At 35.9% G+C, this 72,089-nt stretch overlaps 2 protein-coding genes, 1 long non-coding RNA gene and 1 other non-coding gene across 4 annotated transcripts; 2 read left to right on the top strand and 2 right to left on the bottom strand.

The window, feature by feature from the left end:
* Positions 1–39,369: 39,369 nt before the first annotated feature.
* Positions 39,370–44,264, top strand: LOC132051719 (WD repeat-containing protein YMR102C-like). Its single transcript, XM_059442910.1, has 8 exons — positions 39,370–39,634; positions 40,080–41,230; positions 41,319–41,409; positions 41,533–41,690; positions 41,780–41,831; positions 42,107–42,186; positions 42,285–42,378; positions 42,584–44,264. Exons 2-8 carry the CDS (start codon positions 40,175–40,177, stop codon positions 43,105–43,107), a joined length of 2,055 nt encoding a protein of 684 aa, XP_059298893.1. The 5' UTR covers positions 39,370–39,634; positions 40,080–40,174; the 3' UTR covers positions 43,108–44,264.
* A 6,093-nt stretch (positions 44,265–50,357) lies between these two features.
* LOC132051718 (uncharacterized) lies at positions 50,358–54,086 on the bottom strand. The gene is made up of 2 exons (XR_009413867.1): positions 53,599–54,086; positions 50,358–50,564 (listed from the first exon to the last, which is right to left on the bottom strand). It is a non-coding gene; the product is annotated as an uncharacterized LOC132051718 (long non-coding RNA).
* A 4,542-nt stretch (positions 54,087–58,628) lies between these two features.
* TRNAG-CCC (transfer RNA glycine (anticodon CCC)) lies at positions 58,629–58,699 on the top strand. Its single transcript has one exon. It is a non-coding gene; the product is annotated as a tRNA-Gly (tRNA).
* A 486-nt stretch (positions 58,700–59,185) lies between these two features.
* LOC132051717 (luminal-binding protein 4) lies at positions 59,186–63,678 on the bottom strand. The gene is made up of 8 exons (XM_059442909.1): positions 63,518–63,678; positions 61,830–62,097; positions 61,531–61,745; positions 61,184–61,426; positions 60,520–60,999; positions 60,282–60,436; positions 60,085–60,167; positions 59,186–59,974 (listed from the first exon to the last, which is right to left on the bottom strand). Exons 1-8 carry the CDS (start codon positions 63,564–63,566, stop codon positions 59,473–59,475), a joined length of 1,995 nt encoding a protein of 664 aa, XP_059298892.1. The 5' UTR covers positions 63,567–63,678; the 3' UTR covers positions 59,186–59,472.
* Between the last annotated feature and the right edge of the window lie 8,411 nt (positions 63,679–72,089).

The following is a 72,089-nucleotide window of genomic DNA, read 5'->3' as shown; positions in this document are numbered from 1 at the left end:
GTTCTTGATAAGTCAATACCATAGGAATATAGGAGGCGAATTATCTTGAAGCAGCGAGCAGTGGTTCGTAAGAATACTACGAGATTAATAATCCGGTTAATTGACAATTGTGAACAAAGCTGCTATGGTAGGATACTTGAAGGACTCAATAGGATTGGTGAGCCAACCACGACCCTAGAATATTTCTAAAATCTTGATAAAAGCAACTCTCAAAGACGCTCGTAGCACAATTCTAGTTCACATTGTTAGTTATTTAGTTTTCAGCATTAAGTTACAAAACAAACAAAGCTTTTATTCATTACTTGCATAATTAGTAGCAATAGTTTATTTTCGTGAAAGTATTGGTCATAAGTCTCTGTGGGTTCAACATTCGATTTTATATAATCACTATATTACTTGTACGACCACGTACACCTGCGTGTGCATTTGGACGCAACAAGTTTTTGGCGCCGTTAATGGGACTTAAAAATCAATTATTTTTACCAGAATAAATTGTATTGCTTTATTTATCCAAGTATTAACGTCTTGATCTTAGTCGCTACTTAATTGCGTTGTACTTTAATCGAATGCGAAGGACTGCGAGTCAAAACAATCTTGAGGAATTCGATCCTGAGCCTGAACGTACTTTCAACTGGCGCCGGAGAGACTTGAACTTATTGCAGAATTCGCAGGCTCTAGATGAATTACCTGTGGTCATGGCTAATAATCCACCAACGAAAGTGCGAGGTTGCAATGCCTCGTATGGCAACTTCAAGCATTGTCAAGCCCACCATCAAAAGGCACTTTGAGCTAAAGCATCCTATGATTCAGCTACTTTGCTCTAGGGGAAATTCACGGGATTGTCACACGAGGATCCTTAGCGTCACATCCATACTGTTATGCAGATTATTGATACTTTTCCTTCTGGAAGGGTCACTAAAGAATATGTGCGGTTGACACTGTTCCCCTTCTCTCTGTTGGGGAATGCAAGTAACTAGTTATTAGCAGAGCCCGCCAATTCTATCACTACGTGGGATGATTTAGTGACGAAATTCTTGACAAGGTTCTTTCCACCAGCAAAGACAGCTCGCCTCCAAAGAGAGATCATGTCATTCAGGCAGAAAAATGGAGAAAATTTGTACCAAGCGTGGGAGAGGTTCAAGAGTCTTCTCAGAGATTGTACTCAACACCATTAGACGAATGAAGTTCTGGCACACACTTTTATTGAGAGTCTGGATGCCCAACATAAGTCCTCACTAGACACTACTGCAGGAGGGCAGGCTCTCAATTAGAGCTATGAAGAATTATTCACATTATTGAACAGGTTTACTCAGAGCACTCCAGACTGGCAAGATGACACAACTAGCAGTTCAGCTAAGAAGGCACCTGGTGTTTTTGAAGTGGATAATTTTACGACACTATCAGCACAGATTGATGCCATGCGCACTGAAATCAAGAAGTTAACTACTGCGCAAGCTCAACCACAGGTGCATGCAGTGCAACAAGCCAACATCTTTTGTGAAATTTGTAGAGAAGGTCACACCAATGATGTATGCCCTGTAAATCCCGCATCTATATACTTCGTGGGCAATGCAGGCAAGGGACAAGGAAACAACAATAAATACGGGAACTCTTACAACCTGAATTGGAGGGATCACCCAAATTTCAGGTGGAGTGACAATCAAGAAAATCAGAAATAGAACTATCAGCCAACACCTGTTCCTCAAGCCCCTACGAACAGTATGGAAGAGATGATGAAAAAGATAATGGGTGATATGCAGAAGATGATGACAGACCAACAAAAGTTGATAGCAGATAATCAGAACTGCGATTTGGCGGTGCTGAATTTAGAAAGGCAGATGGGTCAGGTAGCTGGTGCACAAAACACTAGACCACCTGGGGCACTTCCAAGTGATATTGATATGAATCCAAAGCCATGTAATGTTGTTACTCTTTGGAATGAGAGAGAATTAGAGGAAGTGGCTCCAAAGAAGACCAGTCTAGTGAGAGCTGAAAAAAAAAGATTACAGAAGAAATGATTAAAGAAGAGAGGGTAGTCGAGACACCAGTGGTAAAGTAGCCACAGCCTGTGGTTGCAAAGCCACCACCTCCATTCCCTCAATGTTTGGCAAGACAGAAAGAAGAGCCTACCTACAAGAAGTTTCTTGATTTGCTTAAACAGGTACACGTGAATGTCCCGTTGGTTGATATGTTGCAGGGTATTCCAAAGTATGCTAAGTACATCAAAGTTATTGTTGCAAACAAGAGCCGATTCACAGAATATGCCACAGTTGCACTTACTGAAGAGTGCACTTCTCAGTATTTAAAACAGGTTGCCCAAAAATTGAAGGATCCCGGAAGTTTCACAATTGAGATTTCTATTGAGAAGCGGGTTGTTGCTCGAGCACTATGTGATCTGGGTGCAAGTATAAATTTGATACCTTCATCAATCTTCAGGAAGCTGGATTTGGGAGTCCCCAGACCAACCACTATAGTTCTTCAGCTGGCAGATAGACCGTTGGCAAGACCCGAGGGAATTATTGAAGATGTATTGGTGCAAGTAGGGTCGATGATCATTCTTGCAGACTTCGTGATTTTGGACTTCGAGCCAGATCCAGAAGTCCCATTTATTTTGGGGCGTCCATTCTTGGCCACTGGAAGAGCATTTATCGATGTAGCTGCTGGGCAACTCACCATGAGAGTACATGACAAAGTTGAAGTCTTCAATGTGTACAAGGCTCTAAAGATGTCTGCAGTCTATAGGGAGTTGTCAGCCATTACTGTTCTAAATGATGATACCCGAAGGCCACTAATCACTTCTCGTGATCCCTTGGAAAGAGCCTTATTAGGTGATGATATTTTTTATGACACTGAGGTGTTTGAGATGGTGCAGACTCTGGATATGGCGAGCATTTATATTTGTGAGGGCGAGTTTGAGCCCTAAGACAGAAAAATTGGAGTAGCACCGAAATTGTCAATTGAAGAGCCTCCGAAGTTGGAGTTGAAGCCCCTACCTGCACATCTTAAATATGCATTCTTAGGCGAGGGTGATACCTTGCTAGTGATATTAGCAGCAGAGTTGACCGACGAAGAGGTTAGTGTTTGTCTGGAGGTGTTGAAATCTCACAAACGGGCATTGGGTTGGCAAATATCTGATATTCAGGAAATTAGCTCCGCGTTGTGCATGCACAAGATACTCATGGAAAATGATCATAAGCCGAGCGCACAGCATCAACGAAGATTGAATCCTGTGATGAAAGAGGCTGTCAAGAAAGAGGTAATCAAGTGGTTAGATTCCGGCATTATTTTTCCTATTTCGGATAGCAAATGGGTGAGTCTGGTGCAGTGTGTCCCGAAGAAAGGAGGGATGACAGTTGTGACAAATGACAAAAACGAGCTCATTCCTACTAGAACAATCACTGGATGGAGAATTTGCATGAACTATCGCAAATTGAACGAGGCAACCGGGAAGGATCACTATCCATTCCCTTCATTGATCAAATGCTAGACAGGTTAGCCGGCCAAGAGTTTTATTATTTTCTAGATGCTATTCTGGCTACAATCAAATAGTTATTGCTCCGAAGGATTCGAAGAAGACCACGTTTACATGCCCATATGGCACATATTCCTTCAAACGCATGCCATTTGGATTGTGTAATGCACCCGCGACTTTTCAATGGTATATGATGGCTATTTTTTCAGAAATGGTAGAAGATTTCGTAGAAGTGTTCATAGATGATTTTTCTGTATTCGGGAACTCTTTCGAGGTGTGTTTGAAGAATCCAGACCGAGTACTTGCGAGATGTGAAGAGACTAACCTAGTCCTGAATTGGGAAAAATGTCACTTTATGGTCTGAGAAGGTATCGTTCTTGGCCACAAGGTTTCAAAGAGAGGGCTGGAGGTCGATCGTGCTAAAGTAGAAGTCATTGAGAAGGTGCCACCTCTCGTGTCAGTTAAGGGTGTACGCAGTTTCCTCGGGTATACAGGATTCTATAGACATTTCATAAAGGATATCTCGAAGATCTCTAGTCCGATGTGCAGGTTACTTTAAAAGGAGGTGAAATTATTTGATGATGCTTGTATCAAGGCCTTCGAAGATTTGAAAAAAATGTTGATAACTGCACCAATAATCATAGTACCTGACTGGAACTTGCCATTTAAATTGATGTGTGATGCAAGCGACAATGCTGTGGGAGTTGTGTTGGGCTAGAGACGAGAGAAAGTTTTTTATTTATCTACTATGCTAGCAAGATGTTAGACGCTGCCCAAATAAATTACACGATAACCGAGAAGGAGATGCTAGCTGTGGTTTATGCTTTTGATAAGTTTCGTTCCTATCTTGTTGGGACACATGTTATTGTATACACAGATCATGCGGCCATTAGCTACTTGTTCAATAAGAAGGACGCTAAACCTAGGGCTGATTCAGTGGATTCTTCTTTTGCAAGAATTTGATATTGAGATTAAAGATCGTAAGGGAGCTGAGAACCAAGTCGCAGACCACTTGTCTAGATTGGACAATCATAATCATTTTGTGGAGGATGTTCAAATCCTAGAGTCGTTCCCTGACGAGCAGCTATTTGCTATTCCTGCTGCCGAAGTCCCGTGGTATGCTGATATTGTGAACTTGATAGTAAGTGGGGTGTACCCACCTGAAGCCACTTCACAGCAGAGAAAGAAATTGTATTATGACTCACGATTTTACATATGGGATGAGTTGTATTTGTTCAAGCAAGGGACTGATCAGTTAGTGTGGAGATGCATTCCACAGACTGAGGTGAGTCAAGTGCTGAAGAGTTGTCATTCTTCCCCATATGGGGGGCGCTTTCAAGGTGATCGCACGACAGTTAAGGTACTACAATCTGGGTTTTATTGGCCGACTCTTTTTAAAGATGCCCATGCATTCGCCAGAAGTTGTGACAGCTATCAACGAATTGGAAACATCTCTAGGAGGCATGAGATACTGTTAACAAACATATTGGAGGTAGAGATATTTGACATATGGGGCATTGACTTTATGGGACAATTCCCACCATCCTTTGGGAGCAATGGGACCATTCCCACCATCCTTTGGGAGCAAGTACATTCTGCTTGCTATCGATTATGTTTCGAAATAGGCAAAGGCAGTCCCTCTTCCAACCAATGATGCAAAGGTGGTGGTGAATTTTGTGCGAAAGAACATATTCTCAAGGTTTGGAACCCCGAAGGAAATGATTAGTGATAGGGGCGCTCACTTTTGCAATAGTTTGTTGAAGAACCTCTTGGTGAAATACGGGGTGAAGCACAAGGTTTCTACAGCTTACCATCCACAAACTTGCAGACAAGTTGAGGTATTGAATAGAGAAGTGAAGCAAATTTTAGAGAACATTGTGAACGCCCAGAGGAAGGATTGGGCAATGAAGTTTGATGACGCCTTGTGGGCGTATTGCACAGCTTATAAGACCCCATCGGAGCTTCTCCTTATAGGTTAGTTTACGAAAAGGCATGCCATCTGCCGGTTGAGCTAGAGTATAAAGAATATTGGGCAATCAAAAAGCTCAATCTTGATATGGCTTAGCTGGAGAGAAGAGGTTGTTGTAGTTGCACGAGCTTGATGAGTTCAGATTAGGGGCGTACGAGAATGCAAAGCTGTACAAAGAGAAGACAAAGAGATGGCATGACAAGTATATACAACATTATGAATTCGCGCCAAGGCAGCAAGTACTACTCTTTAACTCTAGGTTGCGGCTATTTCCTGGCAAGCTGAAGTCCCGATGGTCTGGACCGTTTGTGGTGACTAGAATCAGCCCCCATAGTGCTGTCGAAATACAAACTATAAATGGGGTGGGCAATTTTATGGTAAATGGACAGCATCTCAAGCGATATTGGGGCAAAAGAACTTTGACAAAGAAAAGGAGCAAGTGCTTTTTGATGATGAGTAGAGAAGGACTTGCGTCGTGCTGCGACGTTAAATCAAGCGCTACTCGGGAGGCAACCCGAGTTTATAATGTAACAATTCAAATAAAAGAAAAATACAAAAAAGTGTCGTGTCTCGACCTTAACTAAGGCGCTGGTTCGGAGGGAACCCAACTTTTGTAGTATATATGTCACGTTTGTTCATGTTGCAGGTCTAAGGAAGGAGCGGGGACTCGAAACGAGTGCAAAACATAAAGAATCGAGCTCCAGGTTTATAGTGTGTTGTGCTTGTGCGTCGCACAGCCAGCACACAAGGGGTAATCAGAGCTAAAATTTAGCTAAGTTAAAAATTCAGAGAGGACTATTATGTGCGCTTGCCATGTGACGCATAGCCAGCGCATGAGTGGTGATCAGAGCCAAAATTTGACTAAGTAAAAATTCAGAGAGTGGTATGTTGTGCGTTGGCCATACGACGCATAGCCAGCGCATCAGCTGTAATCAAAGTAAAAATTTGACTAAGTGTAGAGTTCAAAGAGTGGGGTATTGTGCGCTGGCCATGCGATGCATAGCCAATGTACGGGTCGACTCGGTTGGAATTTTTTTAAAAATATTTAAACACGGTCGACCCCCAATTCCCCTCACTTCTCACAAACTCCCTCTCTCTCTTTAAACACTCTCTAAACCGACCCCAAACACTAAAACCTTTCCTCAAATCTCTTTTAACTCTAAGGAAATTTGTGTGAATCATCTCATAACACAACACAAGGTAAGAAATCTTCATCTTCCATCTATAAAATCCCATCCCCCTTTCCCCATTTGTGTTGAAATTTGAGATTGATGAACTAGGGTTTATGGGGTTGGGCAAATTTTTTTTTGGGGGGGGGGGGGGATTTGGTACTGTTGTGCTTAAATTGGATGATGAAGGCTAGAACAATAATTCCCTAGCAAAAGAGAGGGTTCTTCAACCCTCCATTGTTGCAAAACTCAAAGGGATAGTTTTATGCCCACAAGGTGTCTGTAAAAAATCCTCAACCAAGTTTCTTGTGATATTGTGAAGTCTGAGTAGCAATTGAAATTGAAACACCATTACAAACCCTTGAATCTCACCATTACCACCCATAATTCAAAAAATTAAGAAGTAAAGGGTGAACTACCAACCTAGGTCCGGAAACATGAATTTTCTTAATTTAGTAGGTTTGACTTCCTTTTTTGTTTTTTTTAGCATAAGTGTAGTTAACTTCTTTGTTTCAATTTTTGTACCATAGTTTGAATGAAGTGTGGGGTGGTTTCCCCTAGGATGAGCGTGAAAATTCAATAAAGGCATGATAGTACCCGTAAAGTGAACAAGTTGAAACTCTAATGCATGAACACATGACTTGCAATAGAAACGACCCCCACTTGGGCTTAAATTGCTAATGATAAGTTGGATTGTTTGTGTTGTGAACTTAAACAAGTATAATAGTGACAAAATGAAAGGGAAAGGTTGATGACTCAGGCCCCTCAAAAGGAGCGAAGAGAACCAGAGAGGGCAAGGCCGCCCCCACTAAGAAAAGGGCAACCTCCCACATTAGTAAGCAACCGGTAGTCCCCATTCCTCGGGCTTCTCCTCTAAGGCCTCGTCCCATATTTGTAAGGATTGGGTGTGCAAAAGAATGGTACAAAGACTTCCCTCTTAGTGACGAGTACATTCATGAACGGCCTGTTAATAAAGTGGCATTGAAGAAGAATTTTTGGGAAATCTACAACCAAATAGTGGGAATAGGATGGAGCTCTGTGTTTGATAATCCAGGTCCGGCGAATATTGACTGGGTGTTAGAGCTCTATGCAAATATCGTCTTGGCACGAACAGAGGATGGCGAGCTACATCATTCGGTCAAAGTGAGGAATGAATTTGTGCCTCTAACAGCCTCCACATTGTGTACACATTTGGGAATCCCTGATTGTCCCGTGGAACCGTTGCTCGAGTTCATCAAAAGACCTGACTACAAGGTCGTTCGGGAAACTTTGTGTGGGCTATATTCCAAGGCCAAGTGGGCTAGATATAGAGAGGACCCGAGAAAGCACAAGACAATGCTGATGGGTGATTTTATGAAGGAGGCTCGAGTGTGGCTAAGGCTGTTGAACTGCCGTATTATGCTACTTGACCATTTCACTACGGTGCTGAAGGAGAGAGTAGCCATATGTATTTCTTTTTGACGGGGCAACCTGTCAATATTAGGGCTGGGTGTTCGGTCGATTCGGTTCGATTTCACAAATTCGGTTTGGTTTTTCGATTTTCCGTTTGTAAAAAATGGGAACCGAAATTGAACCGAAATAACTTCGGTTCAATTCAGTTTTTGCAATTTCGGTTCGATTTATTCAGTCGGTTTCTTTGGTTTAGATATGGATGACATAGTTAAGTATCAAGTCGATACTTCATCATTCCAGAAAATCCTAAGAGAGCTTGGTGTGAGACAGTAGAAGTGTTGACTGCATAATAATCACTTCATCAGCCAAAGTACAAATGAATGCAGTGGCAGAACTTTACCCCACATTTCACTTAAGTCCTCTATTACTAGTATTTCTTGTTTATCAGCCAACATCTTCTCTACAGTCCAAGAGATATGACAGAGGGAATGGAGATTATAAGTAGGAACTTGTCAAACTTTGTTGTATCACATCTTCCTACCAATAACCAAGATAACACTAACCAAGTTTTTTATTCACAATTTTCAATCTTAATATTACTAAGATAACACCCATTGTCACAAGCAAATATGCTAATGGGTGTTGTAAGATACATTGTTGAGGAAATTTATTAAAAATCTACAAGGAATTTTACAAGGAATATATTATATATGTTTCAAGAAAAAAATGGCTTGTTAAAATTCAATTTTTCAGTTTAACCGAATTAAATTTTGCATAAATCGAAAATCGAACCGAATTGTTGAAATCTTATAAATTTAAACCGAACCGGACCGAATAAACCGAAACCGAAATTAATTTCGGTTCGGTTCGGTCGATTTTTTCGGTTTGAACCATATTATGCCCAGCCCTAGTCAACATTGGTTATTGGATGCTTCAGGAGATGATTCGTGTCAGGGAGGGAAATTCCCTAAAGCTGAGCTTCGGGAACACGCTCACAGCATACTTGAGGAGGGTGGCACCTCATTTGGAGAGTGTATATGACAGAGTGCTCGAGTGTCCAAACAATATAATTGACACCTCTAATGTCAAATCTCCTAAGCAGAGCACTAAGCTCAACCTGACTCCAGCCCAAGAAAGATCGGCTCAATCTACTATGCTGGCACAAATCTACAAGATTGCGATGATTGTTTGTGAGCAATTCGAGTTAGTGTGTTTGCAGAGTGCCCTCACACCACCTACTCACGGTATCTAGTTGGAGAGGAGGGCAAGTTACCAGCTGATGAGGATTTGTGCTCTGCTAACCTCATAGCAGCCGAGATGGAGGAAGGTAGTGAAGAAGAATCACAAGCACAGGATGCTGATGATGAGGAGGAAGAAGAAGACAAGCCGTCTGATGGCGAGGCTGAGTATGATGAAGATGATGACTGGGCCCTCGTGGGCCCCCGGGAGTATTTCTTGCCTTACTTTGTTTTTAATTTTTCCATCTATATACTTCAATGGCAAAGCATGATTTAAGTGTGGGGTGGGAAATACGTCCCTTGTAACAATATTTTTGAGGTTAAAGATGGTGATCAAATTGCCGTAGGTTTTCTTTTTGGTAGTTGTTGAGTCTTAGAGTCGAAAGAAAAAAAAACTCAAAAAGATTTCTAGTTTTCTTGATTTAGATTTTCTTTATAGCTTCTTGAGTCCCTCGTTAGTGGCACACACCATCCACCCCCTTGGGTTTTCTTATGGCCTCGATTCTTTCCCGGGGGGAGGGGGGGGACCTTTGAACCAGGTTAGTTTTTTTAGTTTTTTTAAGGAGTCAAGCCTGTAAGACCACTTGAATGCTAGGTGCTCGAGTTAGGTGGAATATGAAAACCATGAGTTGTTCTTGATGACTTTTAAAAACATACATGAAAAGAAGTAACCTCTCTCTAAACACTTTTGTAGTGAAGTGCATTGACTCATGTATGACCCACTTGGCATAATGTGTAATTGTTGCTTGATTTGAGGGTTGTACGAATTTGTTTTGTATTGATTGTGTGTTGTGTGTGATGTGAGGAAACTCTTGTATGATCCATGCTTGATATTGATGACTAGAACTTGCCCGGTGTGTTCGTGAAGCGAAATTGAGTGAGAAGTTTAGAAAGTGATCTAGGCCTTTCTTTGTTAGCCGAATTTTGAAACATTGCTTGCCTACCTTTTGTGTGTATATATATATATATATACCTAGTCAACCCCATTGAGCCTTTAGCTTTTTCTTTTGACAACAGTCAATTAGCCTACCCCCTTTGTTCTTTTTGACCAATATTTAATCCCTGTTTACTCCTTAGGCACTTTTAATTGCTAATTAATGGAATTGGAGTTGGGATGTGAATTTAAGTGAGGGTTTGTTGAATGAAGTTAGAATGAAGTCTATTGGTGTACTTGAATGCTTTTGAGTGCTAGTTAGTGGGAAATATAATAGTACAATGCAAAAAAAAAAAAAAAAAAGAGAAAAGAACTGAAAAACATAAAATAGAAACTTTCTAGCTAGTCGTTTGCTTTCTTAGTATTGTTTCCCCCTAGCTTGTCAAAAATAGGATGGTGCTGATAGTTGAGAAAACAAATGGGTGTTGATGGGATAGCATGGGTAGTTTATGGTTGAAAGTTATGGTTGATGAAGGATTGTGCAAAATGAACTATGTTGTAAGGTATTAAAAGTGCTTAGGGAGGTTAGTCCCTATTTCCAAAATATATCATACCTGTCCCTTAGCATACGTTACAACCATACAAGTCCTAAGTAACCATACAAGTCTAGGTGATCCTAAATTCATCTCACTCTAATTTGTGGAATGGTTACACTACGGGCAAGCCTATGGTTCGTCATGTTTGAGCATTGGATATTCTTTGTGAGAGTGAGCGATATTATTTGCATCTTCTGATTAACTTTGTGTGAAATATGGACAACTCTCTTTTAGGTGAGGGCACATAATCGATAGGAGATGGCTGAAGTATTACTACTCGGTAAAGTAGCATACTCGTTGTGTTTTGAGTGGTGTCTGGAGTCATATGCTTGTTTTTAAACGGATCATTTCTTGAGAGGTCTGGTTGCTAATATTTTGAAATGTAAGAAAATGGTTGTTTTGAATCATTTGGCATGATTTTTGAGAGAATTGGCTCAATGTGTGTGTTTAATGCGATTTTGAAACTTTCATATCTGCTGAATCCTGATGTAGACCTGTTTGAGTGGCATGGCTGTGTAAAGTACTACGAAATGTTTGATAAGTGGTTGCGTGTGGGCGAGCAAAGTCTAAGTGGGGGGTGTTGATATTTGACACAAATATCTAGATTTAGTGTCATTCTCACTCTAGCACTTTAATCGCGAATTTGAATGCAAATTGTTGTATATGAGCTTATGCTGGTATTTTTCCATGAATAGGTATAACAAGGCCTAATGAAGGGTAATCCGAGCAATTCTAGTTAATTCCGAGGCAGTGCGGGTTGGTTGAGTGAGCGGAAGGAGATCGGAACACTTAAAGGCAAAATCAGGCCATTGAAGGATCCTATGCGCTGGCTATGCGTCGCACAGCCAGCGCACAAAAACCCATCTCTAAATCTCAGACAGGCCATGCATTGGTCGTGCATCACGTGAGCAAAGCAAAAGGAAGACCATGCCCAGCGCACAAGAGGCGTCAGTTCTCCAAATTTGATTGGGATTGGGCCAACTTATCTCATATTTGCCCTAGCTTATAAATAGTCGTTTTTAACATTAGAAAGGGGCTTGGACGATTTTTGAGACTTGTGAAACTCTTTCTAGGTTTTTATTTCTCTCTTATTATTATTTTCTTGACATTGAAACCCTATGTTATCCATGAATTCTTTCGTCTACTCTCGAATCATGTGTAACTAACCACTTTAATTCTGGGGTTGTGGTGAAGCCATGATTATTGACGGTTGACAAGTATTTTAATCTTAGTAGCGTGTTCGTAAGCAATTGTTTCTTTACTTCCGTGCTTAATTGCTTGATTGTTTACGCAACAGTTGAGTTCTATTTACTAATTGATATACGTGCTTGGGAAAGACGTTGTTAGTTTAGAGAAGGAGTAAAGAGATTGTGGTCTGATTATTCCGATAGCTGGGCTAGGATTTGTGACTAGGATAGGAATATACTTAGTTACCGCAATCAATTACATACCGTGCTCTTATTGCATTCTTGATAAGTCAATACCATAGGTATATAGGAGACGAATTATCTTGAAGTGGCGAGTAGTGGTTCGGAAGAATACTACGAGATTAATAATCCAGTTAATTAACAATTGTGAACAAAGCTGCTAAGGTAGGATACTTGAAGGACTCAATAGGATTGGTGAAAACCACGACCCTGGAATATTTCTAAAATCTTGATAAAAGCAACTCTCAAAGACATTCATAGCACAATTCTAGTTTACATTGTTAGTTATTTGGTTTTCAGCATTAAGTTACAAAACAAACAAAGCTTTTATTCAGGACTTGCATAATTAGTAGCAATAGTTTATTTTCGTGAAAGTATTGGTCATAAGTCTCTGTGGGTTCGACATCCGATTTTATATAATCACTATATTACTTGTACGGCCATGTACAATTGCGTGTGTATTTGGAAGCAACAGAAACATCTTCACATAAAGTGAGACAAAGGGAGTAACACAGAAAGACCCAACTAATTAGCAGAAAGAAGAACAAAAAGGAGGATGAGGAAGAAGAAGAAGGGGAGAAATTAGGAGAATTTATGCTCTAGGTTTATATTTGCTAAGTTTTAAAAAGGGAATTTGAAACTTATATACAACTCTAAAGAGCAATCGACATCCATTTAGCCTATAATTGGCATTGACACAGGTAGAGCGAAAAAAAAATGGTAATAAATAACTCCTATAACTTGGGCTCTCTTTCTTGACATTTTTTTTCAACTCACCTATATCTCTTCTCCAACAACCCATCAATAATCATAAAATTTTCAAGGTAGTCATCTATAGTCAAAAAAAGGACAAGTCCAGATTGCTCCATTTTCTATCCAAAATTGATTATGCTTTTTTATCTAAATATCATTCTATTTATTTTTAGTGGTATAGTTGGAATTCGTTGGACAAATATGAATGAGAGTATATATTAATTTGAGGATAACTAGCAGTGCTTTGAAGTCAAAATTTGAAGCTGAAATCGATTTGAAAAAACATTGTTGTGATTTTGTATACACGTGTATATATTGTGTATATTATGTACAAAATTTCATAGATAAACACATAATTATTCACATAATATGCATCATATGCATGAAAGATGAATACAAGAGTATATTCACATATTTACACAGCCTCAAAAATTATTTCCCCTCATTTTTGGATATATTCTACCACATCACTACTACAAACTCATTGTCGCTTCAACTATATATTGCATTGTAACAATGCAAAATACTATTTTAATTAAAAGAGGGAAGAAGAAGAAGAAACTTGAAATTTGCGGCAAACACATTATAAAAGCTACTTTGTTTCACAAAATAATTCAAGAAGTTCGAACAACTCTACTCTCTTTCACTTCATCTAGCAATTACCTAGTTTCTCTTATAATTGTGTTTCCTTTTGCATTTATTTATGTGTACCTTAGTTTTGCATCGACCTTTGTTTTTCCTTTTTCTTTTGAAGTTGTAGCAAGTGGATTTAGGTCACCAAGTCCAACTTCAGGCTAGTTAACTAAATGTTGAGGGCAGAAAACTTTATGAGAAGAGTGCACAAACAAGAACATCAACAAATTGGATGCAGAGTGTTGATGATGCGTTATTTCACATGGTGACATTCACAAGGCAAGCAACTAAAATTATTGTTAGCAAAATCTGCGATGAGAGAACAAACAATGCTAATCACAACAAAAATTACAAGGGCTGAAGAATTTAGCTTTGAGACTGTCATTTGTGCTTGACCGTGAGACGAGAAAGTGAAGTACAACTTAGATCTGCAAAAAAGTATGAGAATGACAAAGAATGACATTATTGAGTACAGTGTCTAAAATACTATATTTAGGTCTCAATACAAGAAAAACGTAGTTGGCTACAATTTGACAATTTTTTTGGTAAATATTTTCAAATTGAGGTATAACTCCAAATAACAGTACATTGATATTAATTTGGGAAATCTACATGGTATAGAGAACATTAGAGCTTATTTATATTTAGTAGCTATACTTTGCTCAAATTACATCTCATAGCTAAATTTTGTATGTTAATTACACAAGGTAACTAATTCAAACCCATCTTCTATTATTTCATTGTATCAATATTTTCTCTCAACACCCTCTCTCTTCTCCCTCAACTCTCTCACCACACCACCTCCTCCACTGCCTCTTCTTCTCTCTCCACCGCCGCCTGCCACCATGGAGATCTCCAGCGAGTTCCACCGCCGTCGCTGTCAAATCTAACTCTAGTGCAGTAGAAGTCCCCTTGTTTCTCTCTCTATCTTTAAATCTCTTTGTTTTCTTAGAGAGAGAAAGCTCCAAAGTTACATTAATGGCTTCAAAGCTTCAAAGTCCGCCGGAGCTATGCTCAGATCTGGCATCGTTCACCGCTGCCGCCGCCGTCGCCACCTCCTCATCATCAACAACAGATCTGAGCTTTATTGTTTTTCTAGAAAGAGAAAGCTTTTTTTTTGTATCTCATCGTCGTTGCCTCCGGTCGTTTTCCCGTGACCGCTTAGATCTGAGCTTTTTATTTTTTTGTATTTCAAATCAGAGTGTATACATACAGCGTATACAATGTTTATCGCATGTATTTTGAGGAGATCTTTTTGTATACAAAACGAATACAGTAAATGTGAAGTGTATACAAATGAATACAGTGAGTTTTATTTCTTGTATTTAATATTTGAGTGTATTCGTTAATTTTTTTGTGCAAAATTCAATGTTTGGGGGTGTGTTTTGAAGGATGTTTTTTTTGTATACGACCGATTTTAAATATAATAAAGTGAATACAGTGTAAAAGTAGCTACAAATGAATACAGTTGAGTTGAATACATTTGACTTGAATACAACTTAGTTGAGTACATCTGACTTGAATACAACGAAATTTGAATTGAATACAGCGAAATCTAACTCAATTGAATTTTGAATATAATTCGATTTTTGAATACAGTCTACTGTAGACGCGCGAATATAATCAACTGTAGCTACTACTGTAGCTACGAAATGTAATTAGCTAAAATGTAACTATGTCCAATTTAAAACCCCTAAATGTTAGTCATTTATGTAAAATTCCCTATTAATTTACATTTAATGGGCCTAATGGCCAGAAGGTGCTAATTTTTCTTGAGAAAATGACATAGAGGTATGTACAGGGTAAATAACTGATATAAAATGATCAAATTTTTATTATTGACAAAGATTAAGCTTCAACGATATTTTTAGTCTAAAATTTGGCAACCTATAGCAAAGTGTGGAAACCACTAATAGGAAGGAAAAAAATATCTCTGTTTTTTCAATTTGCTTCAGGCGACTCCATACCTCCATTAATGTCAAACTCATATTTATTTACTTTAATATATATTCCACAATCTCTCTTCCCCAGCAAAAAAAGTGGTCAATGGGTTAAATTTTAGATGTCCTCCATTAAAGTCAAACTCAAATATATTGAAGCTTGGGAAGTAGAAACTAGAAGAAGGACTTGAATACTATTAAAGATCACTAAAGCCTGGTTCAATCTTTTTGGTCTATTTGTTGTTTTTTCCGATGAGGTGATAATGAATTTTATTGGAATTTTTCTAAGGAACTTGAATATCAATTTGGGAGGTGTTTGGAGAGGATTTAAGACAAATTTGAGATTATTTTCGGATTGTAAAATCGAGGTAGACTAAGATTGCATTCGTCTATTCCACACAATATATTTGTGTATATCACAATGTATATAAATGTATATCAGTCTATGTTTATCTCGTGAATATCTATGTATATCCATGAAAATTTCTATGTAGTAATATATAGAAATATATAAGATATACAATGTGAAATACACATGTTGCAATGACAGATTTCATGTTTGAATTTTGACTCAAATTCAGTTCAAATCGAGCCCAATATTTCTCAAACCTTGTATATAGCTTCATCTAGGTGTTTCCAACAAAATCAAATTACACCAATTCACAAAAACTATTATAGTTTCTAATTCGAGTTTAGTTGCAATAAGGATTTTGGTAAGATATTGCCATTGATGAACTGAGAGATTTTTTTTTTTCCAAAAAGTAGTGGTGAATTCAGTGATTTTGAGAAATGATGGAATAACGGAGAATTAAATGAATCAATCTAGTTGGTGGTGGCCGGTGCATACATCTTGTAGCATTGCTAAAATTAGGATTTGGCTATTTGCTGTTATTTTTTTTGAATTATAGTTACTAAGCCTAATCTTTGGCTAAAATTATGTCGATAGTTATTAGTACTGGTATATATATGTCAATGTCTCATTCTTCTTTTAGAAAATGGGGACAAAATTAAATTTTAAGGAGTCGTTTGGTAGCTGGTTAGAGTTATGCAGATATTAAAAGAACATAGGGATTAGTTTAGGGAAATTATGTATTGTTTCATGCAGGCATTTATGTAGACTTTAGTTATTTCATCTTTTGTAACTACATAGATTTACTCATAACCGATACATGTATGAGTCATGTGGATTTATAAATTGCAAATCAAACACCACTAGGTGTGTTGAATTTTATATATAGCAAAAAAATGCTAGCAACCATAGCATTACTTGTGCAGGCTAGAGTTATGCATGTATTAGTAACATAGCGATTAATTATTCAGGTCTTAGTAATGCAGAGATTAGTTATATATATGCAGCTATTAGTTATGCAAGGTTATTCATGGTTTAGTTATACCCTGCATAAAATGATATATAGATTCTCTCATAACTTACACATATATTACTTATGCAGTAAAGAAAAACGTGAACCAAAACATTGTATTAGCAATGCTAAATATGTTTGATGTGGAAAGATTAAAAAAACCAACCAAACATGGTAAATCTATGCTAAACTCTATGTGGGTAAGTTTTATTTTTCCTCGTCTTTGTGAACAAATAACGTACAAAATTATGATAGTTTTAATATACGAATAACTTTTCTCTATCCACCAACCAAACGACCCCTAACCCTCTAAAAGGACAATCAGTGCTAAAACTTCAACTTTGCTATCATCGACACGTAAAGCCTAATTAATTGGCAGCAATATCCTTCACTAGACTTTGCCAAACGGCATGAGATTCCAACAGGCAAGTACTGGTAAAGTGTAGCACGATAACAAGTAAGTCGAGGTAATGTCAGTATAGCCAAGAAAATTACTTTTAATATATGACTTTTATGATCCAACTTCCAAGCTGTTTACACAGTGGAAGGAAGGACCACCCTATATGGCTCTGAATGTCTTAAAAAACCAAACAGAAACATAGACTAGGATGGTCCTCTCTTTACAGTTTACCGTATCCAGTAACCGCTGGAATTTACACACATAAAGGAGAGAGGACAAGTATCAGAACTGGATCAAATGCACCCCCACGACTCTCTTGTCTCATTTACTAGTTCTTGATGGCTTTTGTGTACTACCCACAAAAACTTGATCTTGATGAGGTTTCTGTTACCATCCCTACAAATACTTTAAAGGTGAGTTCCTGCCAAGAGCGTTAGGCGAATGTAATTTTCACTAAGAAATTCGAAATATAATGAAGTAATTCAACGTATATTATATATAGTATACATAAAATATAATTTTGACCTTGTATATATACAGTAGTATAATTTTTCGGTGAAGGATATTTCAATGAACCCCTAGCACCCTAGCTCCGCCCATGATAGTGGATAGGGTTACTCGATACCAGTGTTGGTGTGAAATAACATGTATCAATGAAATAATCGATGTGCAGGAAGCCGTTTTTATAAAGCCGCGGTCAAAAAAATGAAAGTTGTGTTATCGCTACAAAACATTATAGGTGGTTTCCTAATGGACATAATTACTCCAATATCAATGTCGGTGAGAGATAAGAAGTAACAATAGAATAGTCTCGGCATACCAAGTTATCCCGGACATCGCTTATGAAAATGAGATTTGTGTTATTATCCCTACAAATGGTGATCTCCTGATGGACAAAGTTACTCAATATTAATAATATGTTGTCACGGATACTGCCATTATAAAGAGAAAAAAAGAGAAAAAAGGAAACTTAGGGGAGGTGTGGTCCAATTTGGAGCAGATGTTTGATGGTGTGTGTATGCTAGTTCCCATTTCCTTTTCCATTCCCTTGGAAGAAGATCTTCAGTTAAAGATCAGAGATTTTGTAATCAGAAACTCAGATCCCCATGAGGAAGAAGAAAAGAACTGTCATCATCACACACAAAAACTCGAATCCCTACTTCTTCTTTGTGTTATCTTTTGGTCCATTTCTATTATTATTACTCCTTTATTTAATTTGTTGTTTTTCCTCTGTCAGAAACTATAAGCTAGCTAGCTAGTGATCTCTTTTGTTTTCTCCCTTGTTTTTATTATAGTAGTATTTTTGGGCCAAGTACCTTTTTTGTTTCCTTACATTGTCTTAGCATAAACCATGAGCTTGTGCTCTGCTCTTTTTACAGTTCAAAACAAATTTTGGAGTAACTGTTTTCTCAAAATTAAGTCATTACTCTTGCAGTGCATGTGCTTTTTGTGTTATCTCTTTGTGCATAGAAGTGAAGCAAAAGGGAAAATTCAGGTAAAAGAGGGCCAGGCCCATGTAAATAATACTTAAAAGACAAAGTTCGTAGTGGGTACCCATTCTAATTAAAATCCTTTCAGAGAAACGCAGCCATCAAAGGTCCACCCTAACGCTCCACCACCCACGTTCCGTTGTTTGGTGGTGGACACTCTATGTTTACGGAAAAATAGTATTCACCTTCGATATTTATATTAAATCAATAAATATATTTTATACATTTGCTTATAAATATTTCTGTTTCTTAACTATAAATAATTTAGAGATGATGGTTAAAAACACATCTGAATTATTACTTTTTCACGAGTTTTACACTCAACTATCAGTTGTTTCCTTTTTCTACATGTACTATTATCATCTATGTATTAAAACACCTAGTTGGGTAGATGGCGATACTTCACATAGAAAAATATTAATGCATACCTAAACTCGAGGTGTGTTTTAATACATAGATGATGATAGCTCGGGTAAGAAAAAAAACAATTGATAATTGGGGTGTAAAACTTGTGAAAAAATTATAGTTCAGATGTGTTTTTTACCATTTACTCAATAATTTATGTGGATTCTCATCTCAACTTTTCTTTAATTGTGATAAATTCATATAATCTGGTGTAAATACGGTGAATCACTTTTTTCTTTCTGTGTCGACTTTCACCTCCATCACTTTTTTGGGGCGAAGAAAGAGAGATTTTCATAGGTGAATGTATCTGTATCAAAAAGCAATTAAGCCGTGGTACGTTCGTTTTTTCCATATAGGAATAGGATAATTGTAAAAGTCCCATCTTTATCAAACAAACAAAAAGATCTACATTTGATATCTTCTCTGCATGCTATCTATTCGTGGTTCGCTTTTCTTTTTGAGCTTATGTTTTATTGGCTGATTGTGTGATAGATATTTATACAATTAGGACTGATAACTAGAAAATAGTTGTATCTAATTTATTGAAATTAGTCAAATTGTAGTAAACGTATAAAATTTGATAACGTTGAAAATCATTTTTTTTCTTGCTTGTCGGAATATAGCAACGGACAATTTACGGTTGCGTCATTCAATGTTCAATTGGTATCTGTTGTTCGTTTATAGACTTCTTGATTTCAACTGCCCTTACACTCTAGTTTATTTTATACCAAGAATTAAATTATTCGCTATCATGGTCAAATTTTTGGGTTTATGATTGTGAAAGAATGTGAGCTTTTTAATTCAGCATTTTAAGATAATAATACGTAGACTGTTCAGGTTTTTTAAAAATCCTCAGTCAATTGATTGATGAGGAACAAATGTACGTAGCATTCTCACATCCCATTAACACCCGACATGGTTCTACATAGATATGAAGGTAAAGTAAAAGGTACTACTAGTTTGATTAAATTCAGTAACTTTGATGCATCTTCTGTATTTATCGTAAAAAATTATTAAATAAGTGTAAATTATTAATTTAGCATTTCATAATTCAAAAATACTACAATTTAAATCTTATAAATTTCAAATACTGCATCGACGTCTGATTTTAGATTTTTGAAGATAACATCAAGTTGTTGATTAGGTAATCCATATTTAAATAAATAAATTAATATAGAAGAAACCTTGGCTGGCGAATGAAAATACTGGTAGTCATAATGGTATTGAGCAATTTGTGGAGGATAACATGTGGCTGAATTAATAGAAAGGGTCGGCTATCATGCAAAACCAGTAGAGAACAAAGGGCATGTGTCACGTCACTCAATTGCCTATTGGCCCCTTTCTGTTGTCTCAAAATGACCAGCCATTTTGGACAACTTTCCCTTTGATTTATATACTTCGAAAATGCCAAAACCAAAAAGCTTTAACCAAATTCACTACTTATACTATGTCCACAAATTCGGCAATTAGAACAGCAATTCGGACATTATATCAAAGATGCCACGCACGGACAGGTTGTAGAATTTTCTAGCACTTGCAATTTCTTAATCACCGAATCAAAAATGAATGACCTCTTGTAATTTGACTTCATTTATGAAAAGATCTTTTTTATAAAGGGGTGATAGTCATAGGCACAGCCGCACAGGCTAGATAGTTTAAAAAATTAAAGTCAATTCAGGAACTAAAAAAATAAATTATTTGTTAGTACATTATATTTATAAATCAGAAAGTGATATTTTTCGTGCGTGTGTGTAAATATATGTGTGCGCGCGCTGTAAAGATATTTGCTGCTATTTCAGACAAGAAAAGCAAGCATATGCATACAATGTTGCAAATAAATAATAATAATAATAATAATAATAATAATAATATTTAAGCCGTAGAATATTTGGGAGAGAGCATGGGTTTGTCATTGACTAGTATGTGTTGCTTAAGAAGCAGGCAACTCCATTGAATTCAAGAATAATTTCCGTACATAACATTCTCATTCTTTTTCAACCAATGCCTTCACTATAACTATTTTACAGCCTCCCCACCTTCCCAACCCCAATCCACAAACTCTCAAGTCCCCACATTACAGGATTTCGAATTGCCCTCCCTTTTCTATCCTTTTTTTTTTAACCATTTAATATCCAAAGCTTATGGACCGTATTACTGAAAAAATAGAAGATAAAAAGAGCATTTGCTTAACCATATCATCAGTTGCTTATATACACACAAACATTAAATTGTCTAATAATTATTGTTAGATACAATTGATCATTGAAAATTTGTTTTGGCAAAACTGGCTAATTAATACACGCGATCCATATATACAAAGATGCAGTTTCAAGTATTTTCAAGCTTTCTTTATGTTAGGTTTCTAATTTATAAAATTGTCGAAGCAAATATTGTCAGGAAACAGAGCCTGAATTCGAGATTCTTCTTATAATGATGTTTTGTCTCGTTAAAACAAGAATCAGAAAATGATGAGCGTCTATATATTAATGATTATGAATACATTTGCATCGACGAGACAGGGTACCTAACCTATGATATTACTAGTTGGAAACATGTGTTTTGTTTTATGAATCTAATAATTATTAGAGACACATTAAGAGGGACAACCCCCCTTCACCTACCGCTCATTTAAACAATTACATTCTTGTACTGTTTGTAAAAACGTAACACTACTAGATATCGCTTTGCACATTTGCACTTGCCCTTTTTCTTAAGGATCACATAGTGTACAAGAAATTTTTCCATTTTTAACCGTGCATGGAAGGATCTCATGATTCATTCCATCATATTTTTTGGTGATACACTTACTCGTTTAACCTGGAAAGTATTTATATAGTAATCCTAATTAAAGGCAATTACAAGTAATTCTTTATAATTAGCATTGATTGGTAACCTTAAAAACTAGATAAGTTGCCTATTAAAATCGAACAAACTATCAGGGGCGGCTCGATAAAATTCTTGCCCTAAAGCCAAATCTTATGAAAATTAAAGTATATTCAATAAAATCCATTTCCAGTACGTGTCATCGCGGCGTAGCGTACGCATCCTGTGAAATAAAAGCTTAGTTGGAATGTAAGTATTCGATTTTCGTGCATTTAAATGTACAATATTATTGTTTTTATCAATCGGTTTTTGGATAGCACTAGTTATAATTTTTCATATGCTTCGAATTGTTCAAATCTATTTTAAAATTTTCTTTTATTTTTGTATTTAAAAATTATACTTTTTACATTAAGTACTAATTTTTTTTTAAAAGTAATTTATAAGCCTATAATAGTGAAAAATGGGGCCCAAAAATTTTGAGACATAAGGCCTTTGCTTTATCAACTTCACCCTAAAGCCGACACTTCAACACTTCAAAGTATAGTGTAAAAGAATCTTTCCACTCAATTTATATAACTTAATTAAATCCGATCTTTATAAATTAAGAAATCGATCATCATTTGATAGGCATTAACATTTTCTGCAGACAGTTTTTTCTTTCTAGTTGTAATTTCTGTTTGTTTGGTAATGTAGAACTGTTGAAGACCTTTTAACATTACTGACCATCCATTTGAATTTCGACATAATATTATCTTTTTTTCCAGAAAAGGTACCTTTTGTCTCTGAATTAATCTATGTCATGTTTACCCTATAACTGATCACAAATGATGCTCGCATTGTTTTTCCCTTTAACTTATTAGCAAGAAAACAATATATTAATTGCAGACAGGACAAACGATAGAATGAGTTACCAGCTCGTGTTTGAGTCCGGAACCAATATGCCCCAAAAAAAAACATTTTGAACCAAAATACCCCAACAAAAAAAAATGTTACCAAATTTAGCTTTGATAAGTTCTTTATCGATGGCTTAAAGAACGTACTCCATTAGCCCGTGAATCGATAGCACGAATTTACCGCGCTATAGTGTCCCTCCTTTTTTTTTCCTACTTTGGTTAACCCTTCTTCCATTACACTTTAACGTATTTGACCATAGATTAATCATGCTTCGGACCCCGAAACTTCAATAATTTATATAGAACCCTACTTATTTTTGTGCGATTAATAAGGTAGGATTAATACATCAAGGGTACACAAAAGTTTGGATGGCCGTTTTAGTAGTTGAAAAGTGCTCGAACGCCATTTTCGTTTGAAGGCTCGGCGACATTAGCCTGAAGTTCTTTACAAATACTTAAACTTGTTCATTAATAATTAATCAAAAGTTAGTCAAAATGGCAGCATTCATACAAAAAAAAAAAACTTAATTAAATTGCATCATTCATAACCTTGAGTAGTGAAAATACTTAAACTTGTTCATTAATAAGAAACCTAAACTTTTTAAAATACAATCATCAAAGTAAGAAAAAAACTTAAAAAACATTCATCAATTAATGCCCTTGAGTTGATCTTCCGCCACCACCGCGAGATGTGCCGCCACCACCACTAGATGTACTTCCACCACGAAAGTTTCCTCCACCACGAGAGGTACTTCCACCGCGAGATATAGTTTGACCACTATGCCGTAAGGGACACTTGTGCTTATCATGACCAACATAATTGCAAAATGAGCATTTTCGAGTATATCTCCCCAGTGGAAAATTCATTTCATTATGAATACGCGAGTATGCATTCTTCTCGAATTTACGGATAAATGCTTTATTTGCAACCATTGAAAATGGATCCGGTACGATAACTCTCACTACCAAGTGGGTAGAACCTTCCAAAGATACATTCTTGCATAATTTTCAACGTATATTCCTCGCCCATGTACGGGGAGGCGTTCTTTCCCATTACGATAAAACACTTGAAGCGTACGAGAACATGGTACGTGATATGATTGTACTTGCCGCACGTGCATATTCTTGGAATCTCACAAATTGTGTGGACGTTACCTCCTTTACCTTGGTGCACACTTGTGTGAGTTCAAATACGCGCTCTGCGAAGTTGTACTCCATCCGGTCATGTTTCGAGCCTTATATTTGTGGTACTCGAACGGCTTTGACGGCTTTGGTATCCGGCTTAGACTTTCTTTGTTACATGTGTTTTGGGCCCTTTTTTGATCTCTTGACGAACCGCTCCACAACCTGCTTAAATGTCATTCTCAATTGCGGTGACGGGTAGTCCTCGTGTAGATTTCACAAGCCATTGAATGACTCCGTTGTTTGTTGTCGGCCATACCCTATCGCTTACCTTCATCCCGGTGTAATGTCCATTTGTCTTTATCAATTGTATTCAACCAAAGGCTTCCTCATTCGCTTAATAATGTCCATTTGCAGGTTAAACTTCTTCTCCGATGCTTCCGTGTTCGCCCACATCCAATTGCAAAGTGCCGGGATTCGATATGCCTTTTGGAAGTTTGCCTTCAAATGCCTTAAACAATAATGATGGTAGGCAAAGGGTGGTCGCCACCCCGCAAATTGAACATATTGTGCAATATGCCAAAGATATCTGTTCGATATCACACATATTCCCATGCGATCCTTAATAACGTGTTGCCTTAAGTAGTCCAAGAATATACCCCACGTACTAATGCTCTCATTAGCCGCAATTGCAAAAGCTAGAGGGAATATAGCTCCATTTTCATCCATTCCAACTGCTATTAGCGCTTTATGTCATACTTTCCGTACACATGTGTTCCATCTATTGATATTACAGTAGACAATGAGCAAAACCATCAATGCATGGTTTGAAGGACCAAAACACAAAATCAAAAATATTACCGAGCACACCGGTTCGATTTGAGCTTCCATTTAACAACAAGTATTTCATGATTGAAGTGTTGTAGAGCCGCCATGTATTTCTAACGTCTTGAAAGAGCCCTTCCAATTGCCGAAGACTATCTCATGTGCACGCCTACGCCCAAGATACGCTTTCTCCCTAGTAACGCTTTTATATACTTTCGGGATGGCTCTAATACAATCTTTAATAGGAACCCGAAAAAGTTGAAATATCAGCATATAACAACGAGGAACATTATATTAACACCAAAAATAAAATAAACTTAGGCGAAAGGGATACCTTGGGTTTTCTCTAATGTCGCCAACTAATACACGCGCAATCAAATTAGTATCTAGATCGCAATGATCATCTCGGGAGGTCACCCATATCACAAGTGTGCTTTGTGTAGAACTTTGAAATAGTCCACATCTTTTTCGGTAGTTTCCTTACCACGAGCATCCATTCGCAGACCTTGATATTTTCGCTTGCATCATCAACCGCCAAAGTTTTCAGATGTGGAATCGTCAACTTTAAACTCCCTCATCCCCTGGATGCAATAAATCTTAACAGCCCTTTGCAATGATTTTTTCGAGCCGAAAATCATCCCTTTTTCAATATGAGCCTTTTGTTTTAAAAGATCCACTGGATCTTTCCACAAACTTCGCCGAATATGATCATCATCCCTAGTAAAGACAAAGCGTATCCGGCGATCTTGAAGATGATCAAGATAGGGGATCTCATCGGAATGTCACCGAATCGATCGACTGTTGCCGTTGAAATTGGCTTTGCGATCGAACCGAGTCGACTCTTGCTATTCAAATGGTTGTTTGGAATTCGCTTCCTCCTCGTGTGCTCTGATCGTTCATCATGTCATGCAACAATTTACTTGATGTTGAGAATTAGTTCCAACCTCAATCTCATCGTCACTTTCCTCCGCAATAGGTATTTCCTCACTATCGCTGGATGATGTCACTATATAATTCGCATAATCCGGACCATCCATAGCAGGCCTTTGCCTATAATTTGGTACAACCACCACATTCTCCCTACATAAGAAATTAGGGTGTTTTAACTACTACACATCAAATAACACTATTGATGCTAAAAAAAATAGACGTACCGATAGTAATCAACTGCACCGAAACTCGAGGAAGGACCATCGCTTTGAGTTGTTGGATAGGCCGTAGGATGTTCCAACCCGATTCATCCATCCCGATTGAGGAGACCGTCCGATATGATCCATATCGTGTGTATAACCCTAAATAATATAATCGACATCATTAGTAGCATTCAAGTGCCACTACACATAATAATAATAATAATAATAATAATAATAATAATAATAATAATAATAATAATAATAATAATAATAATAATAATAATAATAATAATAATAATATTGTAAAAAATGAATATTTACCATCGCCCGTCAAATTGCTGACTTAAACTATCCGTAGGGCATTTGGCTAGTCAAAATGCTTTCATAGGTACTCGTATCGGGGTAATTGTGTTGATAAGAGGTTCCGCTTGAGTGACTTCGGCCCTGAATTATAGACGGGGCTTCCCCGACGAGGTCTATTTCGAGCTTCCCGAGAGCCCTAGCCATGAATTCAAGTCGATTAATGGGGACCTTCTTCTATATACATTTCAAGGACGTTTAAAGTTATGCATTGCCTATAATCATAAGGCGCCTTCAAATAATCAGTCAAAGCATCATCGTCTTGAATGTACCACTGTCCGTAACTAGTTACACCTTGCGGCGTAAATGACATTGGATATTTTTCAATTATATTTAGATCAAAATCACTTCTACTAACTTGTAGTCTATTATACAAGGCTTGGAGTAGTTTTGAAAATTTTAAGTCAAGTGGAAACTTAACATGGTATTTTGGGGAAGAATCATAGCGTAAATTATTTTCCTCGAATGTAATTTATCCGTCCCAGAATAAAGAAACTCTAATTCTTGGAACATCTGCCATATTTTGAATAATTTAGGAGGAATACAAAATGCAAAAACTAGATGAAACTTCGAATTTTTTGCTTTTTTTGCCTTATACGAACTCGGTATTAATAGGATTGAAGTTTGAATATAGAACCAACGCATGCATGCAATTACGATTGTCTTGCGGTGTTACGTCAAATCAAATTAAGTATGGAGTGTTGCATAACGCATGAAATAAGCGTTATGTCGAGTCCCGACGAAATAGCACGGTAAATTCTTTGCACCCATCGCACTACATCTGTCACAACGATAAAATACCGCGTTATAACAGTATAATGCAGTAATTTAATGCGTTATACTGCGCTATACCGCTGCACCATATTGTCACCTCAACTGTCAAACAGAAAAACGTCATGATTCGAATCAAACTTTATATAACGTAATTTGACGAATAGTTGTTACCAACCACACAACATTCCACACAAAATTGAGTTACTATGTCATTTTTTGACCAATTTAGAGATATTTGTCATGTTATATCGTTCACTCCAAAGAAACATATTTGAATCAATGGGTAGGACCTGGGAACTAGATGATGATGATTTTCATTATTCAAATAATCCTAACGATAGATTCAATCGAGAATACAATAATAAAATGAGAGAGGAGTGGGATTGGCGTGTTAGGGAGGTTGCAACACTGGAGCACAAGTTAGCGTCAGTAGGGCTTAAACGCTCAAAAAAACGTGCTATGTCAACGCCTCGCGGAACTCCACAAGAGTTTAATTTGGCTCTTAATCGTTTTCGCGAAGAGAACAATCGAATGCAAATACGTTACCATAGGGTAGAATATGGTATACATGGTAGCACAAGATTTAAATCCAAGTGGGATTCGGACTGTGAAATGTCCGATGAAGATTAATATTTTTCTTACAATAAGGTAAGTATATAGGGTCATAAAGACCCTCCCCCCCCCCTAGGGTACTTGGGGCTTTGCAACTATATAAGTAGCCCTTTCTTTTGTTATTAGACTACACCATATTCAATGTCGAGTAGTAGAAACTCAGCATGGTCTAATTTACTCCTTCCAAAAGAACTAAATAGCAGTGATGATGAGAGTTCAAATCATAGCAGTTTTTCGAGCGATACCAGTGATTTCAAACTAGATGAGCTAAATCCCCATCTTCTTATAGAAATGATGATTTACGCACTGTGAAATATTCGATCCGCGGGAATATTATTGCGGTTTATGCGAGAATGGTCACATCGGCTTGCCAATCGAACGTCTAGTTCGTGACTTGGAAAATCTCAACGCTTCAATCCCAACAAGGTACTCCTTAACCATGCCTCAAGTAGGTCCCGAAACTTATGAGCTTGTCGTGCAAAGGATTAGAAAAGAAAACAACGAGAATCTTTGGCAAGACGATGTAGATTTTACATGCTAAAGTTGGCTGAAGAACAAGCATCATCAACCGGTAGAGAACTAACTGCTACTGAAAAAAGATGTGTCTTAAGAAACCGCCAATATTTTTCTGAGGACGATATTGAGGACTTGTACTCTGATGATGATTAAGAATGTTGTGATTTTAGTTTTAAGTTTAATTTATGATTATGCTGTTATTTTGAAGAATATTAGTATGTTAAGTATTTTCATCTACTCAAGGTTATGAATGATGCAATTTAATTAAGTTTTTTTTTTTTTGTATGAATGCTGCCATTTTGACTAACTTTTGATTAATTATTAATGAACAAGTTTAAGTATTAAGTAAAGAACTTCAAGCTAATGTCACTAAGCCTTCAAACGAAAATGGCGTTCGAGCACTTTTCAACCACTAAAACGGCCATCCGAACTTTTGTGTATCCTTGATGTATTGATCCTACCTTATTAATCGCACAAAAATAAGTAGGGTTCTATATAAAATATTGAAGTTTCGGGGTCCCGAAGCATGATTAATCTATGGTCAAAGTACGTTAAAAAGTGTAATGGAAGAAGGGTTAACCAAAAGGGCCGGAAAAAAAAAGGAGGGACACTATAGCGCAGTAAATTATTTGCGCTATATCGGTCTTCACGGAGCGCGTCCCGTTAATTGCTTTAGCGATAAATTCTTTACGCTAAAGCTAGTTTGGTAACATTTTTTTTGTTGGGATATTTTGGTTCAAAATATTTTTTTTGGGGGCATTTTGGTTCCGGACTCCTCGTGTTTCCCCTTTTCATTAAGATGTCATCATTAACTTTGAACATGTCCCATTTCTTTTGGTTTAATTATTCAATATTCAAAATTTATAGGCTCAATTGATTCAAATCCACACTAAATAAATTTATTAAATTTTGGATTACCACAAGGTTCTCTATTCATAAAACTCAAATTTAAAACTTTTGATTTAAATTAGGATGAAGGAATTCTATCATCCTAACTACTGCACCCCACTTGAACCCACTCCACTTGAACACAAGGCATGTATTGCTAGAAAATATGTTGTAGCTAAATATAAAATTTTTTGTTGCTAAACATTTCAGCCACAATATTTTTTTCTGTAGCATTTTTAGCAAAATGTAGCGTAGCTAAAAGTTAGCTATAGACTTTACATGGTCCGTAGCTAAGGACTTATACTTATTGCTACGAAATATTTTTGTTTGTAGCTACAATGGTAAAAAAAAAAATTGCCACGAAAAATATATGTATAGCAAGTGATTTTATTTTTTTGCCACGACAAATAAAATTTATAGCTATCTTCATATTGTGGCCACAGATTGCTGTATTGTAGCAAAAGATTTAATTTGTTTGCTACGCAAACTCAAATTTTATGGCTATTTCTATAGCTTAATCTCGTAGCAATAGTACTCATATTTAATTACGAATTAAAAATTCCATAGCTATGGATTGATGTATTTTCCACAAATACTTTTATATGTAACTAAAAGTTCATACCTTTAGCCATGAAATATTTAGCATTAAAGCTAAAAAAATCTTCATTAGCTACGGAAAGTGAAAATTTATAGCCCGTTCTTGATACGTCACAATTATAGAAGTATATATCTAGCTACGAATTCAAAACTCATAGCTAAGATTTTATAACTTTTTTTGTCATGAGGGATAAAATTATAGATTTTTGTTTGTTTGTTTGTTTGCTATGGAAATGAAATCATGTTCCCATTTGCGTGGCTATAATATGCATGTGCTACGAATTAAAAAAAAAAAATTGTAGCTGCTAATGAACATGTTTAGCACAAAATTGTTAGCCACGATAATTTATAAACGTGGCTGAGAATTTATTTTTTTACTTGAATTTAATAGACTACTGTAATAGAATATCTTCAATTGTGTGATAAATAAAATATATTAGAAAAATAACTTAACAAAGGCTCAACAATATCATTAAAAATAATGAAACATCATTTTATTCAAGCATATCAATATATTTTTACAAGGGAAAAAATAATTATTCATGTTCCCTTCGATTTTGATGCTTTCATAAGTCCTCCACAAGCTGCAATAACACATAGAAACAAATAAGAAAATGCTACAATAAAGTATTCGTATATAAATTGAAGATCAAATAGCTAACGTCAAGTAAAAATATCGATAGAAGTAAAAAAATCAATAAAAAATAAAGAGTTCTTGTGGAATTCGCAAATTTGTGTACTTCCATAACTGTTTTGTTCACCTCTTCTGACGGGTTATTCCTAGCACTTTTTTCTCTAAGTACTCATAAAAATGTCACAATCCCTCGGTAGCATAAGTTTTATCAAGACATAATTATTTATAAAGAAAAATAAGTTTGAATTACATAAGAATTATAAATAAATAACATACAGTTCAAGAACAAAATTCTGTTGTGGTAAATGACATTTTAATAATTGAATAAAAAAATTCTTTAAACAAAAATTGTAAATGAGAGAAGAATTAAAACAAAAAATTTACAAGAACCTGGATGTTTTATGCATCTCACAAGGCAAAAAGAAACTTTGTTTAATTTAAATAATAATGGGAAAAGCAAGCAACAAAGAAGAAGGATATAAAATTTAACTTAGCTATGGTTTGAGAACAAAAGTTGAAACTAGGGATTGAGATGGAGGAAGATGACGGCACCTTTTTTTTTGCTTTCTTTTGAGTGTTTAGTCTTTTAGGGTTTGGCTCTCTAATCTCCTTAATAGGAAAATAAAGTTGTGATTTAGGGGAGAAAAAATGGGGGGAAATAAATTGGAGGGAACTTTTTTGTTTTTGTTTTTCGTATTATTAATTAGGTCTACTTCTCAAATTTAAGCGCAGCTTTTATTTTTTATAATATTGATTTCGTAATTAGAGGAAACTATTTTGAAGTCATCACGTTACCCTCCTAATTAGTTCTAATAATCAAACCAATAAAAAAAATTAGGTAGATTTTTCTTAATTACATTGTAATTAGGTGTAAAGTAATTAAGTTTATCCATTCTAGTTTATAACTTGTTAATTATTGAACGTTATTTGTGGTTAATACATATTTAGGGTTGTTCATGGTTCGGTTGGATAGGTTTTCTTGTTTAGATCAAAATCAAATAAGTTTAGTCGGTTTTTTAATTATTAAAACCAAACCAAATATAATTAACATCCATTAGTTTGGTTTGATTTTTCCAGTTTTAAGAAACTTGGTATTTCTCTCTTTCATTTTTTTTCCCTACCATTAAAAAATTCATCCTTTTCCAACTTATAATCCGTTATTAACATTTATTGTGGTGGCTATCTTGGATTATAAAGAAAAATGTCTTAAATCTGTATATAAATTTAATCAAGTAAATAAAGTTCATAAGAAATACAAAAAGATATAGGTATATATCATAGTTGTTTCTTTAAATAATTGAGTTTGGATTTATGACGCTCTTTGAATATTTGAGTTTGGAATTATGATTTTCTTATAAAAATGAGCTTAAAGTGTAAAGTCCATTAATCTATTAGAGATAAGTAAATTTTTCATGAAAAAGTATACAAAGTATTTAAAGTTATTTTTAAAATTTAATATATTTGTGTGTGTGTATATAAAACCAAATATTAATAAAACCAAGCCAAATATTATCGGGTTATTAATTTAATTCCAAACCAAACCAAAACTTTACAAATAATTGATTTGGTTTGTTTTTCGATTAGGATCGGTTTTAACCAAACATTGAACACATCTGAGTTATTTGATATAAATCTTGATAAACATTCACTTCTATATTAGCTATTAAATTATTAATCCTTAATATAACTAATTATAATTAAATTTTCAATAGTCATTAAGTAATTGAATTAGTAGCAATTAATAAAGTTATTGTCCCAATAGATTGAGGATTGTTACACATATTTATATAACTCTTTATCTCACTATAAAAATTTGTTACAACTATTTATTGTGATTGTATTAGTACTATTTTATGGTAACTTCAACTGTACGAAATTTGTTTAATGTGGCTAAAAGATTACTATTGCTACAACAAATTTCAACTATTAATTAAAAATAATGATTAACTATGAATTTTTATCGTAATATATTTATTTAGCTACAATATTTGTTTTTAATAAATTTTTGTGGCTAAAAGGTTAATACTGCAACAGTAAGTTTCAAGTCATGGAAAAATTACTGCAATAATTAGCTACGAATTTTTGTTATAGCAAAAGTCTGTGGCTATATCATTTAATTATTGACACAACTTTTATAAAATGAAGCAAAAACATGTATTTAGCTATAATATTTTGTTCCAAATAATTTATTGTAGCTAAAAGATTACTATTGCTATAGTTAATTTCAACTCGTAGTAAAAATTACTAATTAGCTACAAAAAAATTTGATACCAAAAAATTTGTGGCTATATCATTTAACTATTGCCACAAATTTTAATAACTGGAAGCAAATATATTTATTTAGCTACAACATTTTGTTTCAAATGATTTATTGTGCCTAAAAGGTGAGTATTGCTACAATAAGTTTTACCTCATGGCAAAAATTAATAATTAGCAACGCCATTTTGTTATAGCAAAAAATCTGTGGCTATATCATTTAACTATTGCCACAATTTTTTATAACTTGAAGCAAAAATATTTATTCAGCTACAACATTTTGTTTCAAATTATTTATTGTGGCTAAAAGGTTACTTTTGCTACAGTTAGTTTCAACTCGTGGCAAAAATTAATTATTAGCTACGAAATTTTGTTATAGCAATAAAGTTGTAGCTATTTAATTTAAGTAATAATTGCCGAGATTTTTAGCAATTGTGGCAAAAATGAAGAATTAGCTTTGTCAATTTAATTTTTGTGGCTACAAAATTTTACGAATTTGTAGATAGTCACTAAATTCAATTTTTTGTGGCTATTACTAGGTACTAGCCATAATTTATAAATTCATAGCTATATATGCCTTTTGTTGTAATGCCCTTTGAGTTTAAACTTGTTCCCATTTTTGCGTTCAATAACCGCTACCATTATTTTTATAAATCAAGTCTTGCCAACTCAATAAACGGAGCTAATCCACTCCATTTTGTGTAAATCTTAATAGACAAAAGCTTTTGCTGCGATACTTGTGCTTCGTCATTGAAAATATGTGTCACGTGCATTTTGAATATGAAATGTAGCTTTGGTCACCGATAATGAATAATTTGTCACTTTTTTTTTTACGTAACCAATAATTTTGTGGTGAAATTTCACATTTGTTGTAGCGGTTGAATTGATTAGCAAATAACTATAACAGAATTACATGTGACATGCCATTTGAAAACTACCTTTAGATGTTGGAGTATTGTCTGTACTTGATGTTCCAAAGTCCAAACTAACAAGAATAATTTGGTCGGTAATCAAGTAGATTAGTAGGAGGAAAAAGAACAGTTAGTGCAAGAGTAAGAGAAGATAATCCTAGAATTGAAGTAATTAAGCTGTATGGTAAAATGGAAACAAGACTTTTTCTTTTTGACTTGGTGACCCTCTTTGTCTTTTACTTCAGCAATAACCATAGTAGGCTTTAAAGAGGAGGAGTACTGGAGTAGTGCATGGGATTAATAATCGTACTATATCTAATGTTGGCTATTTCGAAAGAACTGTTACTTTCTCGGAGGAGTAGTGCATGGGATTAATAATCATACTATATCTAATGTTGGCTATTTCGAAAGAACTGTTACTTTCTCTAGTCCAATCGAATGTGTGAAAAATATTCATCCTATAACAGGTTGTTCATACTTTCACCAACAAGGAAGATAAATACATGCTATGTTTTGGTGATAAAGTCAGAAATTCTGACAACAACAAATTTAAAAACTTCAAAAAATATTAATGGAGTTACTTGTATCACTATCCTAGACTAGAAACGTCATCTATATTAAAAGGTTTCAGTAATTTAGGTTCAATCCAGTTTCTTCAAATTCAGCCCCAACAATTCTGAATTAGTAAATTCGGATGGCTCCGTAAATTATGATTTAGGTCTAATACCGATGTGGATCAATAAATCAGTATCACCTATTTAATTAAAGCCTCATATATGTCATCTCATAATTCCGTTAAAAAAGGGACATTTATAATCTTAAAGGGCAATTGGGGCCTAATAGATGGAAGGAGGAGCATTTTTAACCCGAAAACTAACGTTTAGGAAGGAGGACAAATTTAAACCATTTTCAATACATTAGGAGCATTTTTAATCCTTTTCCGTATATAATTCTTTTTTGTCTTTTTTGTATAGTGTAATTTTTCGATAAAAGAAATTCAGTTGAACCTTTTTCTCGGATCACATAGCTCCGTCCCTGCTCTTATTCATGCATGGTAAGGTATGGTAGTATAATTTCTATTTTAGGTTTTCTTAAAAATGTTCTACTATTACATACCAAATTAGTTCGATATCAATTTGTGCGATAGGTAAGTTGGTAATTACAATTTCTTCGATTTCCATTTACATACATAATATAGAAATGCTAGATAGAACACAAGATATCTTTGTAAGATCATCTTTTTCTATTCAAATTATAACTCGATATATAAGACATTTTCCTCCTTCCTAGTAACATTCAAAATAGAGTTTAAAATTGAGATAAGGGTAAAAAACACACTTCAATTATCATTTTTTTTGTATTTCCTACCTGAACTATTCAAAGTGATACTTTCCTACCTAAACTATCACCAGATAGTTAGCAAAACACACTTCGACTTATAAATGATGGTGCGTGTACTACACTAGCTTTTTTTATTTAAAGCACAACTCGACTTATAAATGATGGTGCGTCTACTCCACATGCATGGCACTCCGCGCGGATAAATAATGTCACCCTGGCAGAACTAATTGTTAGGTTAAAAGTTAATTCCACCATGGATAAAAAATTATTAGGTCAAAAGACTGACAATTATTGGAATAGGATGTCCGGTGTGAATTTTACAAACTATGGCTGAGACCCATGAATTTTTACAATGACCCGTTTTCTAATTTTACCCAAATATTACCTCCCTTAACTTTTAAACTAACAATTATTTATCCACGATTGAATTAACTTTTTTAACCTAACAATTAGTTCTACCACGATGGAATTATTTATCCACGTGGAGTATCACGTGGCATGATTTTAAATTAAAAAACGAGTGTAGTACACGCACCGTCATTTATAAGTCGAGGTGTGTTTTGCTAATTATCTGGTGATAATTTAGGTAGGAAAGTCTCACTTCGGATAGTTAGGAAGGAAACACACACAAAAAAAAAAAATGATAGCTAAAGTGTGTTTTTGACCCTTATCTCTTTAAAAGTTTTATTTCAAAAATGTTGCCAAACAATGGTAGACATGGAGTGCTAGTAATTTTGAATAGCGGGGAAGAAAGATGATAAGTGTAAGTAATGTTGTAGGAGGGGAAGCAATGGGCAAAACCCATACTCATTCAGACGGAGAAATGTCAGGAAAAACTGAAGGTCTTGACTTAGTCTTAGTGTAGACCAAATATAATGTTGGTGTTATTATGAAATTGAAAGATGTCGGAATGGAGGGGACTTCCAAAGCTCTGATGACACAAGAAGCCATGTTTAGCCCATCACTTTGTGGCAGCTCATTTTGCAGCAAAGTAGCAAAACAAGAAACACTTCACCAAAAATGTGACATTTGATTCTTTATCACTCACAAAGGAATTAATTGGACTAGTTTGCATCTATGTTTATTATATCACAGAGGGGAAACCATTAAGAAGGGCGAAATAGAGAACGAATAAGGAAATATGGGTTGGAGATGTGGAGATGTTTAATTCATTGCCTCAAGGAATATATCCACACCCGGTCTCCCTCTTTTTATTTTTAAGGCGGAATATATTGACAACTTCTTAAATTTGTTAGTAAATTTTAAATACTCAAACTATGATACGTTACAATAAAGTACCTGAACATTTTGATATGTGTTTCTATAATTAAACACTTTCTGTTCAAATTATAATTTTTTTGGCAACTCATTTTGCAGCAAAGTAGCAAAACATGAGACACTTCACCAAAAAATGTGACATTTTATTCTTTATCACTCACAAAGGAATTGGACTAGCTTGCAACCATGGTTATTATATCTCAGAGGGAAAACCATTAAGTAGGTGAAAAAAAAAAAAAAAAAAAAAGAGCTAGAGAACAAATAAGGAAATATGTCGGAGATGAGGAGATAGAATATTTAATTCATTGCCTTCAGGGCCCACTCTGTTTCTTTTTATTTTTAAGGGAAAAAGGCCACAAATGTTCTTTAATCACGGGAATAAAATAATTTTATCCTCCGTTTGATTTTGGTCTCAAATATATCTTTATCGTTAGTAGACTGATTCAAATTTGCCCCTCAACTATGAAAAGTAGAAGAAATTTACTCTCCATTTGAATTTATTCCCAAATAGCCTTATCATCGCTGGATTGACGATAAAGGCATATTTGAGACCAAATTCAATTGGAGGACAAATTTATTTTATTTTCCTATATCTGATGGACATTTTTGACCCTTTTTTCTATTTTTAGTAATTAATAAATCTTTCACAATATATAATGAGTCTATCTTTTTACCCTTTTCCCACTATCACTTATCTACTTTCTTTGTTCTTCTTTTTAAAACTGAGTACATTGAGTTATCATGATTCTCATCATTCAATTTTGGTACATAAGTTCATTGTTATTTCTACTTACATTATTGAGGTTCGTTATGCTTCTTTGAAGATTCCTATTGCCTCTAGCTGCCAATCTTGAATTTGTCATTTCTTTGAATGAAATAACAAAACCACAAGGGCTATAATCTTGAATTTGTCCTCTTGCCCTTGCAAGAAATCCGTGCAACCAACCCCCTTTGTTTATTAAGTTAATTGAACCTACTAACACGTTTCTCCTTCACAAGAAAATGATTTTCATGGGCAACAAGCAACTAAATCATTTCTCCAAGATAACAAGTTCCTCGTTCCAACTCCCAAATATACAAATGCACTTAACCATGTAGCTGGGAGAAAAAAAAAATTCGCATCCAACAAATTTAATTAAAAGATTGACAAATTAAAGTGAAAATACATGCAACTTAACTAAAATGAAGTGAAAAAAAAAAAGATTTGGAACACATATATGTTGCATTCATTTGTTTAATTGGTGGATAGTCCAAGTTTTTTTATTTTTTTCGAGCTGAGAGCGAGGTATAAAAACAATTGTAATTGAGTATTGACCAAAAAGTCAAAAACCTTCTACTCGTATTGAATTTATATATTCTTTTTGAGTGGGAAGGAAGAATGTTGTTAAACCAGATTGGTTGATCATTTAATTAGTTGAACCAACGTACCAGTCGCAGCAAAATATAGTTAAATTTGGATCAGAACTTATAGGTAGGAGTACTTACAACTGAGGTAACTATATAATAGTAGAATAAATATTTATCGCTAGGGATATTAATATTCATTTTAAAAATTCGTAATTGGCGGAGTCCTGTAGGAGAATTCAATTGTTCCAATAGTATTACAGTATGAAATTATGAAATACCCGCGCACTGAGTTTTTTATATGGATTTCTTCTTGGTCAAATTGAGACCAATTTTGATTCCTACTTGTTTAATCTGATTTGACTTGACAAATGAAAGACAGCTGACTTCTTTGTTGTTGTTGGGTTACATAAAAGGTTCTGTAACAAAAAAAAGAAAGAAAAAAACTTCATTTATTGTACTCTCTCTATTTCAATTTATGTGAATCTATTTTTTTATTAATCTATGTTAAAAAGAATGATCATTTTCTATATTTAGAAATACTTTACCTTTATGCAATAATTTATAGTCATACAAAATATATGTGATTCATTTAGGATCACAAGTTTAAAAAATTTCTCTTCTTTTTTAAACTCTATGCCCAATCAAATGGATTCACATAACTTGAAACGGAATGGGTAGTAGATTATTGTGTTTAATGAGTTTAGTGGCCATGCCTTTCTTTTGTCTAAAAAAAAGAATGGAAAAATAGGGCACAAGATCAGCACTTATTTTTACCGAAGGAAGTATTATCTCAGCATAAATGCCGATACGAGTACTTGCAGGGTTTATGCAATTAAAAGTTTATTAATATATGAAAACTTATTTGTTAAAGGACAAAAACGCATATCCCTCCACCTATAACCTGAAGTTCCAACTTTAAGTAGGCGTTTGGACATAGTTACCAAAAACAAACTCACTTTTTTTGAAATTTTTTGAAGTTGAAGTTGGAGTTGTGTTTGACCATAATTTTTGAAATTGTAGTTTTTGGTGAAATATAGTTGTAAAAAAGTGAAAAAAGTGATTTTTTTTTTTAAAAAACAAGTTTTTTGAGCTTTTTGTATTCCAGAATACAACTTCAAGTTGTATTCGAAATATTTATGGCCAAACGCCCAAAAATGAAAAAAAATTCAAAAAAAAGTGAATAATTTTTATGGCCAAACGGCACCTAAGTCTTTCAATGCAAAAGAAGCTTAGTAGGGATGTTTCCCCTTAAATAGGTGAGAATTGGAATTATTTGAAGCTCCAAACAGGTATCAGACATCAATCGGGAAATTCAAAATAATTTAAGTATTAGATTACCATGGGACCCTAATAAATTATTTTCTCCATTTTACTTTGCTTAAAACTATTTATTTCTTAATCTGTTTAAAAATATCTATATATTCTTTTAATAAAAAACATTTATAGTAGTACAAATGTCGAAACACATTATTTGCCACACAAATATTATGATATATTTAAAGTTACAACCAGTAGCAAAGCCAATTGGGTGAAAGGGGAACCCTCTTCGATAAAAAAAAAAGACACTATATATATCTAAGGTTAGAATATTTTTTATGTATATATAATATAATACTCTCCTTAGATTCTTCATGTGTTTACTTACTTATATTTTGAATCCCCTTACTGAAAATTCTAGCTCCGTCACTGATTACAAGTCTCATAATTTTCTTTCTTTCTTAAGTTTTATATCAGAGTCAAATTATATCAAAACAACTTAAAACACAGAAATGCTAATTATTCATTAAATACCTAGTAAAAAATAAGAAAAAAGTAGAATATAAAAAGAGAGAGGTGAGAGGAGGGGTGGTGGGGTTTATGAGACATGTGAGAGAGAGAGAGAGACTCCTGCAATGTGGGCAAAATAGGGTGCACAATTGAAGAACCAAACAAGACATTACATACACACATACGTATACAGAGCCTACTTTCCTTTACTACTCTCTCTATTTCTCGTTTCTCGGTCCATCCATAATACTATCACGTCTCTCAAGAATTTTTTTCCTTTCCTTTTTTTTTTTTTACTTCCCCAGTTTAATAAGTCCCTTCTTGTTGTTCCATTAATTACTATTTTTGCTTCTTCATTTTATAGAACAAGAGGGACACAGAGGGGAAATTAATTTCTTATCTCATCCATTCAATTTTATAGAAACAAGTTGGACCCATGTAAGCAAATAATCTTGTATCTTTTCTTTTTCTTCTTCTTTCCTTTTGTTTTATGTTTTTTTTTTCTTTCTGTAATTTATTGGTTGCGTGTTAAAGCTGGTAATTTGCTATGTGGGTTTTCATTTTCGTGTGGAAATGACTGTTGGGTATTTGCTAGTTCCTTTGGTTTAAAAGCTTGACGGTTCATATTTTGTATATACAGGAACTATAGTAGTATAAGATAAAAAAGAGTTCCTTTTCTTGAAATTGTACTTTGTGAAGTTATATTGGTGTGGATTGGGATCCTTGCTGGATCTATTTGTTTTTTTGGTTATTGTAATGTTAAAAGGTACAGTTTTTATTGTTGCCACTAGAATAATGAAATTGCTTTTTACTTGGTAGTCATGTTTGTGATTCTCTTTGTTTTACTAAATTGTAATTTTTTAAATTTCTTTGTGTTTTTTAGGCTTTACAAGGACAGAATAATTCAGCACATGCCTAGAGCTTAAAAAAAGGTGATTTCTTGAAGTCGGGTTTCATGGGGTGAACTCAAAGGGTATAATGGGTAGTAGTATCAGTGATGATGAAGAAAGTTTATTTTTTGATGCTTCTGAGAATATTGATAATTGTGTGACTAGTAGCTACCAGTATGATGTGTGGACTAGAAGTCCTAGCAGTGTTAGAGAGCGCCGTAAGGAATTCTTTAGTTGGATGGGATTAGAAGTAAATGCTGGAGAAGATTCACTAGATGTATATGGAAGTTCTGATTTTAGTTGTGAAATTGAACGGATTATGGAGAGTAGCGAGGCTGTGGTGCGAACCTCAATTCTTGAAGACGAATTCCCTCTACCTATTTTGTCTGAAGTTGTTTTGGGTTCATATAAAGAGCTGGATTCAAATGAGGCATTTGTTTGTCGGAATGGTAATCCAGATAGTGAAAGTGATTGCAATGTACATGACCAAGCCGAGAATAATCACAGAACTATGAAATTGGAACGGCAACTGATGACTCAGCAACTTGGACAACGAGAATTTGAGGTCAATGGAGATGCTGGGTGGAAATTGAATGTGGTGAAGAGGCATTTATTAAGTAGATTGCGAACACTAACGTGCATTGTAAATGGCAGAGGGAGAAGTAACAATTTGAAGGCCGACAGCTCCAGCTCTGTCCAAAAGTCTAGGGTTCAGAGGGCTAAGGTTCACCATCGCAAGAAGCGATTGAAGGAACTGTCTGCCCTTTTTATAGGGCAAGATGTCCAGGCTCATGAAGGTTCTATCTTAACTATGAAATTCAGCCTTAATGGACAATACCTAGCCAGTGCTGGTGAAGATAAGATTGTGCGTGTATGGAAAGTGGTGGAAGATGAGAGATCCAATGAAATTGATATTCAAGACTTAGATCCGTCTTCCATGTACTTCACGGTGAACCATCTTTCGCAACTGGCTCCTTTGGTGACAGAAAAAGAGAGAATCAATAATTTGAGGGGTCTAAAGAAAACAAAAGAGTCTTCCTGTGTCATTTTCCCGCCTAAGGTCTTTCGAATTTTGGAAGAACCGCTGCATGTTTTCCAAGGACATAGTGGGGATATATTGGATGTTTCGTGGTCAAATAACAATGTATGTTTATTGCATTATACTTGATTAAAGTTTTCTGAACAATTCTTGATCTGATCAAGTTTTCTTTTATGATTTATTATTCCTGCAGTGTTTGCTTTCATCATCAACTGACAAAACTGTTCGTCTATGGCAAGTTGGATGTGATAAATGCCTCAAAGTTTTTTCACACAGTAATTATGGTAATGCGCCAAACCTTTTGTGAGATCATTCTATATTTTCTGATTAGCCAATCTGTTATAAGTTTCCGACATTTTAGTTCCAAACTGCATTGCTCACTTCTTTTCTTTCTTTTTGGTTTTCAGTGACGTGCATACAATTTAACCCAGTAAATGATGATTACTTCATCAGTGGTTCAATAGATGGAAAAGTTCGCATTTGGTCAATTAGCAGCGGTCAAGTTGTGAGTTGGACGGACATAATAGACATTGTGACTGCTATTTCCTATCGTCCTGACGGGAAGGTCTGTTAATTTGTATCTTCTTTCCTGTTACGAATATAGATTCAGAAATTCAAGCAGTTCATTTAACAAGTTATCTACTTCTCATGCAGGGTGGGATTATTGGTTCTATAGCAGGCACGTGTTGCTTTTTTAGTTTAATAGGTAATGTTGCCTCTTTTCTTTCTCCAAGCTTTTATCTCAGAGTAGTATTACTCTTACCTGATTGTAATTTTAGTTTGTATGAGCATCATGTGTTTGTCACATGTCAATTTCTGATGCACATTATAAAATTCTTATGAAATAGCGAATGAAAGAATGTGAATATAGTTTACAGTGGCCGAGAATTGTGGTCCATTTTTTTACGGTTAATGTATGGATAGTGTGTTAGATTAAATATCAAATTATAAATGTGTTTTGACATTTCCGGACCATCACAGATCATGAGATTCAACTGGAGGAGCAGATTTGTTTGGGCAGTAAGAAGAAGTCCCTTTGCAAAAGAATTACTGGCTTTCAGGTTAGCATACATCACCAAGATATATTGCCTACACAGCTTTATTAGATGTTCTGGATAGCAGTGTAATAAGATGCTGATAAATCATTACTTCAATGCAGTATCTACCACAAGACCCAAGTAAAGTAATTGTTACTTGTGCTGACTCCCTAGTCAGAATCCTTAGTGGGATCAATGTGATCGGAAAATTCAAAGGTATGTTCCTTCTCGAGTTATAGATGATAACCTATTTTCTATGCCTATTTTCCTGTCATTTGAGTGGCTTCTCCATTCTTTTCGCGTCAATGAGGAGTCCTTGTAGTTGATATTGCAGTTGTGTCCAAATATGGGACTTGCTGTCAACCCGTTTTTTCTCCTTTTGTCTCTTCTTCTTTTAATGTTGTGCTACTTTATTCTCTAGGCCTAAGAAATGCAGGAAGCCATCTCTCTGCTGCTTTCTGCTCAGATGGGAAGCATATCATCTCTGCATCTGAAGATTCTAATGTCTATCTATGGAACTCTCACATTCCAGAAGATTCTTCTGTGTCCCAACCTGAAGCAGTGAGATCATTTGAGTTCTTCTATAGTGGTGCATCCATTGCAATACCTTGGTCTGGCCTGAAAAATGTCAACCACGACAATCAGTTTCACTCACAAGGAAGCTTAAACAATTACCCGTTCCGGCCTTCTCCTCCTTTCTCTTTAGGACAAGGGTTGTCTTTAGAGGCAATTCCTAAGGGATCTGCGACCTGGCCTGAAGAGAAGCTTCCACTGTCAACTCCTTGGTCTGTGCCTAAAGTGATGCGTAAATCTCAATACAAGTTTCTCAAAAGTTCTTGTCAGAGTTCATCCACTTCTCATGCGTGGGGTTTAGTTATTGTTACTGCAGGCTATGATGGGCGAATAAGGTCATATCATAATTATGGACTGCCTTCGCCACTTTGACAAGTATATCTTCAGTGTTTCCAAGGAAGTGGAAGTTATCTCCTCTTTTGGCACCTCCTACTTGACAGAGTTCACTGTTGCAATGAGAGCTCCATATGAGATATGATGTTTGACCCGCCCCTTTAGGTATTTACAAGTCATATCAGAGTTTGCTTGGATATACCTGATCTTGTCACTAGTTGGGCACCTAATTTTAATTTATTAGGCGCCATTCATCCACCAACCCTGGAAGGAAATGAATATTTTACAAGAGGTCAAACCTAATATGCTTATCCATATGAGGTGCCTGCGGGGCCTTTCATAATTCTCTTTCTTTGGTTATCTAAATGAGACCAGGGAAGGAGCTAGTGGCTGTAATTTGCTCAAAGGAGAAATGGTGGGGAACTTCATCTTTTATGCATGCTGGCTGTTCTGAAATAATTGAAGTGTTGTCTGCCATACAGTCCGTCCATTGAAGATAGGAGTAACCACAGGTTGATTGTGAAGGTGCGGGCCACTTCCTACTGAATTGGTGTGTCGTAGCAGCTGAACGTGCATGAGATCTCAGTGCTAATGTCACTTGCTAATAAAGTAAGAAGGCTTTGGGGCTGGTGCTCTGCTCTACCCCTGCTTGGAAGAGCAGGTTTTTTTCTGGTAAAAAAGGGAGGCTCATTATAGAGAGGCTGCTGGTAACATGGTTTTTTTTGGTGCTTGGTTCTAAACTCAGTGGATCATGCGTTCCCTCCTCTACCCTTCTCCGCTTAAATACTAAATTTTTGTCTATGCCAAGGTTCGAACTTATGACGTACGCTGCGCTCTTACCACTTGATCAAAGTCCGGGGGCGAGGCTGCTGTAACATAGTTACACTAACATAGATGGCATTTTTTAATTTACAGCTCCAAATTGTATTTAGTAGCATCACAATGTTGGTACAACACACAACAACAAATGTGACTTCATTGATTATTTCTTCTGTACAGAAATCAGTAGTGATTAGTGTATGTGTCATGTATATGCATATAGCTGGGCGCTCTTCTTGCAAAATTGTTAATAGCAGCTGAACCTTGTTTTGAGGTTCAATGATTTTGCTTCCAAGTATCATCATTTGTAGTCTTTGAAATATGAGATATTGGTTAATTCCTTGATGAATTCTGGTGACTATGAGCCAATTTGCATGCTTGTTGATGTTGGAGCTAATACAGAATATCAGTCAGCAAATCTGATATAGTCATCCCTCGGGTTCCTTTTGAGCTACAAGCATGGCCCTATCAAACAGTTGCATTACATTGGGTAGGGCTGATTTTCGCAAACGTCCCTTCTTTAGGTTACCATTTAAATTTTGTCCCTTATTTTTTAAAGGTTGTGCTGATACACTTGAGACTGATAAAACATTAGAGTTTAGACAATCGTATAATATCCCCAAAATTTTAAATCATAATCTAATATTTTCTTATAAGATTTTCACTTTGCTCAAAAGAAGTGTTTAGGTTGTAGTTTAAAATCCATAAGTTGCAAGAGAAATAAGAATAGGATCATGAAATAGTTGTCCAGAAAAATGACAACCCGTGAATTTCTATAGGAAATTACACCCAATGACCTTGCAAATGAGTTGGTCTTAACTTTTCACCCTCGCTTGCCCCATATGCAAACCTTCAAGGTCAAAAGTTCAAGACCAATTGGAAACAAGCGCAAACCTTCAAGGTCAAAAGTTTTAAAATTTGAAAGTTTTTTCCCATGCGGCAAGAAAGGTCAAAAGTTCAAGACGAATTGGACAACAAAATTGTAATGGCTCTCCATGAAACCAATTACGAACGTTAATTCTAGAGGTGTCCCCTAGCATTTTCATTTCCCTGACTAGGTTCAGTTATCCCCTTTCGATATGAAAAGGCTTATTTTAAGAAAACACAACTTCCTAGCTTTTTCCCTGTCATAATCAAAGATAGACGATGGATGGATCGATAAAATGGAGGGAGTGGGTGTGGATCAGACTTCTAGGGTTTCCATTATGCCTATGGTCACAAGAAATCTTCAAACAAATTGGAGATCAATGCGGAGGGTTTTTAGAAACAGAGGAGGAGACTTCACTCAAGAACCATCTACACCGGGGCTCGAATCAAAGCAAGGGGGAGATGGGAAGCGATTCCGAGAGAGGTGGAGGTGTCCAACGAAGTAATATACCACACTATTCCGATACGGGTGCGAAGTTCCGGGGAAGTCGAGCAAAGGAAAGGAGGAGAGAGGAAGAAACCTTTTGTCCGACGGTTAATAAAGGACTAGTGGTCTTATCGAAGTCACGGAAATAAGGGAACCTTTTGTCCAATGGTTAATAAAGGACTAGGGTCTTATCGAAGTCAGCAGAATAAGGGAACCCATGTGGGGACCTCGGGAGAAGGGAAAATTTGAATTGGACAAGTGATTGGCCGGAAACAAGAGGAAAGTGGCCAATGGAGGCAGTTGCAGGCTCAATTAAAAGAATAAAGCATTTTGGGCCCCATTAATAGAATGTGAGCAATTGGGCCGAATTATTGACCCTTTTGCGTAGTAATTCATAAGTCAATTCGAAGCCCATGTAGAGGACATGGTTAGTATAGAAATACAAAGCAACTTTGTCAAGACTAATAACCCGAATATGTTCGAACCACTGGGGAACAAAGATGGAGAAAAGGAGACTCAACATAATCAAATTGAACAACCTACGGGAAATTCATCTGAAGAGAACCAAGAACGAGAAGAAGAAGAAGAGAACCACAGTAGGCTACATCTACAAATACGGATGCAAGAACTAGATACAGAAGAGATAAATGAAGATGTTACCCCTCCGAAAGTTCAATTACCAGAAGAAGCAACCATTCCAACATCAATAACTCCGAATGGATTCAACAAAGATATAATCAGACTTAGCACGAGTTTGGTGCTAGCTTTAAAGGGTGAGAAAGAGAAAGCCAAAGAGTTATTCATGAAGATAGATAGCAACAAGTAAGAGAATAAGGGGGAACAGTCAATCACCAAAAGGAAGGGGATGAATGAATTGAAAGGGCTAGAATTAGATACTAAATTCATGAGTAATGGTACTAGAAGTAGGGGGGATATCTAGCAATAAAAGATCAATGAAGTTGAGTATAGTGTCCTGGAATGTTAGGGGTCCGAACTCGTAGTAAAAAAAAAGTATGATAAAAAATATTTTACTTACCTGGAAAGCAGATGTGGTGTGTGTTTCCAGGAAACAAAAGTGGAAGGGGATATCACTGATATAGTGAGAGAAGTTTGGGGGAGCAGGTGGGTCAATTATGTTCAATTAGAAACTAGTGGGGACAAGAGGGGATAGTAATTATGTGGGACAAAAGGGATTGGGAAGGGTGATCAGTAGTGAGGGCATGTACTCTGCTTGTAATTTCACTGGAAGGAGTCAAGATTTCAGTTGGAACACGACTGGAGTTTATGCTCCAAATGATAGAATGGAAAGGGAGGAAACTTGGGGAAATAGGTGCAAAGCAAGGAGTCTTATTCCAGGGCCCTGGGTCCTTTGTGGTGACTTTAACACAGTTAGATATCCATCTGAAAAAGAAGAACTGCAAGAGAGAATCAACAAGGCAATGACCGATTTTCTGATTTCATTGAACATGGAAATGGTGGACTTGTCCCTGACAGGGGAAGTTTACTTGGAAGAAAGGAGACAGACACAATATTGCATCAAGAATTGATAGATTCCTGATATCAGAAGAATGGGATGCTAGCTTTAGGAACATCAGGCAGTCCATATTACATAGGGTGACATCTGACCATTCACCTTTGTTACTTCAAAGCGGAGAATGGGAGAAAACCAATTCTTATTTTAAATTTGAGAACTGGTGGCTAAAGACGGAGGGTTTTAATGAGAGAGTGAAGACATGGTGGGAATCCTTCAATTACAGTGGAAAGCCAGACTTTATACCGGTAGCAAAGTTGAAAGCTTTAAAAGGAAAATTGAAAGAGTGGAGTAAAACAAAGACAAGGGAATTTGGGAATGCAGAAACAAGTGGTATTGGCTCAGCTTGCTGAACTGGAAGAGATACAAGATCATAGAACCCTCGAAAGAGAGGAGATAACTTCTAGACTGGCCCTAACCATGGAATTTGAAGACATTGCTAGGCATGAAGAGACTGCTTGGAGACAGAGATCAAGGGCAACTTGGTTGAAAGAGAGAGGACAAAACACAAGTTTCTTTCACAGAACAGCAAATGCACACAGAAGGGCAAACACTATAGACAAGTTAAGAGTAAATGGAGAAATTCTGGAGGATCCTGGAGAAGTGAAGGAAGAAATTGTGTCATATTATGAGAAGCTGTATTTAGAGACAGAAAACTGGAGACCACAATTTAATATGAGGAATTGTCCTAAGTTGGATGCTGAAGATAATGCAACTCTTATGGCCCCTTTTGAACCTCAAGAGATACTGGACTCCATCAGGGCATGTGCAGGGGACAAAGCTCCAGGTCCCGATGGATACTCTATGGCTTTTTTCAATCAGTGTTGGGATATCATAGGGATAGAGCTTGTAGCTGCTATACGAACTTTTACTTTGAAGGTTATTTTGAAAAAAAGTTTGAATGCCACTTTTGTGGGTTTGATTCCAAAGAAAGCTAGAGCTATAGAGCTCAATGATTTCGTGCCTATTAGCTTGATTGGGGGAGTCTATAAGATCATTGCTAAACTACTGGCAGAGAGGTTGAAAAAGGTAATACATAAACTGGTGGACAGCAACAAATGGCTTTTATTAAAGGAAGACAGATCATGGATGCAGTTCTTATCGCTAATGAGTGTGTGGAGTCTAGGACAGAGGAGTAAGAAACCTGGTATTCTATGCAAGCTAGACATTCAAAAAGCATATGATCATCTGAACTGGAGCTTTCTAATCAATATGTTGGAGAGAATGGGGTTTGGAACTAGATGGATCAAATGGATAAAACATTGCATTAGCTCTGTTAAGTTCTCAGTGTTGGTCAACAGAACTCCTTGTGGTTTTTTTCCTTCTCAAAGGGGATTGAGACAGGGTGATCCTTTGTCCCCTTTCTTATTTATCCTGGCAATGGAGGGCATGAGCAATATGTTTCAGACAGCTAAGGTGAATGGCTGGATAAGGGGATTTCAGGTGGGTGCAGGAAACTTAGAGATCACTCATCTGCAATATGCAGATGATAATCTTGTCTTTTGTGAAGTGGTGGAAGAGAACATTTTAATCCTAAGAACTATCTTCATCATCTTTGAAGCAGTTTCAGGATTACACATTAATTGGGGTAAAAGCTTCAAATATCCAATTAATGAGGTTGCAGAGGTGGAGAGCTTGGCAGAGAAATTAGAGGTAAAGTAGGGAGCTCTCCAACTACATATTTGGGCATGCCTTTGGGAGCCAAGAGCAAGTCAAAAGGAATATGGAATGGAGTACTAGAAAAATGTGAGAAGAAGCTGACAAACTGGAAAAGCCAATATCTTTCTCTTGGGGGAAGATTGACAATGGTCAATAGTGTGCTAGACGCCTTACCATCTTACATGATGTCCATATTCCCAATACCTGTCAATGTAATCAAGAGAATTGATACCCTTAGAAGGAACTTTCTGTGGCAGGGCAATGAAGATAAGAAGAAATTTCATTTAGTCAAGTGGGAGGAACTGACTGTGAGCAAGAAGACAGGGGATTGGGTATCAAAGATTTGAAATTGCAAAACCAAAGTTTGATGATGAAATGGCTATGGAAATTTGCTACAGAGGAAAACATGCTATGGAAGGAAGTCATTACTGCTAAATATGGTTTGGAGGACAAGTGGATGACAAACATGGTGAATACTCCATATGGATGCACTGTGTGGAGGGCAATCAGGAATCACTGGCCAATAATGCTTGCAAGAATTAGATGTAAAGTTGGTAATGGTTTAAAGGTATCCTTTTGGAATGATATATGGTTGGGTGACACAGCTCTAAAGGTGAAATTCCCTGCCTTGTTCGTTCTTAGCCAAAAGCGACATGCTACTGTTGCTGAGATGTGGACTGGACAAAGGTGGGATCTGGATCTGAGAAGACACTTGAATGATTGGGAAATGGAGATGGTAGCAGAATTCCACAGTACAATGGCAGCATTCATCAACTTAACAGGGGAAAGGGATACTTTGGAATGGAAGAAGGATGGCAAAGGAATTTTACTGTAAACTCAGATACAAAGACCTAAATGTATCAAGTTTGCAAGAAGAAGGATGGCCATGGAAGATGATATGGAAGACAAAAGTACCTTATAAAGTGAACTGTTTTAACTGGCTGTTGGCAAAAGAGGCAGTGTTGACTCATGAAAACCTGAACAAAAGAGGTTTTCACTTATGTTCGAGATGTTTTTTGTGTGGGGATCATAATGAGACAATCAGTCATCTTTTCTTGCACTGCAAATGGACAGACCAGCTGTGGAGGATGTTTATCAACCTGAGGAAGATTAGATGGGTGAAGCCTGGGAGCATAGAAGGAGTGTTAAAATGCTGGAACAGGGATGGGAATGTAACAAGAAAAGAGGAGAGATGGAAGATTGTCCCATCATGTATCTGGTGGACTGTTTGGAAAGAGAGGAACCAGAGATGTTTTGAGAACAAGCAGAACAATTTACAGAAGTTAAAGATGAACTGCCTAGCTCTTTTTTATTTTTGGTGTAAACAGGAAATTTTAGATCAAACAGAAGATATTTTGATGTGTTAGATCTCTTGTAAGAATAGAAAACTGTAGAGATCAATGCTGTAAATGTAACCTTTTGGAGGGGGACTACATATTTTGATGTAGTACACCTATGGATATATAGATTAACTGTTACAAGTCTCAAAAAAAAAAAATGGAGGGAGTAATAACACAATTTACATTAAGCACAATTTTTTACCTACTGAATTGTGTTCTGGTTTGTGAAGATGTTTGCTTAGACAGGTAAACTTTGGCGATATGAAAAAGTAAATAACTTTAAAGTAAACCTACAGCCTCAGAAGTTTTAATGCATGAATTAGCAGAGTAATAACACATAGGAGTTTTCTCTAAATTTGGTTCATTATGAAGTTTTCTTAAATAAAGTGACGAAAATTAAATTTAGTTTAAATAATCCTACGACCACAGCAGTTTTAATGCCTGAAAACTTGACAAGAACATGTTGTCAATGCTTCTGAGGGCCAATTTTGCACTGTTAGCTTCAGAAACATAAAGTACAACAGCCTCTTACTGGCATTTGCTATTTTCCTAGAGCAAGCAACACATTTGGTAAAGAATATCGCGGTAAGGAACAATAAAAGGCGTCTTGTTCGTGCTTAAATGTTTGACCTTGTAACAAAACTGCCAACGGACAAACACCTCATACAACACTTCATGGGAAAAATCAGTCTATAAGGCCAAAAGAAAATATTACAGTTAATACCAGAATTACATTTCCAATTCCTCTGTTTGGAGACAGGGGATTAATATGACGAAGTTGGTGATGCCAGTTCTGCAAAACAAAAAACAAAAAAAAAAAACAGAAAAAAAACGTAAGCTGTCCAGTAGAGATAGGGCTGCAAAATTTTGAAAATGACCAAATGCAAAGAAGCAACCATTATGGAACAGGAAATTAACTTTTTCTTTTGGATGTCACAATACTATTTGGGCTAAATCCAGATAACTTCTAAACATGGAAAGCAACACTTTTTTTTATTTATGAAGATCATGGAAAGCACTACTTAAGTTGGCGTCATGCACCTAATAATTTATTAGCAGACATCCCTGCGATAAGAATGTCAGTCTTGTTCTCCTTCAAGAAAATTTGGCATTTGTAACAAAGTCTTTGACAGATAATAACCAAATGTCTTTTTGAACAAGCTCTTCCTAGAACCTCTCAACCTTTTCTACAGTAATCTAAATAAACAGTCAAACAGTAGTTAAGTGATTGATTTGGACAAGATATCTGAATTCCACCAACCGTAAGCTCCATTTCGAATGTTTTCCTTAGCACGTACACAGAAATCTGTGAGTCACTTATATTAAGGAAAGATTTGTTAATCTTCTTCAGGTTTGGTATTCAGAAATTCCAACCATAAGGATTCCACACATCAAATTACTCAACATAGAGCCAGCTGTCTAAAAGCTTCTTGACTTTGAGACAAAGGGTTTCCAAATGCTCGCGTAACAGACATAACCTAACCAACTAACCATAAAAATTGAAATTTAATCCCTCAAGAAGATCCAGTGGCAACCTTCTTTGCATGATTACACAGAATCATGGTCCAACTAAGAGCAAACAGGATCCAGGGTAATTGTAGCCGGAAGCGATACAAGTTCTCCGATAAACAAATAATGAAAGATGTAGTTCATTTGCAATACATTTCCCAATGTATCTTATATTTAAACTAAGAAATCAGATTGATCGCTTATTATATGAATGAATTGAATTCTTTTACAATTCATTGTGCAAGCTCCATGTGCTATGATGTCATAATCCTGTTCGACAATCTTTGGAATGGAGTTCCTAAAGGAAACATTTGGAAGTAAATAGTAATATTTCCTAAAGGAAATATTTTTTCTTTTCTAGACCCCAGGAAGCATTGGGCACTAAAAATGACACAAGCTTGCCCTGCCAATTCTCTAACAGCCCAAGTTAGTTTTCCAAGAAATCATCATTCCATTTGCTAATAGATCCTATGTCCAACAAAAAAGCATGAAGTATAAGACAACCATTGGCAATACATGTGTCAACGTTGTACCAATACCAAGGGTAGCAGCTATTAACTTGATTCAATCTCTACAGTTCTCCATAAATAGGATAAAACTCTGAGAAACAACATGAGATAGGTCCTCTATAGATCCACTTAGAACCAAAAGTCCGCTAATTTTTTAACTTCATTCTCTTCATTTGTTCCTTAAACTTTTTTTCTGCAAGAATAGAAATGAAAACCTCCATTCACTGACAGCTTTTCACTTGAAGTAAATAAACCTTTTCCTCTCTTTCCTAACCGTTACAACCCTTAAAGAGTCCATCCATCTGGCAGAAGAGGGCCAAGAAAACAATTCTATTAGCATCTGGAACTTTAAAACCATTGTTGTGCAAATGCCAGCAACACATCCTTTAGTTGTTTCCAAGGCAGATAGACAGTCAATATGGTAAGAGTTAATTTTCCTATAACCAATAGTGGTATGAGAGCAAGCTTAAGCACAATAGTAGATGTGATCTTTTCACGACCTGTAGATCACAGCATCGGGGCATTGAAACAGCCTCTTTCAGACATGCAAGTGAAGGCTGTACGATATGCATCCACTCACTTCCTTCCCTTGTAGTAGCCAGATAGAACTTCTTACATGGGGTAAGCCCTTTTTTAGTAGTCTAATTATGACAAATCATTTGAACGCCATAGAGACATCCATCTAAGCAAAGACGTAGAGTGGAATGGACACAGAGGATTTATATATATGACTCCAAGCAATTGTAGAACTCATAGTCGAATGTTTAATTGGTTAACATAGAAAAGGACAGATACTAAATTCAACATTCAGAAACATAAAATTGATAACATCTGTGAATGTATTCGTACATCCAAGCACATAATCATTCTAGTAAGGCAAGAGATCCAAATTAAAAATGCCCTAATGTCCCGCAATGCTTGTACACAATTAACAATATAGATTTTTTCAGTAATTAACGTTCAGATATATGGATCACCTACCAAGCAACATAGTATATTGCATTAACAACATGAAGCCATCACTACATTAACAATTTATTCTTATCATTGCCTCCCTGCTATCCACGTGTCTCAACAGATATATGTTCTATAGCTAAGCTAAATCAGAAGAAAAGGTAGTGCTCTCTCCGTCCCGATTTATTTGACACTTTTCGCGTCCCAGAAACAATTTGACTAATCCTTGAAGCTGGATTAGATCAACCAAATATTTTAAGATTAAGCTTTATCATATTCAAAAAATACTCCCTCTGTCCCAATTTATGTGGCACAGTTTGGATTTCGAGAATCAAACAGTTTAATTTTGACCATGAATTCGGACATTGAATAAATTTACACATTTGGAAACTAGTTAAAAAGTACTATAAGTCACAATAATTGATAATTTAAAATATTTAAAAGATATACTCCCTCTGTCCCAATTTATATGACACACTTCTCTTTTTAGTCAGTCCCAAAGAAAATTGACACATTTTCTTATTTGGCAACAATTTAACTTTAAACTTTACTTTTTACGCTTATCGCGAGATGATCCATAACCACCCACATATCTTTGGCTTGTTTTAGACCATAAGATTCAAAAGTATTCCTTTATTTCTTAAATTATATGCCCAGTCAAACTACGTTACATAAATTGGGACGGAGGGAGTATGAAATATTAATGGTAAAAGAAAGACTTGTTTGAATCTAGAAATCCGAAAGTTGCCAGGTAAATTGGGACAGAGGGAGGAAACTTTCAAATGTTAGTCAAACTTTCATGTTTGAATCTCGAAAAACGAAAAGCATGCATGAATTGGGACAGATGGAAATTACCCTTGAGGGTGATCAAACAGGGAGGTTGACAACGGAGGTAGAATTGTGAGCCTGAGGACAAGGATCAACATGAGAAGGCAAATTGTTCATAAACAAAGGCCTATCTTTAGCTTCTTCTTCTTCCTCATCATCAGATGCATATGTTGTCAGATTCACACATGCGCATCGCTCCAACGATGCGAAGAATGCCGAGGCGACACTCGTCCCGAACCACCTCGCAATACCATCAATCTTTTCGCACGACATTGTAGTAGTGCTCGACCAAAGAGATCTGACAAATCCCTCCTTAGTCGAGCGAGGAGAAGAGGTCTTTGTGTTGTCTGGTTTTTTGGCTGAAAAGGAAAATTGGAGGAGAGATAGGCGAGGAGAATGCTCTATTTGACATGTGGTGGGTGGGTATTGGGTCTCTCTTTTTTCCTTTAGAAACTTTTTTTTTTTTTAGTTTTACGAGATCTCTATTTTTTTCCACGTAAGAATGTGAAAAAGATAATTTTTCGGTCAAAATTATTTTCTAAAAAATAATCACCTATCATTGTACCAATTTATATACAAGGATTGACCTATATGTTGAATCTTTTTTTTTATTATGATTTTTTCTAACTTTTTTTCATATATTATGAATGAGTAAAATTATAGTACACTTTTTATGTAATTAGTACATATATAAATTTGGACTGGAAGAATATTTCTTTCCGAATAAGTCAACTCCCATTATAGGTACTGGATCTCTTTCCGAAAATAATCGATCACCTGAGTTTTTTCGTACATTTGTCTACTGTCCAACGTTGCTATTGCTTTTCCCCATGGAAAAGTTAACCCGCATGCGTCAAATGCTGGGTTGTCAAATGTCAATGCTTATTACTTTCTGGGAAAGTACCAAATATACCCCTAAACTATACTTTCACTGTTTCATTTTATATGAGGATGTTTGAACGGAGACGAAATTTCAGAAATAAATAAAAAAAATTAAATTTTATGATCTATAACAAATCATAAAAGTTGGTGTGACTAGAAATTATTTCATTATAAATAAAAAGGTAAATTTAGAATTGAATTGTTACTAAAAAAGAGAAAAAATATCATATAAATTGGAACGAAGAGAGTATGATTTAGTATAAATATACCCACTGTTAAAAAAGCGATTTATTTATATCCCTACCGTTACACAATTGGCTCAAATATACCCTTTTCAGTTGAGGGAAGTGAAAAAATTAAGAGATAATTACAGTCAGTATCAATTGGGGTACCAATGCTACCAAATTTAGCCCATATTTGAGTTTTTTGCCCACAATAACTCATCTTCAGTTTAAACAAAAATTACTTGTCAAAAAATGACTCATTCCCTTCTCCCTCCCCCCCGCTCTCTCCACTGCCTCCTTCTTTTTAGTTTTTTTTTTTTTAATTTAAAAAAAATATATATTTTTGGAGTTCGCCACTGCCTCCTTTTTTTTTTTAATTTTAATTTTAATTTTTTTTATTATTTTTTTTTTGGAGTTCGCCACTGCCTCCTTTTTTTTTGTTTTTTTTTTTAATTTCCCATCTCCCTCTGTCACGCCGGATCTTTAATTTTTTTTATTTCCCCTCTGCCTCTTGTCACGCCGATCTTTCATGTTTGAACAGTTGGTTACGGTGGTGGTGTTGGAGTTCGTCGAGAACGGAACTGCGCGATGATTTGTATATGAGTGTATAATATTGTATGTCGGTGTATATGGGTGTATACGCCGGAGAACGGAACTCCGGCTATGACTATATATGGGTGTATAATATTGTATATGGGTGTATATGGATATATGGGTTATAATATTGTATATGGGTGTATTATATTGTATAATATTGTAAATGAGTGTATATGGATGTATATGGATATATAAGTTATAATATTGTATATGGGCGTATAATATTGTATATGAATATATATGGGTGTATAATATTGCATACGGGTGTATATGGATATAAGGGTTATAATATTGTATATGGGTGTATAATATTTGTATATAGGTGTATATGAATGTATATGTGTATATGCATTATAATTTTTGTATAATATTGTATATGGATTATAATGTTGTATAATACTGTATATGTGTGTATATGGGTATATGAATTATAATACTCTATTAAAAAAAATTAAAAAATAATAATAAAAACATTTAAAAAATTTAAAAAATTTTAAAAAAAAATTGCAAAAAAAAAAAAAGGAAAAAGAAGGAGGCAGGGGAGAGAGAGGGGAGTTTTGGGTTAGAGCTTTGCAATGTAAGTTTTGAGCTATTTTTTTATAATGTAAGTGACCCAATCATATATTTATGAAATTTCCCCAAAAATTAATGTGTCAGAAGGATTAAATATATACCCCTGAACTTTGCGAGAAGGATCAAATGTATCCAATGTGGCTTTTATTTAATATAAAAAATATTTAAAATCGAATTTTTCACTTCCGTCAACCGAAAAAGGCATATTTGAGTTATTGTGTAAAGAAAGGGGTATAAATGAGTCATTTTTTAATGAGGGTATATTTGTTCTAAATCGTATATTTCGGGGGTATATTTGAACCTTTTCCCTTATTTAAAAAATATATATATATTATACTGTTTTTTAGTTATTTTATTGTGTATAATTAAAAGGGAAAAGGTGCAAATATACCCCCTCAACTTTGCGATTTAGAGTAGATATACCCCCATTAAAAAAGTGGCCTATATATACCCTTGACGTTATAATGGTGCAAATATACCCCTGCCCTTACACAAATAGTGCAAATATACACTTTTCGCTAACGGGATTTTTTTTAAAAATCATTTAGCTTATTTTTTTAATTTTGAAAAAAGTGTACTCATTTTTTTGGAGTAGACATATTTTTTTAATGTCACATGGTAAAAAAAAAATCTGGTGGGTCGGGTCTGGTTCGTTTAAAAAAATATCTCCGTGGCTTTAAAAATAAATAAGTCTACCCATTTTTTTAAGCGAACCATATCCAACTTACCAGAAAAATAATAATCATGGCTTTAGAGAAATATGTCTACTCAAAAAAAATGGGTAGACTTTTTTTTTAACGCCACGTGGTATTTTTTTAATTAAAAAATAAACTAAATGATTTAAAAAAAAAAAATCCGTCAGCAAGGGTATATTTGCACGATTTTGTAACGGTAGGGGTATATTTACACCACTTTTATAACAGGGGGTATATCTGCTCTAAATCGCAAAATTGAGGGGTATACTTTCCCTAATTAAAATTACACTTATAGAAATTGTAACAATCATTTCGATTTCTCTTTTATCTCAATATGTTTCGATTAATTTTTAAAATATCACTAATGAATCGACAAATTAAGAATTGTTAATCCTTTTTTGATAGAATGTATCACTTGTTAAATAAAAAATAATAAGCTTTAATATAATACAAAAAAGTAGTATAAAATTAAGATAGTACATATTTGAATCACAATACATGTGATGTGTCTAATAGAATATGTACTGTCCTCCATCTAGTACTCGAAATAGTTATCAATATTTATCCAAAAAGATACCTATGTCAACTTGTCTTTTTAAATTATTATTTTTCAGAATTCGCAAAACATAAAATAAATAGATAATACTCACCACAACCATGAAGAGTACTGTATATTCAATTCGTTGAACACAATTTCTACTACACGAGCTTGTACAAATGTTCAAATAAGATATTGACTTACAGGGAAAGTATTACATAATGCAGGATGTGCACTCCAAGGCTAGGGGTGAACGAAACCGACAAATCGAGTTAAATCGGTAAATTTTTTTTAAAAAAAACGACTAGTGGGCTGATTTGATTTGATTTGGTATTTTAAAAAAACCACTATAAGTGGTTTGGTTTGATATTAAGTATTAACTAAAAAAAGTCAATCCGAGACTAAACCAACCCGACATCATATATATACAGTTTTTAAAATTATTTTATACATAAAAATATTTATTATAATAAAATTTATATATTTTTCTTTAACTTTGTCATAGTTTTTATTTTTCAACATCAGATTTGGGCTCCAAAACTTTGAGAAAACCTTTTAACTACTTTTCAAAGAAAATGTTTCAAAACGTTTTTAAGTTCTTACTAAAAGTAAAAAAAAATTCGGAAACAGTCTCTCTACCTTCCAAGATAGAGGTAAGGTTTGCGTACACTTTGCCCTCTCCAGACTCCATTTGTGGGATTACACGGGTATGTTGTTGTTATTGTACTAAAAGTAAAAGCTTTGAAAAACTATTGTTGAGTAGTTTTCCTGTCTTTTTTCCGGGTGTTGAGTTGAAAATTAGTTTTTGCTAAAACTTAGATAAGAAGATATCAAAAATAGTGTTCTAAAAACACCTTGTTTAAGCTTATTCAAGCTAAAGCAGTTTAGAGGAGTACACTAACACATATCTTAGTAGGTCAGTAGGTCAAGTTATAATTATAAATTGATCTGCTTCCAGCTTTATGTATTTTGTTTGTTAAACGAGAATGTAAAATGAAGATATCCAGCATTAATAATGTGTATATAAAACCAAAAGAAGCTGCAATATTTTATTATGTTCATCAAATGCTGGTATGCTAGGCTGACAGGCCACTAGGTTTCTCTCATTTTGACACTGAACTCGTGGACAGTTTGACAACGCCATATCGCTGGAAAGGGTTAAATATCAAGCTTTCTATGCCGACACTGTTCTTAATTAGTTCTTACGCAATCATTAGCCATACTAATTGTCCAATGTTGCTCTGCACGAATAAAACTAAAACCGAAGATAAACGTGCTAACTGCTAACATGAGATGCTGTCACCTTAGATTTAGTTTCCTCTTCCTAAATACATTTTTCATAGAATTAATTGGAGGTAAACTACAAGATACAAGAATTTATTATTTTGCATGTCAAAGATAGTGAATAATGCTGGAGGAGATAACTCGGGTTCAATTATTTCCTTTTAACTTTTCGTTAATGTCTCTAAACTTGCATTTTAAGTTTGGTGGACTTCCATTTTCTTCCAGGTTAGATACCAAATAGTAGATGGCAGTACAAACGACAAGGCGCATCTGGTGTAGTGGTATCATAGTACCCTCCCACGGTACTGACCAGGGTTCGATTCCCTGGATGCGCATACTTTTTTATGATTTCTCCTTACACTTATTACAATTATACCTATTGGCTGGTTCTCCATTCCTATCTCTATTGAGATATGTTACATCTACAAACTACACCGTTCCTATGTCAGGTGTTGACACTTCAAATACAATACACCCATTACAAAGAGAAGTAACCGGCACAGGATCCCTTCTTTAGCCATTCACCTGCCTGCTGATATTCATTCAGTCAGAACAAATAGCAGCATCTCAGTGATGGAGGAGGTTCTGAATAAACCTCTTGAATCATCCATCTAGTTTGCTCATCGCTCAGTTGATCTCACACAGTAGTTTAACACCGCGTGCTTAATTACTCTTTCGAATAGAATCAGTTGAAGCGAGCCAGGCGAAGTAGTATAAAATGCCAACTGGACAGAGGACAGATTCATAGGTTGTCTTAACTCATTATTAGTTGGGTCTTTCTTAAAGTTATAGCTTGGGACCAAATAAAATTTACTAAACCATAGTGCAAAGTTTAATTTTAACATCATATCTGAAAGAATACAAAAGTAGCAACTCTAAATTGATGAATGTCACTATACATCATACATGTCTTCCAAAAATGAACTAGGGGAAGGTTCTTCTGTCGTCCTTAAATTTGATCAATTTAGAATAACTACCTCTAAATTGGTCAATGTGCCTCATCAATGTCTCCTCATCTTAATCTATTTGTCGCTGTCAACAGGAAATATGAGAAAACCATGTGTATCCTATCACTTGTTTTAATAGAAAACTATAAACTAGCAATCATCTACAGCTCATCATGATCATCGTCATCCTCGCTAGCACCTGATTCTCCTCCCGGCGCTCCACCAGATTTCTGATACACCGCAGTGATTATTGGGTTGCACACAGCTTCCACTTCTTTCAGCTTTTCCTCATAATCTTCCTTCTCAGCACTCTGGTTGTCATCCATCCATTCAAGCGCTTCTTTTGTCGCCGTTTCAATCTTCTCTTTCTCATCAGACTCTAGCTTGTCTGCAAGCTTGTCCTTGTCATTTATTTGGTTCCTCATGTTATATACGTATGTCTCCAGGCTGTTTCTGGCATCAATTCTTTCTTTGACTTTCTTATCCTCCTCAGCGAACTCCTCTGCCTCCTTGACCATACGTTCAATTTCTTCTTGACTCAAGCGACCTTTATCATTGGTAATTGTGATCTTCTCTGCTTTTCCAGAGGCTTTGTCTTCAGCTTTGACGTTCAGAATACCATTTGCATCAACTTCAAATGTAACCTCAATTTGAGGAGTTCCTCTGTTGAAATAAGAAAAAAATTTAGTCAAGCAGGCAATAATATTATTTTAGTCAAGCAGGCATAGAAACTCATCAGACACTCTTCTCAACCAGGTGCAGTAGACAAGTACCTTGGAGCTGGAGCTATTCCAGTTAAATCAAACTTTCCAAGCTGTCTGCAGTCCTTAGTGAGACTACGTTCACCTTCAAAGACCTGAAGGTAAGAATTTTCATGTCAGAAGAGATAGTAAGTCCAGACATATTTCTTCTCTTGAGACTTTCAGCAAAACACGTTGAGCTAACTAAAAAAATAGTTCTGACGAGATACCTGAATTGTCACTGTTGTCTGTTGATCCTGATAAGTGGTGAAGACTTGAGACTTTTTAGTAGGAATAACAGTGTTTCTTGGGATCAACTTAGTCATCACTCCGCCAACAGTTTCAATACCAAGAGTGAGTGGAGCCACATCCAGAAGAAGAATATCTGGTTAAATTCCAAAGTTAATTGTCAAATATATGCTTTTCCAAAAAGCTCCATCAAACGGATAAAGACAGAAGAAGCAATACCTTTGGTTTCATCACCTCCCTCGCCACTCAAAATTCCTCCTTGTACAGCTGCACCATAAGCAACTGCTTCATCAGGGTTGACACCCTTGCTTGGTTCCTTGCCATCAAAATAATCCTTTAAAAGCTGTTGAACTTTTGGAATTCTGGTACTTCCACCAACAAGTACAATTTCATCAATCTGGTTTTTCTGTAGACCTGCGTCCTCCATAGCCTTCTTAACAGGCCCCATTGTCTTTCTGAACAAATCATTGTTTAACTCCTCAAAACGTGCCCGAGTAAGTGGTTCAGAGAAATCCACACCATCGAATAGAGATTCAATCTCTACCCTAACTTGGTGCTGACTACTCAATGATCTCTTGGCACGCTCAGCTTCTCTCCTAAGCTTACCCAAAGCCCTGTTGTCCTTGCTGATGTCCTTCCCGTGCTTCTTCTTAATCAATTTAATGAAGTACTCCATAATCCTCTGGTCAAAATCCTCTCCTGCAATCAAGAAACCATCAGTGTAGTGTTAACTTGTGAACAGGGCTGATTTGAAACCGAGTTACAGAACTAGTTTACAGCTTGAAATTCATCACTAGCATTTCTTTTCTTCAATATATGGGGAAAATGTAGAAACTAACAAAAAGAATAGAGCAATTGATGCGCAGTGAAAAAGGGTGCTGACCTCCTAGGTGAGTGTCTCCATTTGTGGAAAGAACTTCAAAAACACCATTATCAATGGTGAGGATGCTAACATCAAATGTCCCACCACCAAGGTCAAAGACAAGGATGTTCTTTTCACCACCTTTCTTATCTAATCCATAGGCAATAGCTGCTGCAGTGGGTTCGTTAATGATTCTTGCCACATTTAGTCCAGCAATTACACCTGCATCCTTAGTGGCCTGCCTCTGGGCATCATTAAAGTATGCTGCAGGGTTTAAAGGAGAGAACGCATAAAAAGATCAGCAATCATATGAAACAATATTTGGAATGAGGTATAATCTATCTAGAGAAAGAACTTTTCAACGTTACCGGGAACAGTGACAACTGCATCCTTGATTTTCTTTCCAAGGTAAGCTTCAGCTGTTTCCTTCATCTTGGTCAAAATCATGGCGCTGATCTCCTCAGGACTGAAGACCTTGGTCTCCCCATCTTTAATCTTAACTTGGATGTATGGTTTACCATCCTTGTTAACAATCTTGTAAGGAACAAGTTTCATGTCCCTTTGAACTTCCTTGTCTTCGAACCTATCAAATAGATAGTTTAGTCATTGCTACTATATCACACAAACATTCAGACATAATATATTACAAAAGATGACAATGGCTTACTTTCTTCCGATAAGTCTTTTGACATCGAAGATGGTCCTCTCTGGGTTAACAGCGGCTAGATTCTTCGCTGCCTCACCAATCAACCTCTCATCGTCTGTGAAGGCAACCCATGAAGGGGTGATGCGGTTACCTTGGTCATTTGCTATGATTTCTACATGTCCATTCTTGTAAACACCAACACATGAGTAAGTTGTTCCAAGATCTATCCCGATAACTGTTCCCAACTTGGTAGCTTCTTCTTTGGCAATAGACAATGTAAACAAGCAACCTGTAGAGAAACACAGCGAACAACTCAATGCACTGCTATGACTATGAACATCTATAGTTTTCACTTTTTCTGGTTTTAAGTGGCAAAACTACAACCTTTCCCCAAACAAAGGAATATTCCAATGTTAGGACCAAACAAAACATTTTTTTCTTTGTTTTCCCAAAAATAGCATTGCTAGCCATTACAAATTTTAATGCGGATGTCCTAATATCCATAGTGAGAAAACTGTAAAGGATAGAATCATTGCATCTAAAAGAGGTTTAATAATATATCAGAGAAGAACGCAAAGGACGCGCAAAAGAAGTCAACAAATTGTTTAAGCTAATCCCTATTCTAGGAGGGAAGGCTTCGGAGCATTATTTTCACAATTGACACTTTAGTAGTAACCGGGTAGCTCTGGTTACATGCATTTACAAAGACTAGATTGACACAAAAAAGGGAAAGGAATAGGAAAGGAAAATTGAAGGTCACCCAACTTCATGCTCTTTTGCAACAAATGCATATAACTTCAAGGATGCCGTTTCGTTTATCCCTTTTTGGATGAACAAATAGGTCGCAAAAAAAGGGAAAGGAAGATTGAAACTAGCTCAAAATTTTGTCCACATGACAGTTGACTCATTAATTTCGAGGTGTGTATAAATAGTTGGTGATAGTTCAGGTAGGAAACGCAAACACTTGAAAGTTCAGGTAGGAAACTCGCAAAAAAGTGATACTTTTAGGTGTGTTTTTGACCATTATCTCAATAAGTAAGCATTCTATCATTGTTCTTTCAATTCTATCTAAGTGATCTCATACAACTACCCTCCGAACAAATAGACAGGTACCAGATCTGAATATTTCAGGAATATCATACCAAAACTGACTATATATACTATACAAATCTAAGAGTAAAAGACGTCAATATTCTAACCTAACTGTCAGCCACTAATGCAACTTGCAAATTTCAATTGAAGATTGTGGAATTGACCAATCAACCGTAAAAGTTAATTAACAGATGTGAATTCCTACAATCTACCAATCTGAAAGTTAACAGATGTGAATCTTCTAACCTAACTATCAGCTACTCTGCCATTGTTATCGCAAAATATTTCACGCTCACTTGTCATTCTCGTTTTCATTATCTCAGGAACTCAGTAGAGGCAGATCTAGTATTTCTAGAACAGAGGTGCACAGAGGAAAAAATGCAAGTGGGAATTGATCATTGTTCCTCTCGATAAATGACTAAGCTTTTTAACCAAGTGCATCATTAAGCATTTTTTGTAGTATGAGTGCCACGAGGTAATATTAGATCAATATATACATGAAATATCTAATTTAGCGGAAAGACCATGGTTCACGTGCCCCCAAAAAATTACACATAAATCGCCACGGCTAATTTCAATCGAAGATTTGCATGTAATTAAACAATTGAAAAGCTTACCGAACAAGACGATCAAGGATGCGCTTCTCTTCAACGCACCACCAGCCATTGCTCAACGATCTAACACGTTCCACTAATCAACTCTCTTCAAATACAGGCTAATAATTCTCCTCTTCCTTCTCTCTTTGTAGAGACGGTTATGGACTATTCAAATATCAACTTGAGATTCACCATATATATAAAGGTTCGTTTACTCTACGTGCCGAAACATTTACTAGAAAAAAAAAATGCCTGTGAATCGATGAGTGTCACATTTGATGATGTGGACCAATCAGATGCAAGGTATGTGAATGTGAGAACCAATGAGAAGATGCCGCGTTTGTTTTAACGACTCTCACAGTGTAAATTGACGAGCATGTCATAAGTGATGACATGGACCAATCAGATTCAGTTTTGTGTTGGGAAGATATAAACCGTTGATTTCACGTATGGTTGGTGATATTTAGGCAGTTGCGCCTAATGCCTTTCGGTAACTAGAGTTTACGCAGAAAGTTCGTCGAAAACTCTTTTCTTTTTCTTTTTATTTTCATACTTCAAATTTATTTATTTATTTGGTCCAATTACTTCAAATTTAGATCAAATGTCCTCTGTGGGTTTCATTTTTACTCGGAAAAAGGTTCAACTTTATCCATAAATTGTTCACTTTGTTTAATCTATTAGAAGTAGGAACAAAAATACTTTTTTTGGGTAACTGTATAGTATTATCAAGAAAAGTATTTACAAGCAAAACAAAACCTCATGCTAATTAGTACTTGATCCTAAGCATCAAGCAGAAAGTCTCATCTACTTAACTATACTAAAAAACAATTAGAGCAGTATATTAAGGATAAAAATTAACTTCTTTAACTCTTCCAGCTAATCTAGTCCACTTTAAGCCCAAAAATACTTTAATTGTTACCGTTTCGTATTGTATTTGTTATGTTATTGTTTCACTACTAGAAAAAGGGGAAAAACCGACGGACCGCGTCGGTTTTTTTAATGAAACCGACGGACAGCGTCGGTTTTTTGACGGGAAACCGACCTTTTACGGTCTGTCGGTTTTAATAGCCTCGCTTTTTGAAACCGACGGATCGCGTCGGTTACGTAAATTTAGTCCGGGTTTTATTCAATAATTTTAAAAATAAATAAAAATTAAAAAAAAAAGCCACGGACGAGTCGATTTTTTTAATTTACGATTTTTTTTTATCTTATATAAAAATAATATATATTTTATGAAAAATCGACGCACTGCGTCGGTTTTTATTTAAATTTTTTTATTTTAAATAAAAACCGACACAGTGCGTCGGTTTTTTCATAAAATTTAATAATTAATTTCCAGAAAACCGACGGACTGAGTCGGTTTTCTGGAAAATTTTCAAAAATTAATTTCCGTAAAACCGACGGACTCGCATTAGCTTTTCCGTTTCGGGAAAATTTCGCATGCAAATCATGCATTTTACGCAACCACACCTCGTACGTAAACCGATGCACTAAAAGCCGCTCAAAACTAGCATTAAAATGCTCCAAATCAATTCTAAAAGAGCTACAACACATAAAATCACCCTAAGTAATAATAAAACACATCAAACACTATCTAGACACATCAAATACGATCTAAATAGACCTTCAAAGTTCGTAAATATTTAAATGTCCAACCAAAAGACCATTAACTAGTTTATATAAGTCCATTATTAAATCCAAACTACTACAATCGATCATCCCAAGTGTCCGGCTACGTAATCACCGTCATCATCATCTTCCGGGTCTATGTGGGGGGGGGAGAAGAGGCACACCAAATTGTCCACATGCAATATGGCTTTTAACTCAGTGCCATTAGCGATTCAAGGCTCGCTTTCACGGTGTTACTTTCCTCAACTCTTTTTTGTCTCGAGCCTCAGCTAATTTCCTATTAAGTTCAAAGAATTTGTCGCGCCATACCATAACTGCGAACACCATCAACTCCCTCGGCTCGTCGAGAAGACCCTTCACCTTGCAATCCCGACCGAAGGCGACTTAAGTTGTTCCTTGGGCCTAGACCGTACACTCTACCCTTTTGTACTCCCCAATCGCTCTACACCAAAAATCTATCTCTAATTCCCATGAGGACGGCTCGGGATGCTCAGCCGAGTTTGTTCGTACCGGTCCACATCATCCATAATGCGTTCGTATATTAAAAAATGAAACTTAGTATATAACGAATATATCATAATTAAACTTATATATAATTACTTAAATAATAAAATTATCACTTACATAGGAATTACGAGCCCGTCCTCAACCCATACGATCGGATCCGACTCATGCTTCTTCTTTTTTGTGCGGGTTTAGGAATAGATGATCCCGAGCATACCGTCCCGTAGCTTTTTTCTCGCAAAAAAAAAAAGTTAAACATAAAAATTAATAGCTCAATAATGATATATTGATCGTAGGTAACTTTAAAAGTATAAAATTACTTACCATTGTCCTAGCCGCGTGCCCTCGACTTCGCACCCGCAAGCAGTGTGCAAAGAGCCACCTTTGCAGGATGCACGGCAGCCTTTGGCTGCTCGTACTGGCGATAAACTCAGAGTTCGCCAATATGCCTTAAGTTTCTCCCATCGTTCAGCGTTTAGCCATCGGGCATCTTCATATACCTTCTAACCCTCGAAAACCAATCGACAACCTTGCACTCCCTTTCCTCTCAAAGTTTAAAAGAACCCTATCATTGTCCATTGGATCCCATGTACAATACATCTGCAAATCAAATAGCTAATGTTAGATGATTTATATAAAAGTAAATTCAAGTTATGAAATGTATAATAAGGTACATACGTTAAACTCTCTAAACATAGCCTGTCGAGTATCATATGGGATTTCACCTACGAAGTATAAAAATGATCGCCATAAAGCCTCCGAACAACATCCAGCAAGACTTTTGTTGTGTCGTGATCTGGATAGAACCTGCAGTTAAAAAATTTAATGCATATTAGATTAAGATGAAGAAAAACCTTAGGAAAACTTAATAAAAGACAATCTTACTCAACTCCCTTAGGCATGATGAAAATCCGACCCATCGCATCTCTATCTCCCGGATGTAAACCATGATATATCGGTGCCTCGTATGTGAGAGCCGGTACGCAAAAGTGGAGCAGAGCAGTGCGAGGAGACGAAGACGGGTCCGAGACCGGTTGGATGGCAAGTGACTCGAGCTCGAGTCGCTATCTCTAAGGCGCAAATTAGATACACTTGGAGGTGTAAATATTTGGAGAAGGAGAAGGAGACAAAGTGGCCGATGTGCTAGAGATGCCGCCACGTGGTGGGCAATACATAGGTATAGGTATAGAGAGTGTGGTAAATGATGCCGGCCGAGGTGGTGCCGGCTGAAAGACCCACCGACCGCACCGGGCCCGATAGAAGAGTCGCCGTAAAAAAAGAAGCGGAGTGCATCGCGTACGTGAGCCGGACGAGTAACGGACCGACTACTAGTAGTCGGATCTATACAGTGTCTCTTATCTTTTCTCTCTTACTAGTACCTCCCGCTCTACCTCTACCTCTACCTCTACCTCTACCTTGATCACTACCACCTCGATGACATCGCATACATAAAATTAATAACTCAATAATGATATATTGATCGTAGGTAAAAATTTAACAAGTATAGAATTGTGTTATTATCAAGTATAGAATAAACTAACGTACGCAACTAGTTATCCTCCCACTCATCCTCGCTTGTTTCATTTTCATCGATGATTCTCGCTCATCGCTTGCTTTCCAGTCCATCGCGTCGATTCTTCCTCAACATTTTCTATGATAGTTACATCATCTTCATCAACTTCTTTTAATATGTGTTGAGGATGTTCCAAACTATTTTCTAACTCTGTGTCAACCGTTTGATGAACAACTGGTACATCATTTTGATACGCCACATCTAATGCATTATCGACCTCAATCCTCCCCACGTGCTAGTCTTTATAACCATCCACCAATCGCCTTATCCCTACGCAAATGATATGGAGCATATACATACACTTGCTTAGCATTTTGTGCAATTATAAAGGGATCATAGCGATTGTATTGTCTTGTGTGTTTGACTTCAATTACGTTATGTTGACGATTCACCCTTGTTCCTCTTTGGCTTGGATCAAACCACTTGCTCCAAAATAATGTTACCTTCTTCTTAGGGTAACCTGCATACTTAAGTTGTATGATCTCCTCAAAGACACCGTAATAATCAATGCTTACACCGCTACCATTAGCATCGCCTTTAATGCACACTCCACTCCTATTCGTCTTCTTATATTGAGAAACTTCTTCGGTTTGAAACTTGTAGCCATTAACAATGTACTTTTTCATTGTCCTAACTTCATTGCCTGGTCCAAGAGCTATATCTTTCACAAATTGGGAATGTTCTCCAGTATGATAAACCTATATAATAAGGAGGAAAATTAAAATTCAATAACTTCTATGTAGCCTACATTTAATTGAAATTATGCAATGAATTTTCACACTTACAAAATCGTACAGCCAATGGGGAAACTTAGAATATATGGCTTCATCGCCCTCAAGTTCTACAAAGTAATTGCTCGACATATGCAAGATTTTCATTAGTTTCACCCTTATCAATTACCCATTTAATTCAGTAACATAATTCAACACTCATCGAATATATACTTGAATTTCAGGGCAATTGAGCAAAACATGTGTCACAAATTGATTGCTTCTCCATACTACTCAAGGTTCATTTCTGGAGCGTTTAACCTCTTCCCCGGTTGATTAAATATGGACATTGGTGGGTAGTTATGATCAACCCCGCCCTCATCATTATGGTTAGGCCTATTTCTCATACACGACACTTGCTCTCCGAAATACGGTAAACGTAAACGTTGTTTCCTTTGCAAGATACGCTTCACAAATAGATCCTTCAATCTTAGATCTCGCTTAGCCAATTTTTTGCATTTGCCAATGGTCCCGCACACATGTTTAATATAAATAGGAACAGTAATTAGTTAACAAAATATTAAAGAAAGAGCTAGTAAGTTTGGTTACTTACCTCGAAAGGATACATCCACCTAGTTTGAACCGGGCCTCCAAGGCGCGCCTCTTGTACAAGATGAATGGGAAGATGTTCCATCACATCAAAAAATTCACATGGAAAGATCTTCTCGAGCTTAGTTATAATGATTGGTATATTTCGTTCCATTCTTTGAAGGTTTTCTACCGTCAGTGTTAGAACATAAATCCTCAAGAACAAAACTTATCTCCGTGATTAGTTTCCATATTCTTTCCTGAGGCGGCTAAATGCAATAAGAATCAAAGTTTCCATGAAAACATGGAAATCATGACTTTTCATACCAATCAATTTTCCTTTATTCATATATTTCAAGACGCTTGTCAAAATTAGACGCATACCCCTCTGGCATTCGCAAATTCTTAACCCATTGACAAATCTGTCATTTCTCCTCCAAAGTGAATGAAAAACTAGCCTTGGGCTTGAATACTTTATTATTCGCTAACTCTTGCAAGTTCAATTCAGGGCGCCTACAATATTCCTTTAGGTCCAATCTAGCTTTTGGGTTATCTTTTGTCTTGCCTTTAACATCCATAACAATGTTGAACAAATTATCAAAGTAATCTTTTTCAATATGCATCACATCAAGATTATGCCGTAGAAGATTATCCTTCCAATACGGTAACTCCCAGAATATTCTCTGTTTAGTCCAATTATGTTCAACACCATAACCAGGTAGTCTATAAGGGGCAACTTCGTGACCTTAGGCAAGTGACAAAACCCTCCCCCAAATTTCTTCTCCCCGACAATGTTCGGAGGGATCATTTTCAGTTTTTATTCTTTCTAAAACGCTTGTTTCATTTTCTAATTGGTGATCCATAGGCAAGAATTGATGATGACAATCAAACCATGAATTTTTGTGGCCATGTTTTTAAAGTGAAAGCTTTACTAGTTTCCATGCAATGACGACAAGCAAGCTTTCCAAATAGCCATCCAACCGGACAACATCCCATACGCTATGAAAATCGTTAATAGTCCACATCAAAGAAGAACGCATATCGAAATTGCTTTCTTAGTTGATATATCATATGTCACTACACCTTCACACCACAATTGTTTTCACTCATCAATCAAAGGTTGTAGATAGACATCAATCGAAACTTTGGATTACGAGGACCGGGGATAACACAATTTAAATATATAAAGGGACTTGTCATACACATCTCGGGCGGTAGATTATATGGGTAAGAAATACAAGCCAACAAGAATAAAGTGCGGCCAACAAGAGTATGGTGTGAAACCATCCGCACACAAACCCAAATGAATGTTTCTTGGTTCACTAGCAAAATCAGGATAAGTTCTATCAAAATATTTCCACGCTTCTCCATCTGATGGATGACACATAACACCAGGTGGCCTTCATTTTCATTTGTGCCATCTCATGAGGTGAAAACGAGAACTCACATGCAAACAACCTCTTTAACCTAGGTATAATAGGTAAATAATGCATCGCCTTGATTCAGAACCGTTCTTCCACTAAAGGTCCGCTATAACGCGCATGTCCACATATTTTACATTCATTTAAATCAGATCTTGCTTATAGAACAACATACAACCTGCTTGACAACAATGAATTCTATCATACGGCAATCCTAAATTGGAAACCAATCTCTTTGCTTCATAGTAACTCTTAGGTATGTCGAATTAGACTAACTAGTTCCCCCACAAGCTTAATCATTGAGTCCATAGCAGCTTGAAAGACTCCAATACGATTTGATGTTAATCATTCTAACGCAACGTACAACTTAGAATGCCGACTCCCTACTGAAAGTGGACGACTAGCCTTTCTAATTTTCTTGATAGAAGCGCATCGCTTCATTAGGAGGTTCCTCAAAATTTTGCTCGAGTTCAAACCTAGACTCCATATTTCAAAAAAGCATCATTAACCATATCATTAACTCTATCATATTGGACATGACTATATTCCCGCGACACACTACTTTCCATAACCATATTGTACAATATACCATTGACCCCGTCAGCCTCTCCATGAGTCGGTCAAACATAATATTTCTCTTCTAAACCCACGACTATATAAATGAGCCCTAACCGCTTCCGGTTTCAAATACTTCATACACCCAAGAATGAGAACAAGAACACCTAATTACCCCTTCATTTTGAAAAGAATTGATGTGCGTATGTGATAAACCCATCAACACCTTCAACAAATTCATCGTATGTACACCCACACGATTACTATTATTCATATTATACATCCACATACTATCCATCTACAAAAATATACCCACAAATTATTGAGGTTATAGAAATATATTATAACTTGGTCTCAACTTAAAATATAACTTAAGAAACACAATCCCAACCACTTCTAACTTTGAATTCTCAATAACAATTCTAACTTTAATAATTTATAAATTCTAACTTTAATATAATTTTGAAAAGCACGATCCCATCCAATTCTAACTTTGAATTCTCAATAACAATTCTAACTTTAATAACTAATGGATTCTAACTTTTAATTCTAAAAATTGAAAAGTAAATCTAGTCAAATAAAGTCTACATTTTAGTTTGAGGTTATAGAAATATTATAACTTAATAATTCTAACATAACTTAATAATTCTAACTTTGAAAAGCACAATTCCAACCAATTCTAAAGTGAAAAGTAAATCTAGAGAAATAAAATCTACGTTTAGTATTGAGGTTATAGAAATACTATAACTTAACAATTCTAACTTTGAAAAGCACAATCTCAACTAATTCTAATTTGAATAATCAATAACAATTCTAATAACTTATGAAATTCTAACAAAAAGCACAATCCAAAAAAAAAAAAAACTAGTCAAATAATTAAAGTATACATTTTTGCACATATTCAACATCAATAATATTACAAAGAATGATAGCTAAGCTAACACGAATACATTGACAAAGAACATGAAATATAGCACAATCTCAAGCCAAAAAAAAAAAAAATGACAACTAAACTAGTCGAATAAAGTTTACATTTTTTTCCACAAATTCAACATTAATAACATTGCAAATGATGTTTAACAAAGCTAAATAGATTAGCATTAGGCCTAAAATCTACAAATAAAACTAAAATTGAAAGAATTTTTAAAAAGCCCTAATTTAAGAGAAACTAACCTCAATTAATTAACTTCAAAAAGCCGGGTGCTGGGTTGGTGGGGACGGGGGCCAAGCCAAGAAAGGCGGCGTTGGGCGGTGGAAATGGGTGGATGGGGTACAGCATGGAGGGGAGGGGGGCGCGGCGGGTAGGGTTTGGGGGGGGAATGGGGTTTAATTTGGAAGAGAAGAAGAAATGGGTCTAAAACCGTCTGCTATCATTTAAAGAAAAACCAATGGACAAAACCGACCCTCGTCCGTTCATTTTTCCCGCACGTTTGACCCTCGTATTTGACCCAAATTTTTTTTTAAAAAAAAAGGAACCGACCTCGGTCTGCTTGCTTTCACCTAAAAAAAAATTTATTATTTTTTTAAAAAACAAATTGAATTTCATATTATTTAAAATATTTTTAAAAATAAAAAACCGTCGTGTCCGTCGCTTTTATATTAATTATTATTTT

The sequence above is a fragment of the Lycium ferocissimum genome, chromosome 4, assembly GCF_029784015.1.
Source record: "Lycium ferocissimum isolate CSIRO_LF1 chromosome 4, AGI_CSIRO_Lferr_CH_V1, whole genome shotgun sequence".
Classification (NCBI taxonomy): domain Eukaryota; kingdom Viridiplantae; phylum Streptophyta; class Magnoliopsida; order Solanales; family Solanaceae; genus Lycium; species Lycium ferocissimum.
The sequence above is the reverse complement of the archived record's forward strand: the minus strand, read 5'-3'. Positions and strand labels throughout refer to the sequence as shown.

Excerpts from the sequence above, each read along its gene's own strand:
- LOC132051719 (XM_059442910.1), top strand. The coding sequence starts at position 40,175 with ATGGGTAGTAGTATCAGTGATGATGAAGAAAGTTTATTTTTTGATGCT. Across the intron at positions 41,231-41,318 it reads TTTCGTGGTCAAATAACAAT|TGTTTGCTTTCATCATCAAC; the intron begins GTATGTTTATTG and ends TTATTCCTGCAG. Across the intron at positions 41,832-42,106 it reads TTGCTTTTTTAGTTTAATAG|ATCATGAGATTCAACTGGAG; the intron begins GTAATGTTGCCT and ends GGACCATCACAG.
- LOC132051717 (XM_059442909.1), bottom strand. The coding sequence starts at position 63,566 with ATGGCTGGTGGTGCGTTGAAGAGAAGCGCATCCTTGATCGTCTTGTTC. Across the intron at positions 61,746-61,829 it reads AAAAGACTTATCGGAAGAAA|GTTCGAAGACAAGGAAGTTC; the intron begins GTAAGCCATTGT and ends TCTATTTGATAG. Across the intron at positions 59,975-60,084 it reads GGAATAGCTCCAGCTCCAAG|AGGAACTCCTCAAATTGAGG; the intron begins GTACTTGTCTAC and ends TTATTTCAACAG.